Source organism: Vanessa cardui, chromosome 19, assembly GCF_905220365.1.
Source record: "Vanessa cardui chromosome 19, ilVanCard2.1, whole genome shotgun sequence".
Lineage (NCBI taxonomy): Eukaryota > Metazoa > Arthropoda > Insecta > Lepidoptera > Nymphalidae > Vanessa > Vanessa cardui.
Genome location: NC_061141.1, coordinates 10,318,923 through 10,391,011, shown reverse-complemented (window position 1 = coordinate 10,391,011; position 72,089 = coordinate 10,318,923). Strand labels below are relative to the sequence as shown.

At 35.7% G+C, this 72,089-nt stretch overlaps 2 protein-coding genes across 2 annotated transcripts; one reads left to right on the top strand and one right to left on the bottom strand.

The window, feature by feature from the left end:
* Positions 1–46,901: 46,901 nt before the first annotated feature.
* On the top strand, positions 46,902–47,874 carry LOC124537756 (the record flags this gene model as incomplete). The annotated part of the gene is made up of 1 exon (XM_047114646.1): positions 46,902–47,874. A coding segment is annotated over one exon (747 nt), but the record flags the coding sequence as incomplete, so codon positions are not given.
* A 5,372-nt stretch (positions 47,875–53,246) lies between these two features.
* Positions 53,247–56,183, bottom strand: LOC124537755 (uncharacterized protein K02A2.6-like). The gene has a single exon (XM_047114645.1). It carries the CDS (start codon positions 56,181–56,183, stop codon positions 53,247–53,249), a length of 2,937 nt encoding a protein of 978 aa, XP_046970601.1.
* Positions 56,184–72,089: the final 15,906 nt, after the last annotated feature.

Below are 72,089 nucleotides of genomic sequence, written 5' to 3'. Positions count from 1 at the left end.
CGACATTTGGATGTAAGACAATAGACAAAAAGTCAATTGTTAAAAAATAAATTGTTCTCATATTTTACGTGATTAAATCATAAAGTTTAATTTTAATTTTCTTTCACGCAATTACAGGAATTCAATATGGGTGATGAACCACAACCAGGGCCGTCGCATGTTACATCCCCTCTTAAAAAGAGGACAAAGCCATTAGACTAGAAATGAAAAAAATGTTGCAATTAACATTTACAAGCATGTTAAAAGCAACACTACGTCGTACCCATACAAGTCCGAAATCGTGAAAACTACGGCCAATATTATGGGTGTGGCGTAGTCCACCATTTACAGACTATTAAACGAATATAAGAAAGAGCACAAAATAGACTCTCCTGCAAAACTTACAAAACCTTCGAGATCAATAATAGCAAATCTGGATGACTTTACGCTAACTGAGATCAGAAGAAAAGACTTTTACTACCGCGGTGAACTCCCGACGGGCGACATGATTGTCGAAGCGGTCAATTCTGATCCCGATTTTCCGTCACTATCGAGGACCACTGTGTATAGGATTTAAAAAAAACAATTTTAAATACATCAAAAGATCAAGGCGAAGTGTGCTCCTCGATAGACCAGATTTGCAAATTTGGAGGAAGAGGTATTTGCTCAATATGGAAGCATATCGGCGGGAAAACCGAAAATCTATTACTTAGACGAAACTTGGGTTAATGAATGAGTTGTCTTGTTATTTCATATAGTAGATATAAATTATATTCCGTTTTTAAACGTTTAATTTTTTTTAGGACACACTGCTAATTATATTTGTATCGAAAACGACATTGAGAACTCCCGTCGAGCCTATTTAAGTGGGCTTACAACAGGCCTCAAAAATCCTGTAAAAGGAAAACGCATCGTAGTTGTTCATATATGGAGCGACGACGGGTTTCTCGATGACAGCGAACTCATTTTTGAGGCAAAAAGCAAGAAGGCGATTACCATGGAGACATGGACGCCAATAATTTTGAAAATTGGTATCATTCTCTATATATCACTCTTACTCTCCTTGATGTTCATAATAATTTTATTAATAAATTACAGTAATAGTATCTAATAATGTTTTTGTTTTGTAAAAAGGTTCCTCGAAATACTTAATAAGTTAGAACCAGGGTCAGTCGTCGTAATGGACAATGCCCCGTACCACTCACGACAAGTGGAGCGACTGCCAAATATGTCTTGGAGGAAAGAGGACATACAAGCTTGGCTTACAAATAAAGAAATAGCTTACGAACGAAGCGAAATAAAAGCTGAGCTTCTAAGCAAGATCAATAAAGAAACATTTAAAATAAAATATATTGACTATATAGCCAATGCTAAAAATGTACTTACGCTAAAACAAAGGAGAGTAAGCAACCAGGGTTTTTACATCGTATAAAGAAAGTCGACGAGGCGTTATTGTGCTCGTACCAACACCAGCTCTGTATATTTGTCAAAATGAAAATAAGAAACATTGTTTATAAATCAAGTGAAAGCTTTAGTTCATGTATGATTGGTGTTCAATCAAGTGGAGAAGTCTTATGTACGCATTATTCCACGTATCAAAGAAATCAAAGTAAAAACAAAGAAGTTAACATCAACAAATTTAAATTGAACGAAAAAAACTGTGAGGCATACACTTTGTAAAAACCCTATAAGGACAGCAGAATAAGGTTAGCCAGTGTTATTCTGATAATTAATGAAGTGATTCCATAATGAAGTACCCCATCTTACCCGCTGAGTTGTTATTGAGTTTGTATTGAGTTTTAATTCAACATAATTTTTTTATACATCATGGTATATAAAAGAAAAACTGATAGAGGAGCGTGGAATGAAGCACAAATGTAATTGGTTAGTTCTTATTATGAAGGAATTTCGGTGCGCTCGAATCATAGCTCCTTAGTTTTTAAATATTATATATGGACCTATTTGGCTTCTATATGGGCAATGAAATTCAGCAAGGTTTGAAAATATCTTTTTGGAGAAAAATGCCTAAACACGTGCAAAATTCTCACTTTCCTGCGGGGCGATTTTACAAAGTGCATGTTCTACCGAAATAATATGTAAAGTATATAAATCAAAGAGATTATATTTAATCACCATCCATCGTCATCCCAGATTTTGCATTCACCATTGCAAGAACCATCTTTTAGTCAGTCGCCTAGGGTTAAGGGTAGCTAGACAAAAATCAGTTTTACAAAGACGTAAGAGAAACAAATAAATAAAAGAGAAGGATGACAAAATTAGAAAACTGCAAGCTGAACTGAATAAATACCGAAAGAAAATCAGCAAATTGATTAAGAAGAAAAATAATCTTAAAAAACTATTAACTCCTAACTCGAAAATGTCTCAAATGGCTGATAACCCCACAACTCGAAATGAAGGAGTGAAAAAGGCATTATTATCTCCAGATAATTTGAAAAACAGATAATAGAAAATCTAAAAAATATTAAGACAAGACAAGAAAAAGACATTTCAAATAAGTTGATTTTGGGTTCTATTGTCAAAGAAAGTAAAGTCTGGAAAACTAATAATAAAGTGATCACTTATAAAAAAATATGGAATGCTGAGAGACAAAAAAAAGAAAAGGTAGGAGGACGATTACGTAAGTCAATTGAAAAATTTATGGAAGATGATAAGTACAGTCGATTAGGAGCTGGGAAAAAGAGTACATAACAAAAAAGTAAATAAGAAAACAAAAGCGGTATAGACTTGATACGCTCCGAAACTTACATAAATAATTTTTAAAGACGCGGTATGTAGTCAGCTATTCGACGCTAGGCTCGCACCATTTTGGGTTGTAGCCCCTAAAGTTATTGACAGAGATACCTGCATGTGTACCATGCACAGCAACTTTGCTGCTCTGCTGATTGTTACTGCTCTAAATAAGGTTGCAATTCTTCAATCCACCACATTCTATTAGCTACACTTTGCTGCGATCGTTATAATGAACGCTGTCTAGACCGAACTTGTGATAGTTGCTGCACAAAGAAAATATCCATTTCCTCAGTGACGGCCCGGTAACTCAATATCGAAGCTCATGTTCTATGTACTGACATGCAAATTAACTGAAATGTGGCCCAATTTTATCAGCTGGTCTTGGAATTACCATGAAGCTGGCCACGGTAAAGGTACGCCAGATGGTGTCGGGGCTACTTGCAAAAGAACAGCAGATAGTGTCGTGGCCTCGGGACATGATGTTTCCAACTTAGCACAGTTTTACGGAAACTGTGCAAAGACTTATCACCAAAAACAGCACCAAAGACTAATGTTACAAAAAACAATGAAAATAAAAGACACGAAAGGGATTCTGATGATTGCTACTGTATTATATGTGGATTGTTATACAAAGAAGACACAATAGGCCAAGATTGGATCCAATGCATCATATGTCACCAATGGGCGCAAATTAACTGTATCAAAACGGATCTTGTATCGTTTACTTGTCCTAACTGTTTATCGGATAAAGACTATGAAATGCATACCTAAACTAACCTATTTAGTGAACTTTCGACTGATTATAATTAAAGTTTTATAGTGATATTCGATGCTATACTAATAATTAAGTACCTACTTAATATTCTTTAAAGTTACTACCTCGAAACAGGCTGTTGTTTATTTTTATACTTAAGTATACGTATTCATAGAAATTAAGTTTGTTAATTGATCTCGTTTAAGATAAATTTAAGCTACAGAGACTTGATTAAAACAGACCATCATTATTCCTATACTCCAGCCAAATTCGATGTGGAATGTTTAATAACAAAGCGTTGCTTAGCAACCAACGTCAGGCAGATGCTCAAAACATTTTTAGAAATATGTAAAACAATTATTTTTGATATTAATAAAAATTAAAATTGATGATGAATAATAAAATATTTAAGACAAAGGACTAAGCGCATTCTTGTTTATAATAATTATAATACTTATGATCATCTGGAATAATGTAGATTTTAAAATGATACCAGAAATTACCTCGTAGTTATATAATTCGCTTTATTAACTTTATCTATCGCCTCCCAAACGACAGGTCTCATTTGGATTAATTTTGTGTATATTTGAATGGGTCAATGGGAGGTTTGAGATTACAATTGCTCTAATACTGGAAAAAGCAGCGTCTGTTGGTATGCTAGTGTATTAGTATGTTTTTTAAGCATTAATATTTTATACTTTATTAGGAATGCGCGATAAGTATATATTTTTATTTAAAATTAAAATTATACGACTAAAAATATACACCACCAATTACGAAGATGCTGTATCGCTATTATATACCTTCCTAAATCTGCCAATTGCTTAAAAAACACTCCAAATGTTACAAACCTGCGATTTCTTTACGTCAATATTAAAATATAGGGTTGTTAGTTTTGTAGTAATATTATAGTGGTAATTAAAGATTTTTAAACTTTTATTCTAAGCAAATTTTCATATAAATTATGTATTGAACGGCTAAATAATTTTTTTGGATTCTGTATTAAATTATTTTTTTTTGTGTTTAAACAGGAAATTGTGTTATAATGAATATAGTTGTAATTTTAATAATTATTATTTTTTATTAAGAGTGTATCAACCCTAATTATGATGACACATGGTTTGTTTACTAAAATTCCAGATCGAATGTGGCTGGAGTATAGTACCTTAATGTTTAAATTTTGTGATTAATTATTTCTTAATAAAAAATAAATATGAAAATTTGTGTTTAATAATCTCACTTTCCTGGCTATTTTTCACTATTCTGGCAGTTATATAATATTAATATCAAAATATTTTCTAACGGTTTTCAGTCAATGAATAAATTATATCAAGTATATAACACGTCATTGAACATCTATTTTATGCACATTTTAAGTCAATTTTCATTTTCCTGTGCCATATATAACTTGCTTGACTTTAAAATTTTTTGAATATTTTGTCTGACCCACATAACCTTAGCTTATTTAAGTATTTTTACTTGACCTTGACCTCTGGCCACTTTGCTAACTTAATTTACGAAATAAGTGAATGGAACTAAAAAGTCCCGTATTATTCCTTCATAATAAGAAGTACACAATTAGCAATTAAGATGTTTTAGATTGAAAAATAGGTTATAAATCGGCCAGCAAAGCTGTTAATGTCCTCTAGCAAAAGGGAAACAAGCAAGAAAAAGAGAGAATATTGTACAAAATGTCAAGGTTCGTTTGGTTTCAATTACAACAGTGTTTTCTGAAGAACAAATGCTTGTTACTTATTTAAAGAGGATAGGCCTTTCATTTCTAGATTATTCGGTTTGTCAACTTCTGAATTCCAGAAGTTAGCGTATCAGTTAGCAGTTCGTAACAACGAAGAATATAAATTCAACCGTCATTCTGATTTGAGTTTACGAAAACCAGAAAATACATCTACGGCTCGTGCTGCTGGTTTTAACAGAGTGTCTGTTGTGATTTTTTTCGAACTGCTGGGAAAAACACTCGACGATACCCATTTTACCGGACCGGATTTAAAACTGCGACAAGACAGGTAATTCGTTGGTACCAAAATCACGGTCCAAAGTGATCGTGAAAAACCTGTAAAAAGCAAGTATCGGTACCGGTTAAGTTTTTTGTGGCGTTACATTAAATATTGACAAACATTATGAGAGTATATCATTTACTTAATTTTTTAGTTGGTGGTTTTTTTAGTTTGCTAGTGCGTGATTATCATTTTTAAAGAACAATGCCGAGGATTCCAAGACATATAGACATACAGATCACAACTAGGGCCATAACGCTGATTCAACAGAGCTATTCGGAGCGTTCTGTAGCTCTACAGCTGGGTTTTTCACGGCGAGCAATCCAGAATGCTTGGATTAGGTTTCAAGAGACTGAGAGAGTTACCAGAAGACCAGGACCAGGCAGGAATCGAGCAACCATAGCACAGGAAGACCGCTACATACGGTTAACTGCGCGCAGAGAGCGAGTCGTCACCGCCCACTCCTTACGCTTGTGCCACCCGTGTAAGTGACCAAACGATTAGGAATCGGTTGCATGAAGACCAACAGTTCTCTAGACGACGAGTAGTGCGAATTCCACTGACATCCGCGCACCATGCAAGGCGATTAACGTTCGCTAGGCAGCACCAGGCCTGGAACATCGATGACTGGAGCAAGGTATTGTTCACAGATGAATCGAAAGTGAATTTTTTTAGTGATGATCATTTTGAGTTTGGAGAAGAGAAGGAGAGCGATTATCCGATGCTTGCATCCACGAAAGTGACAGATTCGGAGTCCCAACGTAATGGTGTGAGGCGGAATCTCACTATCAGGTCGAACTGAGCTCGTAATTCTCAACGAAGGCACGGTAACGGCTCAACGGTATATTGAGCAAGACTCCACGTGGTGCCATTTTCACAGATTGGTGCAGGATTCCAATTAATGCATGACAATGCACGCGTTGAACATGGTGGCCCTTATTTTGTATTGACTAGTATACTTGTACATGCATATATAAAAACATACATAAAGATAAGTTCATTAGATTGCATAGTACATGTATACATATTCACTGAATAAAAAAGGATAATAAAAGGAAATATTATTATTCTAATTAATAAAACCAAATATTATATGAAAGATGTATTTAAGTGATAATTCTGGTTTTATTTGACACCTCTATTGTCGATTGAACTTATAATATCTGGCGCTCTAAAGTTTAAAAGAACACGATTATTAAACAAAGCAAACCGAAATTAAAATACTAAAAACATAAACTTAAAATTATATTTTATCTAAGAAAGTGTAACCCTAAAAATTTAATTATTTAAATATTTCATTTTTAATAAACAAAATATGGTATTTATCGGTAATGAACAGGTAAACTTGTACAGAAAAGGTGGAAAAATTTAAGAGCTTGTTTTTCACGTGAGCGACGCGAGCAAAAATACACCAAATCTGGTCAGGCCGCTAAATACGGAAGAAAATACAATAATTTTGAGTAACTTTTATTCCTTGTCCCAAGCATGGACAATAGAGAGACCTCTGGAAATGCAAAGGCCATTGATTGGGAAGATTCTAGGGAAGATAATGAAGATGTACCACAGCGAAGCCAATATCCTTATAATATCATTTTAAGAGTATTTAATAACGAACAAAGACTAAATAGATTAGCAGTCTTTTTATTTTACTAAAATTTAAATTAAGTTTATTTTACAAGTTTTACAATTAATGTTTATATTGCATTACGCGTTTTTTTCGATTTAATTTAACTTATTTTTTATTCAATTATCTCTTATACTATATATCTCTTTCCCTATAGTTTTAATTTGTAAACTTAAGGCGTCGTTAATCTAATGCGGTATTACGCAAAATTCCGGCACCATTTATGAATGTTTTATAGTTATTTTCTTATAATTCATACTTTGTTACTGTGTGTGTCAGGTAGGTAACTAAATAAATATATATAATAGGTAAAGTAAATAAATAAATAATAAATATAATTCAATTAGCACCTTTGTTTACAAAGAACACAAATATAGGTAGGTATTTGATATACCATAAAAAAAATTTATAAATAAATGAAAAAAATAAAATAAAAATAAAACGTAGATATTTAATTAGGTAAAAAAAAGAAAGCTCTAGAAACTCGGAATCTAGGGTAGAATTACATGGTTTTTAATGATTAAAAAGTTCATTGCTACATGTCACCATTAAATTGGAGACAGAGTATGTGGTCACCATTAAATTGGAGACAGTGTATGGGTCACCATTCAATTGGAGACAGTGTATGTGGTTACCATTAAATTGGAGACAGTGTATGGGTCACTATTCTATTGGAGACAATGTATGTGATCACCATTAAATTGGAGACAATCCATATGAGTCACCATTCAATTGGAGACGATTGCAGGTGATTACTTTCCAATTGGAAGGAAACTCAACGGGTCATCATTAAATTGAAGACGAGAATTGACATACAATATATCTGAACTTTCAGGTCGCCCCAGATCGCTTCAAAAGGTCACATTTCCTGCCAACACCAGAAATCTCGATCTTGATGGGGACAGCGCATCAGTGGGACTAAGATGGGAGAAGTAGAAGCGTTCCTTAATGATTTACTTGGAAGCTGCTGAAATTAAATCTCCTTTGAAAAAACGAGCAACACTTTTACTTTTGGGTGGAACAACATTACAAAAAATATTCTACAATTTGCCAGGGGCAAGCATCGAAGAGACTGAAGGAGTAGATGTTTTTGCAATCGCTTTGGACAAACTGGATGAACATTTTCTGCCGAGGCAGAATAAAAATTTTGAGCGACATATTTTTCGATCTATGGAGCAGGAAGATGGTGAATGTTTTGAAAAATTCCTAATAAAGCTGCGGCATCAGGCTGCCAAATGTGACTTCGAAAAACCGGACGAAGATTTGATTGGGCAAATAATTGAGAAATGTAAATCAACAGAACTAAGAAAAAAGATATTGACTATGAGGAACCAGGTGACTTTAAACAAAATAATAAGCGAAGCAAATACACTGGAAGCTGTGGATCACCAAATGGAGAGTTATGAACGGAAGGAGAAAAATACTAACAATGACATAAATCTAGTTGTAAACAGGAATAAATTTAATGCACGAGAAAGAACATACAGAAATAGGAAAGACGAAGAGCAAACCAAGTGTGGCAGATGCGGTAGATATGGAAATGACAATCATAATTCCACATGCATAGCAAAAAATTAAAAATGTTTTGCTTGTGGTAAACTAGGACATTTTAAACAATGTTGCAAAACAAAATCGAATCAACGGAAAAGAAAATTAGAGAAGAAATAAGGTAATAAAGGTAAGAAACAACGAAATTAAAATTCAGTAAATTCGCTTAGCGATGAAGAAGACGTGCAATACATTTTCAACGTTAATCATGATTCTACAATAGATTGTGATGTCGGAGCTTCTATCCACAAAATAAAAATTTAACCGCTTTGGTTTTGATTTCGCATTCAGAAAATTTGTTTCTTTGGAGAGCGTAGTATATTGTTCTGTTTTTTTGGTTGAGTGATTCTTAAATAATGTCAAGAAAGTGTAAAAATGTTCCTGACGAGTTTTGTTACATTTGTGGTGACATTAATTTCAAAACTCAGCAAAGGAATTTGACATCATTATTAACTAAGTTATAGGTATGTATGTATTTTGGTTTTGCCATCGGACAACAAGACAAGTCGTGGGTTCCACACATCTGCTGTGTTACACGTATTACATTTTTACCACCTTTACACAATAAAGCTTGGGCTTATGAAGAACTTCGCAAAAGCTATGGATAAGAGTGGTGACGGCTTTTTATATTTAAAAGAAAAAATCCTAAGCAGAGTGGAGCAAAAATTAAAGAAGGCATATTTGTTGGCCCCCAAATTAGACAATTAATGAAAGATGATATATGTATTTAAAAAAAGCTTAGTAATTTAGAAAAATTAGCTTGGGAATCTTTCATGAAAGTAACTTTCAATTTCCTAGAAAATCGCCGATCTAGTGACAATAAATGTATTATCGCGGAGCTTTTATCTACGTATAAGGCTTTTGGGCTGTAATATGTCATTCAAAATACATTTTCTTTATTCAAATTCAAATTCATTATCATTACTAATTTGGGCGAACAACGACCGTACTTATGATATATGACGGTCATAGTACGCATGTTAATCCAGCAGTAATATCTTTAGCTGTAGAAAATAATATTGCTATTTTGAAATTGCCTGCTCCCACATCTCACCTTCTTCAGCCGTTAGATCTAGCGGTGTTTAAGTCTTTCAAAAGTATTTGGAATCGCAAGTTAATAAACATCAGAACGTCGGCACTAAATTACGTAATCAGGCCTTCGCAGCAATATTTGCAGAAACGTGGCACCTAACAAGTTCGAAAGTTATACAGAATGGTTATAAAAAAGGTAGCATCTATCCCTTTAATGATAATGTTATTCCTACTGAAAAATATGATCCACAAGCATACCGACGATGGTTGACCTCTCAAAGAAAACAGAAAGAAGTAAGCAGTTTAAAATATTTATGTTTAGAAATCGTGAATAGCACCATAGCCTCAAAAAATCAATCAAAACATACCGATTTAGTAAACACATCTGAAGAACTTCTTCTGAGTAAAGACACTCAGCAGAACCCAGGTAGCAATAAAAAAACAACAAAATTAATGAGAGTTGCTAAAGGAGCTGAAGTTATAACACGAAAATTGTTAGAAGATATGGGACATGCAAACTTAAAACAGACTGACTTTCGTGAATTTGGCATCAAGAGAATGACATTGTCCAGATTTATTAAAAAATCTAAGTCTGAAAGAGTTATTCCTTCAATGGGTTATGCAACACCAAGGCAGGTATTTTCTCCCGAGTTTGAAGATTCTTTAAAAAAAATATTTGCTACAAATGGCGTCAATCTTTTATGGATACTCTCCTAAAGATGTTCGTCGCCTTGCCTACGAGTGTGCTGTGAAATTCGGAATAAAAATCCTAGCCTGCTGGATTGCCAATACAATGGCGGGGAAAGCAAGCTTACCATGTTTCTGAAACGTCGGGGTGACAACATTTAATGCTCATAACGTTTAAGTTTTTCGACAAGTTAGCGGAAGTTATGGACAAATGTGGAATGTGGATGAAACTGGAGTGTCCACAGTTCTGAAGCCGTCAAAAATTGTAGCTGCCAACTTGATCAGTCAGAAATAAATTACTAGGGGCTTTTTTGTAGAAGAATAAATAAGGAATCCATCGGTATGCCACACAAGCTGTTGAGACTTATTGTGGAGGAGCTATATTCACTTGAGTAAAAAATTCCTCAACTAGCCCCGCCCTACCCTACGTACGTAAAGTACGTAACTGTGCTTAGAGGTCTTAGGCTTTCTTTAGATGAAGAAAATGAAGATTCTGTTCCAGAAACTCCATCAAAAAGGTCTCGTTTAAACAATGAAGGTAAGAATATTGATTCAAAAAGTCATAAATTATTTTGAGCATATTCGAAGAATCCGCAATAGAGCAGCCTGAGCCTACTGAAGAGAAGAAAAAATAGCTTTTTTGCATCACAATCTGCCTCTGGTGAATTTTAAATATTAATTAATTAAAAAACCTAATGACATAATAAATAAAATTATGACAATTTGTAAAGTTGATGAAGATATTCCAAGGTTTATACGTATCACACTTCATAAAATAATGCATGAGCTAGGATTTGACTTTAATAAACAGGATAATAGAACTTTATTAATGGAAAGTGAAGACATCGTATTGTGGCGGCGTAAGTATCTCAGGCAAATAAAAGAACTCAGAAAAGCAAATAAAACCGTATAATTTCTTGACGAAACGTGGGTAAACGCAGGGCATGTGAAATCAAGGCGTGGTTGCATACAACTAAAAGACAAGAGACATGCTTTTCAAGACGGCTTATCTACCGGTTCAAGTGTTCTTACTGGAAAAGGAAAACGGTTATTTATTTTAAACATTGGCAGCGACAAAGGATTTGTGGAAGGAGGTCTTTTAGTTTTGAATCAACCAAAGATTATCATGAGGAGATGGACGGTGACAGGTTCCTTGAGTGGTTTACAAACATAATGCCTTATTTAGAACTAGGGAGCGTTGTTGTCATGGTCAACGCTCCTTATCATTCTGTAAAAGTTGAGAAAATACCGACGTCTGCTCGGAACAAAAAGCAAATAATAGATTGGCTTGCGAGCAAAGGAACATTCATGGACATGACTTATTTAAAAGAAAGAATTGTTAAAAAAAGTCGCCGAAATCGCCCCACAATATGATAAATATTTAATTGATGAAATGGCTAGGAGTAACGGCATTGAATTTCTCCGTTTTCCTCCGTACCACTGCAAACTGAACCCGATTGAGTTGGTGTGAGCCCAATAATTAATTATATTGCTATCAACAATACAACTTTTAAGATGACTGACGTAAAGAAAATAAGCTAAGCCGAGCCAAAGTAAGCCAAGCTAAGCCAAGCCAAGCTAGCTAAGCCAACCCAAGCCTTGGAATTGAACAACCGACCCATTCTTTTCCAGTCGTCAACTAATGACTTTATCCAAAAGGAACTGTCGCCATGGTAACCGATATAACAAAAAGAAAAGAGAGTGTCGCGATAAGCAACGAGAGGATATAAGAATAACAGGGTAAAGTAAAATATAAAAGAATTATTGAAGATAATATTTGTTTTTTTGTCTTTTGTTTCAATAGTTACATACACACACATCAAGAGGACTGATGATGCAGCGATTCCTTCGTCGTAAGAAACAAACTAAGTGTAACATTGCAAATATGATTTTATAATTTAATTATTCATTCCAATTACTTACATCGAGTAGGTTTGACATGTTAATTAGGAAATAAGTTTTATTGTAATTTATTTTAATTAAATAAGTTTAAATTAGTTTTTTGTTTTTTTTTTTCAGACCTTTCGACTGTAGCTAACGTAACTGGCGCAGTCGGTAGGATACTAGATAGGGACAGTTAGGTAATCACTAGTATCCAGAATCTACGGACCAGCTGCAGAACCGGAAGGCGAATCCAGACTTCGATTCACGAGGAGAAACCAGAAATTAATTATATGTGAGTACATTCGAACTTTTCTCGTGTTTCTCTTATCCTAGTTGTATTTCCAATCCAAAATTGTTCACCCTAGAGTTCATAGATATCGGGAATCAGCATCGCAGCAGGCCCGACGTCTTACTTTAGAGTGTAACAGAAAGTTAAATTTAGAACTTAATTCTAAGTTAATAAGTTTAGATAATATGAATCCTAATATAACTCAAGATCCGGACACCATTTATAAAATCCTTAGGATTGTGCCCGACTTTGACGGAAACCCTAATGTTGTACTTACGAGATTAATTAATATTTGCGACCAAATTGTAACGCAATTTAAACATCGCGCCTGGTAGCGAATTATCTAACTTGTGTCTATTAAACGGGATACTAAATAAAATTACGGGTACTGCCGCCGCTACTATTAATTCTAATGGCATACCTGATAGTTGGCTTGGTATCAGAATTTCACTAATTAATAATTCAGTTATAATAAAATAATAAACTGAATTCCTTACTAGGTAACCCCTCCGATTTTATATCCTCTGCTGCGAGAGATCCCCCTGACAATATACCTCCAGAACAAAATCCATCTGAAAATGCATCTCTAATAGTAAATCCTTCTGAAATAATACAAAATTCCCCTGAACATGCACCACCACCTTCAAACTCTTCGACCGATACTGTACATTCTGATAAAGAAAATCCTATATTAAATATACCCATTACAGACGACCCTCTTAACAGATTTAGTAGGCAAATATGTTTTACAATAGTTAATGACGTTAAACGAAAACCAACAGTGATGAAACCATTCGATATCATCTCCAAATAATTATTAGAATCCAACTTAGAAGAAGATGTAGTCAACGCCATAAAATAATTCGTTAATCCTAAAATTAAAACCGGTATACTTACAAATCCGCCTCTCGGAATGTATTCTATAATTCATATAATTCAAGAAAAGTTTTAAAGTCATAATCATAATGGAAAGACAAACCATCGCGGACTAAATGAAAGCTACCTTGCCCTATCTCGAAAATACTATTGGCCGAATATGAAGGAACATTATTCTAATTAAATAAGTTTAAATTAGTTTTTGGTTTTTTTTTCGACCTTTCAGTCGAAAGGTCGAAAAAAAGGTAGCTAAAGTAACTCAATTATAAACTAACGACGACACTAGTAATAGTGATTAAAATGTTAATGACTTAATTTAGATTTTTTACTTTTAACATGTTAACGGCCATAATAAAATTCTGATGACGTTTTTTTTTTTTATTTCTGTTTTTTGGTTGTCTATTCAATATGTAATTTATTTACTGGTGTACAATAATAGTATTTTGATTTGATTTGATTTGGTTGTCTATTCAAGTAAATCGCATTATACAACAACAACAGCAGCCTGTAAATTCCCACTGCTGGACTAAAGGCCTCCTCTCCCTTTGAGAAGAAGATTTGGAACATATTCCACCACGCTGTTCCAATGCGGGTTGGTAGAATACACATGTGGCAGAATTTCTATGAAATTTGTCACATGCAGGTTTCCTCACGATGTTTTCCTTCACCGCTGAGCACGAGATGAATTATAAAGACAAATTAAGCACATGAATCAGCGGTGCTTACCTGGGTTTGAACCCGCAATCATCGGTTAAGATGCACGCGTTCCATCCGCTGGGCCATCTCGACTATTTTAATTTGTTTCCAGTGATTATAATATAAAATAATGCAAAAAAATTAAATGTCTGGCATATGTGCCTGACAAGGCCCAAATGAAATAAAACATAACTATTCGGCCATGTCAGTCATTTTGTCAGGCACCGTCAATTTATTTGCGCTAGAAATCACTCGTTGCGGTGCTCGGCCGTTTGAACAGTACCTACGCGTGTCGTAGTTCATCCCTCGCAGATTGCAACCTGTCCGGCGCGGCGGCGCGTGCCATGCGATGTATCTACAGTGTTTATTTAGTCGCATTAAAATTAGCTGCCGTAAGTGCGCGTACTATTTGCTCTATTTTTTTTTTGTGTTTTTGGAGATTTTGCGTGACGATTATAATAGCTAATTATAATCATGTCCATTATTGATAATACGTGTGATTTTAAATTCTCGTTGATAGATTTGCAAGCAATTGACGAACTAGAAAAACAATTGAATCAAAGAGATTCCCCGCTGTTAGAAATTCCATATTGTATATTCCATGTTCATGTTGCTCAGACGATTACTACACTTACATCAAAAAATCAAATAAAACGAGGATCGCGACTGCTTAGTTGGTCTAATACAAACCAAGACGAAATCTAAAGGTTTTATGGTTTGATTTTATATATGAGCATAGTTAGATTGCCTAAGCTAGCAGATTATTGGTCAAAAGACCCCCTGATTTGCCAATATTTCCCGCGTACGGTTATGTCTCGTAACAGGTTTGAAATTTTGTTACGAATGGTACATTTTTCGAACAACGATAACCAAAGATACGGCGTCCGTCTGTTCAAAATACGTGAATTGGTAAATACTTTGAAAAATATTACTATTCTCAAGAAAATCTCTGTATTGATAAGTCTATAGTATCATTTCGGGTCGCATTATATTCCGACAATATATCAAATTGAAGAGACACAAATATGGAATCCAAGTTTTTAAATTATGTACTAATCCAGGCTACACTAACAAAATTCAAATATATGCGGGAAAGAGAGCGAGACCGAAACTACAACTAGGGATGCAAACGATACATCGATGTTTAAAAACATCGATGTATCGTTCATAAACATCGATGTTGAAACTCAAAACATCGGCGATATATCGTTCTTTATGAACGATGTTTACTAGCGCCATCTATTGATTCGTGCGTATACTGCCAAGAACTCGTGCAACCTTGCTTGCTCAAAACCTTGCCATACAAAAACAATACTTTTTTAATATTTTTTTTTTTAATTTGCATACGTAATTAAAACCGGTATAGGCAGTATACGCGCGAGTCCTTTCCGGAAATGTGCTGTGTGATGTGGTGTGTCATGTCAATGTCAGTGTCACTTCGTTTGTTTGTGTGTATCGGAGAGTGAAGTTAAGTGTGCATTTTCAGTTGTCACCAAAAACTGCAATAAAACTAAAAAGTGAATTTAAAACCTCGTGATTTTGTTAGCAGCGTACTGTAAGTATTATTGTTCAAATGACATGAAAAACTTTACTTCAAAATTTGTCGATTAAGTTGTTTGAATATTTGTTGTTTGGACAAGTTTTCGCGTTTTAAGCTAGATTGTTGTGAAATGATGTTATTTATACACACTTGATTTAGTTATTTGTACTGTTGACACTTATTTACGAAGTATATTCTTTTCCTGAAAAAAGATAAACGAAAACACAAATTGTTTACCTACTTAAAACATTATTTTGAGGTTATATATTTGCGTATCCGTTTCTAATTTCTATTAAAAAAAACACAAGAAATTAAATTAAAGATGGATTCAGCTCTAATGTCCCCCGGAAAACGGTATGAACTAACTGTCAGCTCATACTAGAATTTCACGTCTTCATACATTTTTATGCGCCGACAGCGCCTCGGCTAAGGGACAAGAGCTGAATTCATCTTTAACTAAGGTATTATTTGATCACAGATTAATTATTACAAAATATTTGTTTACATTATTTTCGCATTGTAAGAGTGATGGGCATCGGTAGAAATATTTTTTATCGATATTATTTTAGTTTTGTGTTGTGTATGTGTTTGATAGTACGTAATAGTCCGATTTTAACAGATTAAATTATTTTTTCAGGTAAAATGCCAAAAAATAAAACGAAAAGTGCAATTTGGAATTATTTTAAAAAAAGTAACAATGATAAGGAAGCGACATGCAAATTTTGCAATAAAAACTTGAAGACTTCAGGTAACACTACTAATTTGCGGGGTCACATCGAAAAGAAACACGCTGATGTGATGCAGGAGTTGATAACAGCAGAAGAACCTTCACAAAAAAAAAACTAAAATTGAATGATGAAACTAATGAGGCTGGACAAAGTAACCAACCTGCTATTAGTGATCCTGACAGTACAGATACTACTGATGCAATATTAAACGTTGATTCAACGGATATCGTTAATAAAGGAGCTAGTACTTCTGCTGGTTTTGGTTGCAGTTCAACAGTTACTACTTCAAGTTTAAACACTGAAGCTAAACAAAGATCTCAACAGCAGCCCAATGTGAGTGAGCTGTTTCAAAATATCAAAAGTATAACTAGTACTGAAGGCACCAAACATAAGAAAATTACGGAGGCTATTTTAAATTTTGTCATTTTGGACCATAAACCATTTTCAGTTGTAGAAGGGGAAGCATTCCTACAACTTATGAAGGAAGTTGTGCCATTATATAAAGTTCCTTCTAGAGAAACTTTAAAAAAACGGGTAGATGACAAGTATGAAGCCATGTCAGGTATTTTCAAAAAATATATACAATCAGCGGAAAATTATTGCCTTGCATGTGATATATGGACAGAGACAATGCAGAATAAGTCTTTTGTTGGGGTCACCATTCACTTTTTAGAAGGATTGAAACTCAAAAGTGGTACATTAGGAGTTTTCGAATTGTTCGAAAGACATACTGCAGAATATGTACAACGAAGGCTTACAGAGATTCTAAATGAATGGTGTGTTTCAACTGATAAAGTTACTGCTGTTGTCACTGACAATGACAGTACGGTTATGAAAGTAAACAGATATATGTTCGGTGAAAAAAAAATAATACCGTGCTTCGCTCATACAGTGAACTTAGCTATAGATAATCCGCTGACGAAAACTGCTGAAACCGCATCTCAGATTATAGGCAAAGTACGCGAAATTGTTAAGTTTATTAAACGCAGTGTCAATGCGGGCGATGAGTTGCGTAAAAAACAAAGAGATGACGGTTTAAAAGAAGGACAAACAAAGAAGCTGATTCTAGATGTACGTACTCGTTGGAATTCCACGTTTTATATGCTAGAACGTTTCTTGGAATTAGTTACGACGATTGGTGCAATATTGTTGTGCCGTTCAGATGCTCCGCCAATGCTGACATCTAGTGAAATAGGCTGTCTGCGTGAAATCGTCCATCTGATACAACCTTTTGAAAGACTGACAAAGGAGATTTGTGGACAGGATTATGTCACCGTGAGCAAGGTCATCCTACTCGTTAGCTGCTATTTCTTTAAAGACAGAAATTCAGAAGGAGGTGATTAAGCGATTTGATAAGCTAGAACACTGCTCGTCTTTGGCTTTAGCAACTGCACTGGATCCGCGCTTTAAACTCATTCATTTTAAAGATGCAATGGCAAAAGCTAAAGTCTTGAATTATGTGAACACCTATATAAAAAATATGCAAACTATGAATTTACCCACAGAGTCTTCTGACGAATCAGAAAAAGAAGAAAACCCAGAACGTGAATTTGATATATGGAGTTACCACAAACAATTGTCACACGATAACATGAAAAATAAAACCACGAACACAAGAAAAGTGGAATCAGAATTTCTCATGTTTGTATCTACACCTGTTACCCCAATAAAAGGAGATCCGATAGAAATCTGGGACGATATGAAAACTTTATTTCCATATTTATATAAACTGGCTATGAAACATTTTCCAATAGTAGCAACTTCAGTCCCCAGTGAGCGGTTATTTTCTGAAGCTGGAGCTGTTATTACTCGAGAAAGAAACCGATTGCTTGGCAGCCGATTATCGAAATTATTATTTTTGAATTCCATATTGAAAAAGAAATAGGTTGTTATTTGTTAAATTCTTAAGTATAATAAATTTATCTTCGTGTCTTTGATTTTGTTTCTTTCATAGTTCTTCCATTCTTCATATCCTAGTAAATTATATCTGTGTTATTTAAAGTAGGTAGGTAAGTAATTTGTTTATCAATAATCAGTCTAACTATATCAATCAGATTGGAAAACGCTTTTTCTCTGTATTTCAAGGCCATTTTGTCAAACCTGTATTTTAAAAAAACACCGATACATCGTTCATAAACATCGATATATCGTTCATAAACATCGATGTTTTCGACATCGATGTTTGACTTTTAAAAACATCGATGTTTCGACATCGATTTTTTTCATGAACGATGTTGCATCCCTAACTACAACCCCAACCAATGTTGTGATGTCATTTATGGAAGGATATGGATATAAGGTACTTCAAAAAAGTCACACATTATTACGCGGATCGCACGCGGGCGCCTTTTGAGCGCCGAATTTTTGGATATTTTATTGAACTTAACGCCATTGCCAATTGCCATTGTTCAGCAGTGGACGTCTTCCGGCTGATGATGATAATGAACGCCATTGCATAGTTTTATATACTTGTTAAATATATCTATGCACAATCAAAAAAAACAGTCATCAACAATAATATTCTTTTTATTCAGGGCTCAGACCTTACGTTACGTTTTTCTAAAGAGCGTTTTTAAAACGTCTCTAAGCTCTATAAGCCCAAAATATGATTTTATCGAACAATAAAAAGTATGAGAACATTTCATTGTGTCACATTTTATTTTTCTCAATAAAACCTAAATAAATCCCGTTCTAAACATAAAAACGTTACGCAAAGTTGAAAATAGTTTTTCCAGGACCTTGTCAGTCAATTTTAATAGATAATAATGTGCTAAACGTGCCGGACAGCTCCCTGGGATCATCTGAATTAGATACTGTGGCGTCAGTCACCCGGGACTGACGTCGGAACATGGCAGTTAACGTGTTAAGTGTATTTTTTAAATTCATTATACTAACGGTCTTATTCATAATAAAACACTTATCGAAGGTATAAACCTATATTAGTTAAAATGTCATTTAAGCCTATCAGAGGTACGATAAAAATCTTTATTCATAATCGTTCGATAAACCTCGTATAACTATAATGCTGTTATTGTACATAATATTGCCATTCGGTAAAAAAATGGTAAAATATGAATGGTAGAAAATAGTTTCACAATTTTTTTACCTCTGGACAGATTCAAAATAAAGAAAACGTATCTTTTGACAAACATCGCGTCATTCACTACATAATTTAATAAATGAAACATTAATATTAAAAGAAAAAATGAGTAAAATTAATTGTAATAAAAGGCAGAGGAGTGAAGATTGGGTAGAAGAAAATAAGGTTAGTGTAACAGTTTCATTATATTCGCAAGTCTACAATTTTGCACTGTAATTTTTACGCATGCCTATGTAACATTTACTGTTTTTGCTTTTTAAGATGATCTTAGCAGATCTAGTTAAGGAGAGAGTGCGTGAAATCGAAAATAAAAACACCGACACGAACTCTATCGCTAAGAATGTGGTGGCATGGAATGATTTAAAAGAGAGGTGCTTTTTAATCTAATTTTGCTATTATTGTTTTTCTCTATCTCAAACAATATTCATTACTATTAACAGATTTGTTAATTGTTGTATTTTTTAAGAATTACTCTTAAGCATATCCAATGTCTAATTTCAGTTTTAACTGTATGTGCCAAGGAGCTCCACGCACTGTAAACCAGTTAAAAGCACAGTGAGGCTTAATGAAAATTAAAGAGAAGAAACGCAAGGCTGAGCAGAGGATGGAAGTTTTTAAAACTGGTGGTCCACCTCCAGTTAAGGAAGTTCCAAAAGAAGACATTGGTAGTTGGCTTCCTAATGAGTTTGTAGTCGACTCCAATGAATTCGACTCTGATAATGTAAATCAGGTAATTTATATTGCATCTTTTCATAGTCTACTATATCAACTATAATCACTCTTTTGCAATTACTTAATTAAGAAATATTATCGTGAACTGCAAAATTAAAAATTTATCTTTACAGCACATGTTACTTCCCACTCCCTCCAGTGCAAATTTAAATGATATGGATATGGTAAGTGTAATTAAAAAATGCTTAATATGAATCTTGTGTAATCAATTTTGTTGATTAATTGAATTGATTTTATCATCTTTGTTTTAGAATGACTTTGGAAAAGAAAACAAAACAATTAATAAAATACTTTATTCTAGTAAGCTTGTTCAAGGATTTTTGTTTCAGTAATTTTACAAACTATATTAAGTGAAGCTACCACCGATTCGGAATGTAGATTCAGCTGAGAAGAACCGGCAAGAAACTCAGTAGTTACTCTTTTTCAACATTTATAGTACAAAGTTATAATTACACATAATATATTCTCCCTGCAAAACAAAAAGTTATTATATACACAGAAAGTATTATTTATTAAAACATTTACATATTTTCAGGTAATTATGAATGTAAACAATGCAAAAGCACCACCTCCTGGTGGTGCTTTTGCATTGTTTACATTGGTGGTGGTGGTGCAATACCTTCAAGCTCTTCAATAGTGTCATTACAATGAAAATGTTACTACAACAAATGTGGTTAGACAAGTCCTCATGGGATGAACCCCTAAACGCAAATATTAGTTCACGTTGGAATATCATCATGAAATCTTTGCCTTTATTAAATAAATTTAGAATTCCACGTAATGTTATTTGCAATTCATATAAGGAACTAGAAGTACACATATTCACCAATGCTTCTGAACGCGCGTACGGTGCGTGCGCTTATATTCGAAGCAATAATCATGAGGGTAAGTATTTGGTTCGCTTATTAATGGCTAAAAGTAGGGTGGCGCCTCTCAAACCTACAACTATTCCGAGGTTGGAGTTGTGTGGCGCATTAGTAGGAGCGCGTCTGTATGAGAAGATTCAAGGTTCACTTCGAGTAACTGTTAGCCGGACCTATTGCTGGACTGATTCGACAATTGTGTTAGGATGGTTGCAGATGTTGCCTTCTAGGCTTCAGTCCTTCGTACGCCATCGCGTTGCTGAAATTCTAGAAAGGGCGGGTAACTGTACATGGCAACATGTTCCCACAGATAAGAACCCAGCAGACTTAATATCGCGTGGAACCGATATTAATAACCTGCAAAATTCTGATCTGTGGTGGTCAGGTCCGGACTTTCTACGGCTAGATAGGTGTAATTGGTCTAATCATTATAAATACCTACAGGTTGAGACTTTGCCCGAAACTCGTAATGATATTTCGTTAAATGCTATAGTTACTGATAACAGCAGTAGTTCATTTATTAATTTTAAACTAGTGCGTTCCATTGCTTATATGCTTCGATTTATTAAAATGTGTAAGAAACTTTCAGTAAATGATAAATTTCTTACAGAATCAGATTTACAGGATGCATTAAAAGTAGTGATTTTTCAAAGTCAACGTGAATCATTTACTGAGCACAAATTGATAATTAATAAACTTAGTTTGCCGAAAAGGAGCGTTCTTCTTAAATTTAATATTTATTTGGATGATAACCAATTAATGCGTGTTGGAGGACGTCTCGATAATGCTAATTTTATATAATAAAAAACATCCTATTATTTTACAGTCCGCTCACGAATTTATTAAATTATTATTTGATTATGAACATAGACGATTAATGCACGCGGGCCCACAATTATTACTGGCTTCAATAAGGGAGACTTATTGGCATATTGGTGGCAGAAATTTAGCAAAGGTTTGCTTTCATCGATGCGTACGTTGCCGTAGAATGAAAGGAGCTATAATTACTCCTTTGATGGGAAACTTACCGCGGCAGCGGCTTCTTCCTGGTTACCCGTTCGAGAATACAGGCGTCGATTACGCTGGCCCTATAATGTGCGCTAGGGTCGTGGATGTAGGCTAGTGAAAGTGTATATTGCTATATTCATTTGTTTTACCACCAAGGCGATTCATTTAGAATTAGTAAGCGACTTAACCAGTAATCATTTTTTACTTGCTTTATATTGCTTTATTTCGCGACGAGGAAAGCCCGCAAGTATATTTTCAGACAACGGTACCTCCTTTGTTGGCGCGTATAATGACTTATCAAAATTTATTAAGTCTAATGCAGCTTCGTTAAGCGAATCTTTGGCTAATGATGGAATTTCATTCAAATTTATACCCGCGTATAGTCCTCATTTCGGCGGACTCTGGGTTGGGACGTTGGGTTGTAGTAATTTAACTTTTGTGGAACTCTACACCACGTTAACGCAGATTGAAGCCATATTAAATTCCCGTCCATTAACACCGCTGCCTTCGGATCCTGATGACGACACACCGCTTACGCCAGGACATTTTTTAATTGGACGACCCCTCACCTCAATACCACAGCCTAATCTCCAGGATTTTTCAATGAGCCAACTAACTCGCTACCAGAGGATTGAACAGTTGCGCCAACATTTCTGGACAAGGTGGAGTAAGGAGTACGTAGCTGAACTCCAACAGAGGACCAAGTGGCGCTCATGTAAGGATGGGCTTGTGTTGGGATCCCTAGATGTGGTAAAGGAGGACAATCTTCCCCCCTTAAAGTGGAGACTTGGGAGAGTCGTAGCAGTCCACCCTGGTTCGGACGGTATTGTTCGCGTGGCAGATATTCGGACGTCTACTGGTATCATCACTCAGCCTTTAATAGGATCTGCCCATTGCCTTTGCCGTCATAGCTGTTAAAAGCCAAGCTTTCAACGCCCGGGGGCATGTTTAAGCGCCTGCGACAAGTAAAAGGCAGAAATACGCATTGCGCCGTTGTCTAACTTGACATTACTTAGAATTAAGTTATATCTTTTTTAATCGTCATTCGAAATACAGCAGTTCAACTGATACACGTCGTATTATTTTTTTTTCTATCGAAGTTTCTCGTTGAATCCGGCACACAAATGCTAGGTCCAAAACCTAGAAAAATTAAAAAAAAGGTATATAAAAGTAATTTCATACAAAGAAAAACATGTTGTAATATGTAACTCAGCTTTCAATGTTTGTTTTCTTATAGTAGTATTTCAGTAAAGGCTGTTCACCGGCGGATGAAGTTGCTACTTGTGAAATAGAATGCAGGAGGGAACTGCACAAAAAACAAATGCTTAACCAGGACATGGAAACATCTAATTTAAAGTTACAGGGAGAGTTATTAAAATTAAAAATAGAATATTATAAAAAAAAATAATAAATAAATTTTAAACATAAATATTACTTTGTTTTGTTATGTGGATTTAGTATCGGTGTAAACAAATATGGCTCTAGTCTGTATCCAGTCACCTAGTAATCTCCCTATAAACTCCCCTGCTTCAAAGCGGTCCCTAAGGATGAATTCATTAAATATTCTTGCATCATGAGTGCTTCCTCGCCACCTTGCAACTATATCTCTGATGCGCAGACTAGCATCACAGGTCACCTACAACAATTTTGACTTTAGACTAAACTACAACTAACACTACAAGCATGAACAACCATATTAAATACAAACATCCAACCCTGATACCTCAGTTAGGTTCTGCTATCAAATGTTCAAGCACAGACGATTCCACTAAGTCTCAAATCTCAGCAGAAGAATTACCGAAAGCACTGCCTACTCCGTCAACTTCAGTGTCGTCAGAGGTCATTGTAAGTCAGAAAAGCCAACAAAATATTGAAGACAGTTTAACTATACACTGATCATGTGAAGACTCAAGATCAAGAGAAATCAATATTACGATAGGTGAAATGATTGCACTTGACAACCAGCCGTTGTCAATTGGTGAAAATACAGGCTTTAGAAACCTGATGGAACCTGAACCTGAGAAAAATTAAACCTAATTAAAACATACCGGGCAGAAAGTATTTCACAGAAAACATCATTCCTCAACTTTACGAAGAGACTACTTCTGAAATACGAAGAGGAGTGATGAGTGCAACTGCAATTTCAGTTACTACTGACATGTGGACAAACATAAATAATGAAGAAAGTTTTTTGAGTTTTACAGCTCACTGGTTCGACGATAGTTTCAAATATCACCACGCAGTATTGCAAATGAAACATTTCCCTGAAACACACACCGCCAATAATATCAAAAATAGTTTAGAAGAAATTCCAACTTTGTGGGATATAGATATGACCAATATTCACGCCGTTGTACGAGACAACGGTAGAAATGTGTCGAAAGCAGTTCAGTTCAGTCAGAAATTGAAAGTTTTTAAGGGAGTACCATGTTTCATACATACTCTTCAACTGGCTATTAATACCGCTTCAAAACATGATACCATGGCACAAATACATGAAACAACGAGACGAATAGTGACACACTTAAATCACTCTAATCAAGCTCAGTCAAAACTTCGAGATTTGCAGCAAGAACTAAATTTATCATATCAACAGCTTGTTCAAGATGTATGTACCAGATGGAATTCCACATACTATATGATATCTCGCCTCTTCGAACAAAAACGAGCTGTTTCTTTGTACCTTGCTGAAACATCAGTAAATTTTGAAAATTTGTCTAATGAAGAGTGGCAAATACTAGGAAAAAAGCATTTAATTGCTAAAGCCGTTTGAAGAGATTACCAAGATAATAAGTTCAAGTTGCTCATCAGTATCTGAAGTAATACCTCATCTGAAAAACCCTACAATGAAAGCCCTACTGGAAAATGATTTGAATATTAGGTTCGACATGGACCATAACAAAATCTTCAGCTTGGCTACATTGTTGGATCCAAGATACAAGCAACAGTTTTTCGAGGCAGAGGATCTCATCACCATTAGGTCCCAATTTTTATTAGAATCTCTGAAGAATAGCATGAGTGATGACGACAGCGACAGTGGCAAAGATGATTTACAGAGCACCTCCACTGATGAAAATAATATAGATAAGGAATATGTCTATCTAAGGAATATTATACATAGGAATTTTTGGCAATGCTACCAAAATTTTGCATCAAGAAAAATACAAGAATTTCAAGATGACAGGTCAAGCGCAGCTCATGAACTGCAGTCCTACTGTGCGTTACCGGTGATAAAGTGTAATGATGACCCATTTCATTGGTTGAGCTGCAATAGTTCTAAGTACCCTGAAATGTCGCGCATGGCCAAAGTGTACCTCTGCTGTCCCGCTAGTTCTGTTTACAGTGAGAGACTGTTCTTAGAGGCCAGAAACATATATGAAACAAAAAGAAATCGATTGCTACCAGAAAGGGCAGAAGCTTTAGTCTTCTTACATCATAATTTACCCTTAATTAAAAATATAAGTAAGTTATAAATAATATAAGGAGAGTGACTTTGATTTGATTAGACTATGTAGGTATGGTTATAAGAAATATGTTTTTTTCATTTTCTTTATTTTTATCAAACAGTTCACAGCCGGCGGCGTTCGGCGCTCTTTGCCGATTAGTCGCCAACTAGTCGGGACATCTCTAGTTTTTTCGTAGATACTGTTGTTGGCGGCTACGTGTGGACCTGCACTACATTCACTTTATATGACATTTTGCCTATGTTAACTACGATATTCTATATAAATTTGTAATCCTTTTTTATCTATGTACATACGTCCTTCACATTTCAAATTTGAATATCATTTCGCTACGATTTCTTGTCTCAGTAACACGTGTATCTTCAGATAAAAGTATTTAGCAAAACCAAAGTAGTTTTCTTTAACCTGCCTAAATACCGAACAACTGTAAAATTTGAAAAATTTATATTATATTTTAGTAAGTTAAAACTTTGTAGTAGTTTAGTATTTGAAGTTAGTGAAACAGTATTTGTTGTAACTTAAATAATTAGATAAAACCATTAATAGTTTAGTATTTAAACTTCGTGTAATAGTGTATGTATTTATTGTCAATATTTATTTTTAAATAATTAGATAAAACCGTTAATAGTTTAGTATTTAAATTTTCTTCACGGTGGCCATTATATTATTATGTAGTTAACCACCTATATTTTGGCGCGTATTTAAGAATTGCGCCATCTTACGGAAGTGCTGTGTACTACGATCGTTCAAGGGAACCAAGCGACCAGAGACAATTATTTTTTACTAGCACCACAGTCATCTACTGTCGTAAACTTTCATTCAAAATCCTCATTTTTAAGGTTTTTTTAGTGAGTGCGAGGTTTTTTTTTGCTGGTAAGTAAATATTATCATTTAAATTTTAATTTATGTTTTATTTTGTGCAGTATATTTATCTTAAGATATATTGGCCAAAAAAAAATGTCTGGCTGCCGTACTTTTTGTAAAAAGTGGGCTTATTTAATGTGGTTAGCTGCGGTAACCACTGGGAGACATCTAACATTTTTTTTGCGAAGTTTTGATCAAAAATAATAAACTGATTATTTTTACAGGAAATGCCTAAAAACAAGCTTTCAGACCGGGATATTGAAAACGAGCTATTGTTTGAAGAGATACCTTCAGACACTGATAGTTGTGCTGGTGGTAATGGCTCAGACACAGAAAATCTACTCGAAATTGAAGAAGGGCCACATGATTCGCAAGAAATTACATTGGGTGAGAGTTGTTTGCCATCTGATGAGGAGTTTGATTCTGACGATGACATTTCCCTAGCTCAACTGGTACAGAATAGACAGCCCGCTGACGAAGCTTTCATTTCTTTTTTATACACATACATTGTACCGTCATGTTTTGTACTGTATGTTTATAACTTGCTTAAAGTTAGGTGCAATAAAAATGTTTCATTCATTCACAATATTATAATACATTGAATGTGATATGTCGATATCTATTATTGAGCAAGATTATTTTATTTTAGTACAAAGGTGTTATAAATGGTTTCATTTTTTTTGATGAGCGTTTCAAGCTTTTTGTATCACTCCTGTTGGGTGAAACCAACAAAAGCATTCCGTCATTTTCACTCGGGTCCCTCGACTTCTGCTGCTTCAATGTCAACTTCAATGCCCATTCAAACCCTCGAAGATTCTACTGATAATCAAGAGTCTCCTGCAGTTGTTGTCAGTCAAGATACATCCAGGCAAGAACATCAATTGGCAAGAAGGCAAATGCCTCGTGCTAATACAATTGATTGATTGATGATTTACCTCATTATTTTAGACCTGTTGAAACAGAAAGCAGATGTTTTGTAAAAGGATGTCACAGAAGTGAAAGAAACAGGGTGACACTCTCTATGCGAAAGCAGTTGCTAAAAATGTATAATTATTATGTGCCTTTAAATAATAGATTATGTGATCATCATTTGTCATGCACATCATGGGACTTTCTCAATGATATCACAAGCAACTTTATCAACTCTTTCACTGCAAACCAAATTCAAGATATGTTATCTTTGAAGGAGACAGAAGTTAATTTACCAGATTTTAAGGACTTTGATAATATGGAAGACCATATATTTTACCATTGGATCGGTTTTACTAAGGCTCAATTTAGGCAAATATTAAATGAAGTGCCTCAGTTTTTTGAATTTAAAAGGGGTTCTACAGCCTTAGCAGCTTATTTAATGAAAATGAGGACTGGGGACTCAAACGATAGATTATCAAGCCTACTTAAAATCCCCCAAACAACATTAAGTACTTTACTGATTAAAGCAAAAATTTTAAGGGCTTTATCACATTAATAGGGAACAAATAAAAGAAAGAAATCTCCAGATACCAAACGAATTCTTTGGTTATCATGATGGTGAAATAAAACCAATTAAAGTACTCGATGGCACTTATGTGTATGTACAAAAAAGTTCAACTTACAAATATAAAAAAAAGACATACAGTCTTCATAAATATGAAAATCTTGTAAAACCATTTTTGATGGTTTGTTCAGATGGATACATCATAGATGTACTTGGCCCCTATCCAGCGACTACTTCTGATGCAGAAATAATTAAAACAGAATTTCATGATGATTCAGTTTTAAGAGGTTTTTTTCAACCTGGAGATGCATTTGTACTGGATAGGGGTTTCCGTGATGCCTTGCCCTTGCTAAATGAGTGTGGATATAGAACATATGTACCCAGTAGCTTACAGCAGGGTGAAACGCAACTTTCAACAATAGAAGCAAATAAATCAAGAACGGTAACAATATGTAGATGGGTTGTTGAGGTTGTAAATGGTAGGTTTAAACGTGACTTTAAACTATTTCGCCAGGACTTTTTTAATAATGCATCTAAAAATCTTATGGTTCATTTTGAAGTAGCTGCTGCGTTGATTAATGCGTTTCATCCTCCTATCACAAATAGGAGTGATGCTCAGGAAATTCTTCAAGTCATTCATCTAAACATGTATGTAGACAATAAACTTAGTGATTATGTGAATCAGAATAATTTGAATCGACGTAGAGCGCAATTTCAACCAATACATGTGGAAGAAAATGATTTACAAGATTTTCCTGAGTTATCATTCAATGATTTAATTCTTGTCTCATTGGGTACATACCAAATAAAGCAGGCTCGTTCCTATTACCGGGAGCATATAAGGGGCACTGGTGTTTATGTAATTGAAGTGTGCAAAGAGGTAGATAGTGACCTGCTTGAGGAGCTGTCAACATCAGAAACAACCTGGCTATTAAGAGGTCGCATACAGTCCAGACATATTAGCAAAAAAACCTATTTTGTATATATATTGGTTGACAGCTCTTTGAGTGGCCGAGACTCCATAGTACTATATTATTGTAATTGTAGTGTAGGGAACCGGACCGTAGGTTGCTGTGCTCACACCATGAGCATTATATGGTATTTAGGTTGGGCAAGGCATCAAAATAATGTAACACCTGCACAATTTTTAGATAATTTTTTATTGTTGTACAGAGAAGATGAAGATGAATAAATAAATAAATTAATAAATAAGTAATCATTTTTATTTATTACCTTTTCCATCGAAATACTTTAGTTTTATTTTATTTATTTATTTTTACGGAGAAGGGCGGCAAACGAGTTGACAGATCACCTGATGGAAAGTGAATGCTGCCGCCCATGGACATTTGCAACACCAGAAGGGAAGGGGTGGGGAATTAGGCCTCCAGTATCTTCACTCACGTGGCGAAACACGACACAAGTGTCATTTTACGCCAGTTTTCTGTGAGGTCGTACCTTTAACTCGTACCTAAGGTCAGAATATAACCTAAAATGTAGGATATGAGAAAACTTTGGGCTCCAGAGCATAACGGTTAAGGATACGATCTAAAACGCTAGCATAAGAGAAAACCTTGAACTACAGAACGTACAAGCTTAAGGATACGACCTAAAATGCTGGGATGACAGAAACTGTCACTTTGTGTTGAAGGTACATATAAAATAATTTATTTAATTGTTATTTCGGTAGTAGGGTATATATTGATGGGCCTAGTTGACAGACTGTTTTCTGGTAGTCGCCAATTGTGAATAATATTGTTAAAGCCCTAATATACACGACTTATTAAACTTAAAACAGAATTAATTGACATAACCTCAAATATATTTAATAATTTTTTTATTGATTTGGCCATTGCAGATCAACCTGAAAATTGGCCCAGCAATATATCTTTATAAGTACTAATTGAGGGCTAAATTGGAGCCCTGTAACGTCAGGCCCAAGTTTGTATGGAAACCGGTGGTCTCCTTTATTTGTTATGAACTTTAAATTTAATCAGTCTACAGCATTATTATCTTTAACAGAATGGCATGAACGTTTTGCACATCAAAATATTAAATTAGTAAAAGAAACATTAAAAAAATATAATATTAAATATCAAGGTAATGAAGAACAGTGTATACCGTGTATAGAAGGTAAGCAGCTTAGGTTGTATTTCAATAGAAGTGATTATAGACCAAGTTTCTTAGGAGAGCTTATTCATATAGATCTATGTGGTCCGATGGAGATAGAATCATTAGGGGGATCCAGATACTTTTTGCTTTTAAAAGATGATTATAGTTCTTTTAGGTTTGTCTATTTTTTAAATAATAAATCCGATACAATATAGTCCGATACAGTACAGTACAATAGTCCGATACAGGCAGTTTCATATTAACTTTTCAGGTTCAACAATAAAAAAATTAAGGGCAGATAATGGTACACAGTTTATTAATTTAAAGTTTAAAAATTTATGTAAAAGCAGGGGTATTATTCATGAGACAACAGTTGCATATACTCCAGAACAGAACGGGAGAGCTGAGCGGGAAATGAGAACCCTAGTTGAAGCTGCTCGTACTATGCTACAAACTAAAAGACTTGGTAAGGAATTCTGGGCGGAAGCGGTAAGTGCTGCAACATATGTTATTAATAGGACAGGAAGGACAAAAACAGAAGGCAAGACACCATATGAGCTATTCTATAATAAGATTTGCGGAAAATTCGTCGAAAACATTTTGTCGAAAACAATTCGCCGAAACCACAATTCGCCGAAAACACAATTCGTCGAAAAACACAATTCGCCGAATCACATTTCGCCGAATCACAATTCGCCGAATCACAATTCGCCGAATCGAAATTTATAGAAGATTTGCAGGAATTTCGTTACAAATACTGTTCCGAACTATAGCGGGCAATATTTTTAGGGACCTTCGACTATAGCGGAAAATATATATAGAAATGTTCAACTACAGCGGGGAATAGTCAGATATTTTCAACTATTGCGGATAGATCTTGGACTATTGCGTAATACTCCGTTTCAAAATTATAACGGAACAGATTCTATAAAATAACTAACTATAGAGGGAAAAATTAATAAATATTTCGAACTACAGCGGAAAATTTTTAAAGTTTTGTTTTCGAACGTAACAGAAAATATTCTTCACAGATTGGTCAGCGGGAAATAGTCATATAGATTTTCAAGTATAGCGTCCTACACTTCACACGTCCTAAACCCAGTTTCGTCCTACATCTGAAGTCGTTGTCTTTCAACTCAAGCGGGTAAAATTAAGAAAAATTTAAGGTTACAAGAACGAGTACTTGGATTGAACTCATAAAAAAAAATTCATGGCTTTCCCTCCAAGATGTGATTGGCGATGCCAAAACCTGGCCAGAATTCATACGCCAAATGTTTTGGAATCGTAATTTCAACGATCATAATCGTATGATCGTCGTAAACTTTGCCATTGTTAAAGGAGTTGGTGAAGAGTATCTCCATGAACTGTTGTCGTTCACTCTACAAAATGCTTACAATCGTGATCGACGACAAAGAGTAGCTGCACGGTATCAATACTACAACGATCCCATAAAAGGAGAAGAACGAAGAAGCCGATCATATTCGTTCGACTTGTATCATAAAAGACTGGTAACGTTAAGTGGTGAATTCTATCAAAAGCCGACTGTTTCGATGTCTCAGGATTTGGTAAATTTTTTTCTCGTTCATTCCCGAAAGATTTCTTTTTCTCTGTGCGGTCGACTACTTATGTCTTTCTCCTCCACAATCAATAAGTAAATACGTTACTTTTTGGACTATTCGAGTCCACTGAAAACTGTTTTTTTTTTCGCCGCACTGCAACACTTAGGATTTTAATTTTTTTTTGAATCATCTTGCATCGAAGCAATCTAGGTTGTAAACGTTGACTGACCTATCCTGAGTTTTCTAAAGTGTAAAATATTGCTGATCATTTCTGTGCTCAAAATTTGTATCCATATTTCATATTACTCCACATCCAATCGACTCACAGTACACTAAAAAACGCGACAATGACACAATTTGTTTTGAGTGAAAAAGGGAAGCCGCAATTATTATGGAAAGGATTTCTCTTCCACAAAGACGGTGACAACAAAGAAAATGGCAATGTTTATTGGAAATGTGTTGAGCGCGGTATAAAGAAAAAAAATTGCACTGCCCGAATAATAACAAACAGAAATGAGGAAGTTGTCAAAGAATCAAGCCACAATCAAAGCGCTGAAGCTGCAAAAGTTAAGGTAGTCGAACTTAGAAACGAAATAAAAACGACTGCGCTGGAAACTTCGGAAAGTCCACACGTGATAATCGCTTCTACGTCCGCTCTAATACATGACAGTGTAGCTGCTCACATGCCGTCAATGAGTTCTTTGAAAAGAACAATTCGGAATATTCGGCACGCAGCAACGGAAGATTTAATGAATCCTGTCAATCTAAAAGAAATTGTAATTCCATCACAATTCCGGGTAACTGAAAAAAATCATGACTTTCTGATTTATGACAAAGGGGCGGTCGACGACAGAATGCTTATCTTCGGAACCGTTGAAAACCTAAGACTATTGACTAGCGCAAAACATTGGTTTGTCGATGGCACAATAGGAGCATGTTCGTCTCTGTTCTCCCAACTTTATTCGATTCATGCTCTTGTGGACACAAAGATCGTCCCACTGGTGTTTGCATTGTTGCCCGGAAAAAGCGCAGTAGTGTATGAAGAAATGTTCAGCAAACTGAAAGAAGCTAATCCGGAGCTGAATCCGGAATCGGTGATGTTAGATATGGAACAAGCGGTCGTCAAGGCTTTAACAACAGTGTTCCCAAATGTGCTAATACGTTTTTGCAACTTCCATCTAAATCAGGCTCTTTACCGCAAAGTTGTAGCCTTCGATTTCAAAACTCGATATGATACCGACACGGAGTTTTCACAAAAAATCAAACTCTTGGGAGCACTTACTTTTTTGAAGCCTTGTGATGTAGTAGCTACATTTAATCGCATTGCCGAAGAAGTCTTCGAAGCAGAGGAGATGGAAGAATTCATTTTTTCGTTCGAATCAGAATTCATCATTCGATATGACAGAAGGAGAAATCAAAGAGAGGCACAATTTCCGATCAAGTACTGGAACCAGTACAATGCATGCCGATCTAATCTACCTCGAACGAATAACGGCGTCGAAGGGTGGCATCGGGGTTTCAATGAAATAGTGAGGCAAAAACATCACACATTGTGGACCTTGATTCGATGCCTTAAGATCGAGCAATCAAAAAACGAGTTAGTGATTGCAGAACTGCGCAATGCTGTTTCTCAACCGCCGCAATCGAAGAAATACCGAGACTTGATTAAACGAATAACAGACATCGTACACAAGTACGACGAACCGCTGTACGAAGATAAAATACAATATCTGAAAGCGATTGCCAACAATTTGTCGTTGTGAACAAAAACTCACCGCATGCTTTTTACCTGCTCATCTTACTACATATCTGTCATACTTCATGTTTATTATTACAGAAAAGAAAAAATTTGAAAAACCCCCAAAAAAAATTAAAAAGTAAAAAAAAAATAACAAAAAAAAATTTAAAAATTTCAAACTAATTTGAAAAACAAAAATACAAAAAAAAATATAAAAAGAATTAAAAAACACAAAAAAAATATAAAAAAATACAAAAAAATATATAAAAATGGGGTCAGATATCCGCTACGTCCTCGTCGTTGACTCCGGGTGCGGCTGAAAGCGGAAATTTATTTATATTTTTTGTATTAGTATACAAACATATATAAGTAAGGTATGGGATGCTTTTGTATAACAGAGAGTAATCTATTCGGTTATACTTGAGGATTGAATACTCCGTAAAATTTGCTCAGTTAATAATGTGCCATGCAGTAATCGTTTTCGACAAATAGCGATTCGACGAATTGTGATTCGGCGAATTGTAATTCGGCGAATTGTGATTCGGCGAATTGTAATTCGGCGAATTCTGATTCGGCGAATTCTGATTTGGCGAATTGTGATTCGGCGAATTGTGATTCGGCGATTTGTGATTCGGCGAATTGTGTTTTTCGACGAATTGTGTTTTCGGCGAATTGTTTTCGACAAAATGTTTTTCGACGAATTGTTTTCGACGAATTTTCCGCAGACGTTATAATAAACCAAGGTATGATATAGATTTATTAAAGACGTTCGGAACAGAAGTTTATGTACACATTCCAAGTCAAAGAAGATTAAAGTGGGACTCGATCATAGTGATGTAGAATTTACAGATGAAGCATGCAACATAGAACAAGAAATAAGTCTTGGAGGTCAAGAAGAATTTTTTGATATAGATCAAACATACCAAAGTACAGAAGAGGATGATAACAACGAGGAAGATATAGAAGACAGGTCAATAACTACGCGGTCACGTATTATAAAGAAGCCAAATTATTTAAAGGATTATTATACAGGGTTTACAGCGATAAATAATGAAGAAATTACCTATGAGAGTGCTATTCACGGTGAGCCTTCAGACAGATGGAAAGAAGCAATCGAAAGAGAATTACAGGCTTTAGAGAAGAATAAAACTTGGATAGAGACAGATTTATCAGACAACAAGAAGGCAATAGAGACTAAATGGGTTTTTAAAGTTAAAAGAGAAAATAGAAAGAATATCTATAAGGCAAGACTAGTTGTAAGATGATTTCAACAAGAAGACATGATAGACACAGTTATGGAAAGCGTTAAAACGTATTTTAAGGTATATTAAGGGTACAATAGGATATAAATTAGTTTTCGCGGTAGGAACATATACACCACTTATAGGTTATACAGACGCAGATTGGGCAGGCGAAAAGATTAAAAGAAATTCTACCTCAGGATATATAATGAAAGTTTATAGCATCTAAAAGCGTTTATAAGTATCTAAAAATCCAGAACAGCATAAGAAACTTAAACATATTGATTTAAAATATCATTTCATTAGAGATAAAGTTAAGAAACAAATAGTTACTTTGAATTCTATATGTACAGATAGACAGCTCGCAGATATATTTACCAAAAGTTTAAATAGAGAAAAATTTCACAAGTTTTGTAAAGATTTGGGATTAGTAAATTTTGTTCGAGATTGAATTTAGTTTAAAAATATAGTTTGATAATAGAGATAGAAGTTTTGTAAAAGATGTAGAGATGTTTAAATTGTATTAATAGAAGTTTAATTTGTTTTTATTGAGGAAGGGTGTTGGATATAGCAATAAAAACAAATATAAATAATTAAGATTTATTGTCATAGCAACACTAATTACTTATTATAATTTTTATAATATTATCTGCGGCCATCACTCTTCCTTCTTGCCCTGGACCGTGTAAACTATAGGTGTGTTACAGAAGTGTTTCTCATAATATTAAACAGAATTATTATACGGAAGATAGCTGCCTTATTGAATTCCCAAAATAACCTCAACAAGGTTCCTGTGTTTTCAATTACCTTGAAAATGAATTACCTTTAAATATGACATTTTATTCAGACAATTGTTGCGGACAAAATAAGAACAAATACATGACTACCTTATACCTGTTTGCGGTACATATCTTACCAAACTTGCAGTCAATATCGCACAAATTTCTGATTAAAGTACATAGCCAAAATGAAGCGGACAACGTACATAGAAAGAAATTACTAAAAATCTCAAATCAGGTCCAATTTATGTTCCATATCAGTATATTCCGTTGATAAAAAATGCAAAGAAGAACAAAAACTCCTTCACTGTTCACGAACTATCTTACGATTTTTTCAAAAATCTGAAACTATTGCAAGAAGAATGGGGGTACAACTACAGCGTTAACGATGAAGGCAACAACGTGGTGTGGAATAATATAAAAGTGTTGTATATCAATAAAGAGGATCCCTTTACGTTCTATTACAAGGATTCCTTTGGACAAGAAAACTATCACAAAGTAGTCGTACGGAATAAACGTAAGAAAATGCCTGCTTTGTCGGACATTACTTTACATAATTTGTACAACGGAAAACAGAAGCTTTGCCAGAATAAGATTAAAGATTTGAACATCTTGATATCTAAGTTATTAATTCCCAGTTATTATGCTGACTATTATAATACCGTAATATATATACCTATTATACCTATTATAATTACCTTATGGTTTTAAGTTTAATGAGGAATGAGTACCCAAAGAATTTAATTGTTTTTTGATAATTGTAAGAACTTTGATAAGAATATTATTATTTTATTTGATTTGTTATATTTTTCGTTCCTCGTTGCTGTTGGCAAAGTTAACTTTTTAGAATTTTGTATTAAGTATGTTATTTCTGAGGCTACTCGGAGTTTCTAACTAGATAATAAGCAATATAACAATTAAAACAAATGGTGCCATAACTTTAAGACTGATTAGTTATATCGCAAAAATAAGTTTTTACTCAATTAAAAGTTGTATCCAAAACAAAACCCTTTTATTTGTTCAGCCTTTTGTCAAAGAATAAAGAAATAAACGGTAACAATCTGCATTAATACCATTGTATGCATGAAATTATAATTTTAAAATGAACTAACACGTATTACGCTCCATAACTCAAGTTTTGTCAAAATAATAAAATGCATCAATTTATTATTTTGACAAAACTAGTTAAGACACCCACAAAATTAAAAAACAATGCACATTTTTGTAATAAAGTGAACTATGTCTGTACAACTACTTTTAATAATTAATATTGCTATTTAAAAAAAAGTTAAACTGATTGTTTTTTTTGTAATTTATCTTAGCAGACAGTCACCGAAAGTGCTGAAATAGTTTATGTAGGTGTTTTAATTATAAAGTTACGCTAATTTGAAGTTGACACACACGTTTTTCGAATCTTTAACACGAGATTTCCACAAATTAAGATTTTTGTGTTATGACGGTTTATTATTAAGGGTGCGAAAGTTTATTTTGATTTTGACAACTTTATATAAACAGTTATTAGGTCTCATTTTTCCTGCCAGCTATATAAATGATCCAACTCAAGAAGTACATCACAAAGAATTGAAGTGCATTTACCGAGGACTTGGAGCTACAAAGACATTAGAACTGGTTGAAGAAATCGAAAGAAAATATTCAGACAAAATTGTAAAAAAGTTATTGTTGCAGCGTGCAGTGCCATTCGTAAAAGATATCTAATAAATGACCCCACTATGACAGCGATTTAAAATTTTGTCATTGCCACATTCTAATGCAGAATGCGAGCGACTATTTAGCAAAGTAAACGATATAAAAACTGAAAAAGGAACAAATAAATAACAAGGTCTATTAGAGAAAATCTCTTAACTCAACATTCCACATCATCAAAAGGCACGGCCAAAAGTTTTTTTTTTTTTTTTCGCTGGAGAAACGCTTTACGCGCTTCCCACACGTGATGGAAAGTGGGTGTGTGTGGGACTCCCAGATTTCCTGAACGCCTAGTGCACCCAGATCCACCGGGCTTACCCACTAAAAAACCAGCGGTACCCTCTCCGTCTTTCGGCGGGCGCCACGGGATCGCTTACGCAAGCTACCGTGACGCCCTGACGGTCGGCCCGCCTATGCGGGCCTCCAACACCTAGGGGGGGTTCCCAGAGTACTGAGACCTCCCTGGTCCCTGCGGCGCCTATTGGGGCGGAAGGAGAAGGTGCGCGTAGCGCCTCTTCCTCATCCCCGGTCTTCTACGGCGGAGCGGGTCTGCAGCGGCGTCCTCTTCCCGCTCCCGCTCCGCGGCTTCCTTCTGCGACATCACGATTTCGCAGAAGGAGCGCATCTCCGACCAACACGTCTCGCTGCCGAGCATTTCGTTGACGATGCTCGGCAGCGAGAGGTCTCCGCCCAAGGCACGGCCAAAACTGCCTTAATTTCAAGTCAGGTGACGAAATGCTAAAAAGATTAAATCAAAATATTTACAAGAATGAGAATGAGGAAATAATAGTATCAGATTCAGACTGATTTTTGTGTAAAATTTTACTGAATTATTTAATATTCTTAAGAATAATTGGCATCTGTAATTTTTTTATTTCAGGCTGATAACAAGACCCGGTCTCTCTGGAAATTATTAAACAGTAGGCCCTTCTGGATACAGTGCTACAACGAACTTTGATACAGAAAGAAATGCCACTGAGGTGAACACACCAGTCTTGACTGATACGAAAAAAGATTTACCTAATTTTTTAAAATGAATCACATTTTCAATAAATGACAGGCATGCATGCATGGTAAATGGCCAAGACGCCGAACACATGCTCTTGGCCTCATAGAAAGACACTATGAATTTTGCAAATTTAGCCATGGACTTGTTGCAAAGTGGTGAAGTTAGTTATTTCCTCACATACAAAACTTCATGGATTGTATAGAAATGTTTTTCTCCTGTAAGGGCTGCTGGTGGACAAAATGAACCCAAGTGCACTGCAAGTACGATACACTGTGCATAACAGTGTAACTCCAAGCATCAATGCTAATTGCACTTGCGACGATTATGTAGCTACACCTGTGTTACGACTTTAGAAGTTGACAAAATCAATGCTAATTAACCCCGTTTGAAGAATACACAGAAGACACTCAAAATCTACTTACCTGCATTGAAAGAATATAAGAAAAGAATACCTACTGCATTACATTGCAGGTTATATAGTGAAAAAAAAATTAGACAAAATTTCATGTAAACACTGTGAAACCTTTTTATTAAGTGAGAGGCCAAACAATACAGAACACCAAAAAATACACGTTTATGTTCTTGATATAGATTCAAACTCCTCATTTACCTTATTTGTTAACTCAAGAGGCCTGAAAGGAGATGGAAACTGGTGGGCCCAAAATGTAATAAGTTCAGAATTGAATAGTTATGTTAATAATTGAACTAATTTAAAAAAATAGTTTATTTTTTTTGTATGAAATACCAAAAATCTGCATAAAATCTCAATCTACAAGCGGAGAAATATGCAAATAAGTGTTTTTATGAAATAATCGATTAACGAATAATTAAATAAAAAAATCGATTATTCGATTATTTAATTACAGAATAAAAACTTCACACCTTAGTATTAAACTTATAATAATTTAAACTACACCATATATGAATACAATTCAATAAAAATAACTTTAAATAACGTGTATTAATATAATAATACTATTATTATTTAAAAACATCCTTTTCGATTATAGATTCCATATATCAAAATCATTTAGTATAGTAGTAGTAGTTATATAATAGTATAGTCTATGGCAACATGACATTGACACTTAACAATTATACCAGTTGCATTGTTATCTAAGTCTCACTTGTTTCGTGTTTTTCGATACGTTTCGAGTGCTTTCGCGATCATTTTATGTTTTCGACGACCACTGCTCTGCACTGCGGGACTCCAAACCCGCCTACGTTTTACGACCCTTGCTTTCACATTGGATACCGACGATCGCCTGCACGTTTGACTTGGAATTGTTAATTTGGATTATTTCGCCGGCTTGTGGATTGGATATTACTGAAACGATGGATCGCTGTGTGAATTGTGGGATAGCAACTAGTAACTGCAATACATTACGTCGACGACCATTAAACGATAAATAATTCTATCAGTGATTCGGCAACGGCTTGCACCTCAGTCTGTAAGTAAATATAAACTCTCCTAAGTAATTAGCTACTTTAACTTAATGTATGTATTTTAAATTTACCTAGGTAGGATTAAAATACAGCTACAAGACATGAGCAGGTTATTTTCATTGAAAGCAAATTAGTTTAGTATATCATTGTACTTTATCAAGCATGTCAAGCGTGTTGGGATTTGGCTCAAAGCCCACAGGCTCTTAACCAGGGAATACTACTAGGACATTGTAACGTTTGTCTGCGAACATTCTCTAGCTGCACGAGTTGGCTCACATTTAGATTAGAAAGCCACGAATTTCTGTTTCAAATGTTTACTGTTCGAAAGATTATATTTATTTAAGTATTTCCACAAAATATTAGGTTTCGGAATCACTCAGTTTGATCGAAATTAATAATTAAAAATACAATAATTTACTAACAATTTTGACGTTTTTATGGATGACAATCGGTGACCGCCATTTTGTTTCATACCAAACGAACAAACAAGTGTCAAACATCATTCATCTTATAGCCGCGCAGTTGAGAGCATCTTTTTGTATTCCTGTCGATATTTGTATGACTACCATGTCTTCACCGAAGCTCCAAGCCTCGTTGTCTACGCCATCGTCCACCGAAGAGTTGACTATAGTGCAGTTGGACTCTAGTCGTGCCGCCGAACCAACACCTGTTTGTTCCGCCGAACCAACACCTGGTTCGTCCCGGGATATGCCAGAGCAGCCGTCGTCTTCTGGTTCCAGTAGATGACGCATAAACTTGTAGGCGGACGAGTCATTTTTACCTTTCGTTTATCTAAATTCACAGTTTTTAAGCCATAAGTAATAAACTTATTAACTTAATGAACGTCATCAAAATATTCACTATAAAGTACTTGAACTTGGTTTATAACAGTGGAATTTTTTCATATTGTTTCAGGTAATCATGAGCAATGTATTGCTTTTGCTGAGCAGCGAGGCTTACTGCCAACTTCCAAAATGTGAACATACCACAAGCAACCAATGAAATTGAGTGAAACCACGAGTCATGGTCAAGTGGACAAGTTTTCTTGCCGAAAAGGCAAATGCCGAACCAAATCCTACAGTAGGGCATTGGGAACATGGTTCGAAAACTCAAGGTTGCCACTACCTTTGATATTTTAACTCACATATTTATTTAGTGAGAACTATACTTATGAATTGGCACGAAAGGAGACGAAACATTGGAGAGAAACTGTAGTGTCTCAAGCTATGATTGTTGACTGGTACAGCTACTGCCGGGAAGCAATCGTAGTATATTATTTGGAAAATGAAGAAAGTCTTCAGAAAATTGGAGGCCCAGGCAAAATTCAGATGGATGAGTCCAAATTTGGACGTAGAAAATATAACAGAGGACGGAATGTAGAAGAACATTGGGTTCTGGGCCTCATTGAAGACGGAAGCGATGATCTTCGCTTAGAAGTATGCCCCGGAAATGAGCGTAATGCCGATGTGTTAGTGGGGCTAATTAAGAAACATGTTTGGGAAGGCACCACAATACATACTGATTTTTGGAAAGGATATTATTGCCCTTCCTGAACATGGCTATATACATAAAAAAGTAAACCATAGTGACCCCGTCAATAAATCTGTAGCACCAGATGGGGTCCATACACAAAGAATCGAAAGTCACTGGAGATTAATGAAAAGATTGTATGCCAATGAAAATTATAAAGGAAATTTTACGGAATGGTTAATAGAGGTGATGTGGAGGCGAAAAATTAAAATAAACCATTTCGATCCTTTTGAAGAATTAATAAAATGTATAAAATATATATATATAAATAAAAATTTATACTTATAACACTCTTTTATTTTAATGGTATATAGATCATCCAAATTAGTGATAGAACCGAGTGGTACAGGGGGGTTCTAAAAAAATACGAATTTCGTGGCTTTCTAATCTAAATCCCTTCCCACGAGTTAGTCATAGACTTCATAAGAACTCAATTCGTGAATCAAGAATTTATATTGTCATACAAGAATGGATTATTCCTCGTACTGTAAGTAATTAATATTCTCTCGTAATCTGCTCAATTATATTATTAGCTACATTCAATAAAAATGATGTAAATCAGGACTGAGTACAATTCTTCATAAATCTTATTTTTTATCAAAAAACTACGATGTACATGTGTAGTATATTTATAACCATTGTCACCATAAAATTGTAAAAATTGTTAGATTGCAATAGATATTGTGAGATGTTAACTATTGATACAATATATAAACTGCTAGTACTTTGATAAACACTATATTTGAGTAGTTCTTGTTTATATCTGTTATTTTATATTTTATTTAAATATTATATCTATAACTAAAATGTGAAAAAAAACTTTACAATTCCTAGCGAAATATGAAGCAAACAAGCTCTTCCTGCTGTGTCTCCAAATGCAGGAGTTAGCAGCAACCAACCAGTACCTTCTGTTGTTTTGTCTGAGTACATGAGAGCTATTGAAACTAAAAGAAGGTGCTTCATTGAAGGATGCCAAAGAACAGAAAGATACAGAGTACCACTTACTACTCGTAAAATGTTATTCAATGAATATAAATATTACATCCCAGAAAATAACCGTCTTTGTGGTCAACATTTGGCTATCGAAGCATGGGATTTTCTGGATAGTTTGAGATCCAATTATGTTCAGACATTTACTAAGAGACATATTTATGATATGATGTCTCTAAAAGAAGTTGAAAGTACTTCACTACTTCATTTTGAAAACATTGGTGAAATAAAGGCCTATGTTATTCGGATATGGACTGGGTTAAATAAAGAGCAGTTCGACCAGACGTTCGCTGAAGTTCCTGAACTATCAGAAATATCAAAATCAGCCGTAGCACTGGCCGCTTATCTGATGAAGCTTAGAACTGGAGATTCAAATGAAAGATTGGCAACCTTATTAAAGATCTCTCGGACAACTCTAGAAGTGGATTCATCAATTAAGAGAACTACTTACTGAGCATTTTGTACCAAGAAATCTTGGGTTAAACCACATTAATAGAGAACAATTAGTAAGAAGAAATCTCGCAATACCTAAGTCTTTGTTTGGAAACTTTGAGGGAGTTGAAACCCCAATAGCAATATATGATGGGAAATATTGTTATGTTGAAAAGAGTTCCAATTATTTATACCAAAAAGACTTACAGCCTGCATAAGTACAGGAATCTTATGAAACTATTTATAATAGTAAGCACGGATGGGTATATCATAAATGTTTTGGGTCCATACCCAACCACAACATCCGATGCTGATATTATGAAAACAGAATTTCAAGATGGAAAACCTCTAGAGAGAGAGAATATTTCCAGGAATGTGATGCCTTTATATTAGATAGAGGCTTTCGTGACTCAATTCCGTTGTTAAACCAGTGTGGTTATAGGACTTACGTGCCTGCTTCATTAGAGGAGGGTGAAACGCAATTATCTACTATTGAGGCAAATAAATCAAGAGCAGTCACCATATGCCGTAGGGTGGTTGAAGTTGTGAATGGCAGGTTCAAAAGGGACTTTAAATTGTTACGGCAAAATTATTTTAACATAACCAGTAAAAGTTTTATGAAAATATAAAACAATAAGTTTCACTCACTTATATTTGATCGTGACGATGCTGAGAAAACAATACAAGAAATAGAAAGGTACATGAATATTGAAAATCAGTTAGCAAATTATATTATTTCTAATAATTATAATTTCCCCAATTTCCACAGTGACATGTTATAGTGCATGATTATAAATTCATAATTCCCTTTATGAATGAGACTGTAGACCTAGGGCATATAGGTGGTTCAGGAATATTTTAGTCACATTAAGCCGCATATCTAGATATCTAGATATCCAGCGCTGGTGCTTGGCATTTATGCCTGGTTGCACCAGGCATAAATGCCAGTATATTTGCAAGCCTTAAGAAAAAGCGTGCAAAAATGTCAGAGATTGACAAATTATGTGTTGTGTTATTTGATGGAATGCAACTAACACCTCACTTTGATTATAATAAAAAAAAAAGATTTAATTAGAGGATTTGTTAATAATGGTATAACAGCAGAAAATAAAATTGCTGACCATGTTTTGGTATTTATGCTGCGAGGAATTAATAAAATATATAAACAGCCACTTGCCTATACATTTTGTGGTGGGAGTACTCCTAAAACATAATTAAAAGAATAATTTATGAAGTGCAATCAGCTGGGTTCAATGTCATAGCGACCATTTGTGGTGCCATCAAAGAATTAGTAAATGATACGAGAATTATGCATTTGAGAAATAATAAGGGGCTAAAAGATAACATATTTATTATAAATAATAAATAAATAGCACCACTATTTGACGTTCCACATATGCTAAAAGGAATCAGAAATAATACGCTCACAAAAAACATTATTTGTGAAATTGATAATGAAAAATTTATTGGTAAACGGGATCATATAATACAATTGTTTGAAGAAAGTCCAGAATTTAAAGGGTTAAAATTTTTACCAAAATTAACAGAAAACCACGTGATTCTTGGAAAAATTAAAAAAATGAAGGTCCTATGTGCATCCCATGTTTTTAGTGCAAATGTTGCCATGTGTATGGGATATTTTGCAGGTAAGCAACACTTAGGCTCTCATTTACACTTTTATACAGCGTCCTAAATATGCATCATGTTGAAGTTACATGTTGTTTACATTGTTGCAGATCATAAAATCATCCCTGAAGAAACGAGAGGTACTAATATAATATAATGCAAATATTATAAAATTCTTTGATGACCTCTTCGATTCACTAAATGGCAGTTATGGAAATGCACAGAAAAATCCAGGGAATCCATTGCTGGGTCCTGTAACTCCATTTTCTTCCCATCAAAAAATATGGACTTATGCAAAACAGCTCCTAAAGACCATGAAATTTATTGATAAACAGGGCAATTCAAATAGTGTGCCATCTATAAATAATTGGATTTGGACAATTGAAAATGTTGAATTTACTAAAAAAAACTGGAAAAGGATTACAGTTTGAGGTCATTTTGAATGAGATATTTCAATCAGGATCCTTTGGAGAACTTTTTTGGGTCAATTCGCAGTCATGGGGTACGCAATACAAATCCTACATGTGCTGGATTCGAAATAGCCTTTGCCTCTGTATTAGTAAATAATTTGTGTAGTCACTCCAAAGGATCTAATTGTGAAGCAGACTCTGCTCAAAATATGCTGCTTAATTCTTTAAAAAAGATCTTTTTTAGAAGGAACAAGGTGACCTCAAACTGTAATTCAAATGAAATAATTTACGATGATTTTGTAAATGACCATATCTTACTTGATAAACAAGCAAAAAAAAGAAAATGTTCTATTGTTCGATATATTAAAATATGTAACAGGGTATGTGATTAAGCAAGGAAGAAAAAATATATTTCAAAATTGTAAAAAATGCAAATCAAATGTAAGTTCCAATAACTTTAATGAAATTGAATTAACACTAAGAAAAGAAAGAATAAAAGGCAAAAATCTACTCACATACCCATCAAAGGAAGCTATTGAAGTGTTGTCAAATGTCCAAGATATGGTTTTATTTATTTTAAAAAGTAAAACCAAATTGTATAATATAAAAAATTATATAAAAACTTTAATCATGGTGCATTGTAATTTTAATTTTATTAACCGTGAGAAACATGGTCCTCAATTGTCCAAATACTTAATTGATTTGTCTTGTAATTTATTTTTATACAGTTTGTGTAAAAATACTAATCGTATATTAAGTGGTGTAAGAAAATACATCGAAAAAGACGATTTTATTCAGAATTTTGCGCTTAAAAATTATAGTAAAAGAAAAAAATGAATGAATTTTTTATTTTTATTTTGACATAAGTTTTCTTCTTTAAAATTAATATTTTATTATAACATTAAAAACTATAGTATATTTTATTAATCGATATTATAATGAAAGAGAAAAATCTTGTGTTAAATAAAATTATCCTCTAAAATCTAAAAAATGAAAAAAGTAATGGCAGTAATATACGGTACGGTATATTATATACGTAAGTTATAGTTATATATAGGAGAAAAGTAGTTAGGCCACTTAACGCTTGGAGCGCTGGTTTGCATACTATGATAGATAGCCTAGAGTGATAACTCTATACCCTAATATCATATTACTCTATGGCCGGGGATGACTGTTAGTCTTACATACTTATTTATAATCTAAAAGATGCAAGCAATTAAAATAACCGGCTTCAAATATTAAGAATTTCTCACGGATCCTATCATCAGATCCTGATCTCATGACTAATGGACCACCTAGGTGACCTAGGAAGTACACCCTATCAAACAAAACAAGAATTTTTAAATTAGTCCACGCGTCTTTGATTAATCGGTGAACATACAAAAAAAAAAGATTCCGACGAATTGATAATCTCCTACATTTTTTGAAGTTGGTTAGAAATTCACCTGCAAGTACTTTAAAATTAACGTAATAAATAACTAAAGTATTAACATTAAAATTATTATTGTTTTCAGTCATTGCACTTCAAAAAAAATGGAAGAGTATTAAGGTCGTTTATAAAAGAGACCAAGTGAAGAACAATAACTGTCCCCAAAAGAACGATTACGGTCGTCGCGCGCGGTATCTTCCAGCGAGCGCACGTATTGAGATAAGGCCGTACAAGTCTTAGTAACTTTTTTTCCAAACTACCCTCATCAATGCGGAAAAAATGGAAAGTGTCGCTCTGACATCAGAGTTTAACTATATGAGTGAAGATGAGTGTGTGAGTAATAATATTCGTGTTGAAGATGTTAATGAGTGTGAAGAGTCGAGAAATTATGTATCTACGTCGAGAGAAAATAACAATGATATAAGACCGATTAAAATGAATGAAGAGCTACTGTTGTAAAACAAAATATGACTATATCATTTTATCTTGCCAAGGGAGTTTGCCTTCGTTAACAAAATAATCAGCGAATCTGTCTCTTGTGTTCAGCGATCTGGCATTAGGCCTTACTGCCTCAGTATTTATATGAATTAGAGATGTTTCGTAAAGAGTGTGGTCAAACCTATAACCATCCCATAACCTTAAAAAATAACTCTTATAATTATAAAAAAGAGACCCAGAATCATTAGGTTTTATAATACGGATATGCTTGCCATCAATGGCGCCGATGCAATTTGGAAAATTTGTGTATTTTTGAAACTGTTTAGAAATCTCTTCCCATTCAGCCTTCGTAGGTACTTTCATTACGATATTTTTCAGTTTATGCCATATGACGTAACAAGTTTTTTGTACTATTTCGATAACTGTAGACTTTCCCAACCTGTAAGCATAATGCAGATCCGCAAAATAACATCCTGTAGCCAAATATCTGAAAAAAAAAATGCGTTTAGTTAATTTATATTTTATTTACCACACTAATTAAATCATTATATTACTGGTTACAGGTAATATTTTGCAAAAGAAGTGGAAAGGGTTACGTGATGGATTTGTAAGAGAAATGAAGAAAAAGAAAACCGCTCCGTCTGGATCAGGAGCCTCCGGCAAAACCAAATATATCTATTTTGAACGTTTGATGTTCCTCGAACGATCGACACGCAATAAAACAACTGATAGCAACATTAACACCACTCCTGCTGCAGTGGAAGAAGAAGACTTTTCTGGCGATGGGGAAGATGTAATGAGACCTCCAGTGAGTCAAGCAAAAAAGAAGAAAAAACTAAATGCGGCCGACGAAGAATTTTTCGCTATCATAAAAACAAATTTAGCATCTAAAAATCAGCCACATACATCAAACCAAACCGAGTCTGATGATGACAAACTATTTTGTTTATCATTACACAAAGAGCTTCTTAAAATATCAGAGCAGAACAGACTTCAAACAAAAATTGAACTAATGAAAGTACTTCAACTAATGAAACTACTTCAAGGTCAACAAGCCCTGTATCATAAACCTTCAACTGCTCGTTCTGTCTATATACCTCCACAATATAATTACCAAACAGGAATGACACAACGTGGACAGAGAGACTATTTTGAAGAAACAGGATATAACACAATAGACCCCTCAATATCTTCAGTTCCTCCTGCAACCTTTTCGTCTTACAATCGAGGTTATTGCACTGTGCAACGCAACACCCCATCAACAACGTCTGCCTACAATAACCCAACAACTCCATAACCGGCTTCTACATAAGATTCACAAGAATCTGAATTGATGGAACTATATGGTGATTAAATGTTAAGTTTGAATGATTCCTAATTTTTGGTGTTTTTGTTCAAATTCTTTATTTTTGTTAAATTGATTCTTAGTTTAAAGATACAAACTTGATAAAAGTACAATTACATTACAATAATAAAAAATATTACCTCAAAGTAATCACGAGTTTTTCTTCTGCAGAGACAGTATCCCGTACCACATAATTTTGACATGGAGTCAAATCTTCTTGAATAATTTCTAGTAATTCATCAAACGATGTTACTGACATCCGGAAGTAGTTAAAAAACTTTTCACCGTGTTCTCTGAGCTTTGGATATAATGTTATGTTACATTAAAAATTATTTTCATAATTTTAACTTTTTTTTTTAATTATATAAAACGTCAAAAAAGTGTAAATTCGCTAAATTCCGTGCCATTGACCCATTTCCCACTTAATTTATGTCGGTGTTGCTAGTATAACGCTTCGACTTGGCATTTTCTAAAATTTTAATTAATAAAATAAATTACATTTATTTTAAAGGTGCATTAAAACAATTATTAAAATAAGATTTTAATCATTTAATTCGTTTGTTGAATTTTATTAGAGGTCATTTCACATCGTTTCAGATTAATTTAATAGCTGTCTTCCAGTTTAAAGGTTAGTTCTTCGATGTAGGTGTCGGAGTCTAGTTATGATAAATTTACTTTGCCTCATATTTGGCTTTTCTTAATTTTAATAATTATTCCATAATTATTTCCTTGATTTAATTATGGATATAATTCCTTTTTCATTAAGGGTATTTTGGTATTGATACTGGTCACACTCGCTAACCTTTCAAAGGTTCGTGAACTTTCGATTTCGTTCTTTTTGAATTTTGGAACTATCGGCTTCACACCGAATCCAAACTTCTAATTCGATATACTGAATATATCGGTGAGTTGTCTTAATAATTGAGTTTCTTAATATGTGGTTGTTTAGTATTCAGTGCTTTAATAGCAGTTATCTTTTCAGAATTTATATTAACATAAGTTTTGAAGTTTGACAGAACTTTATATCATGTTTACCGACTCGTAAAAAATTATAAGTCTTTAATTCTTGTTTTTGATTAAATGCATTGGTTGGCAAATCGAAAAGTCGTATTCATGTGTAAATTGTGGTTTCCAGTGACCCTTTGAAATGGTTTTCCGGAGTTGAGATCGTCAATTTGTGTAAGCAGGACTTTGAACCTCCAGAAGGTAAATTCGTGCTTACATCTCTCGTTAAAGGTATTTATCATTTGCTTAACTTATTTAACCTGTATATTTCGTATTACAGGAGGTTTTTTTTTTAATCGGATTTACCCACCACGTGGACTTCTTGAACGGAAATATTAAGAGTGAACGGCTCCGGGTTCCTGGTTGAGTGTGCCCAGATAGCGGCTGGTGCAAATCCAAGGACGGCAGGCCTGTTCCCTAAGCCGTTGACGGTATCCACGTGTAGCTGGAAACTTTGGTGATGTACCCCCTTTGAATTATATTATAAATTTTGTTTACACCGGTCTGGCGAACGGTGTATTCTTTCAAACCACATCAACTAATTTATTCGTCAGTGGCGCCTAATTTTCAACCTTACATTTTGGTTTAGTGAACATTGAATTTTCAAGCTTGCCTTTTATCCCAAGTGACCCACGCTGAGTCTAGCTGGCATAAATTTATATAATAGTCATTATAAGAAGTAACAAGTAACTTAAGTAACTAGCTAAGCAAAAATTGTTTGTATATACGAAGTTACTGTGCATTAAAAATTTTATAACTTAATATTGTTTCTTTATACCTATCCCGAAAGGTAACAGTTATAAACAGTCTACATCAATACTATGCGTCATTCTGTCACGTAGAATTGGGTGCACGTTAAATCGTCGACGTTCTCTTCGTTTACGATTTTTCCATCGACGGTATGCAAGCCACAACACAACCGTTGTTTCCGAGTTCATGTTCGTAACTGGCTGGATCCCTCCCAGCGTAGAAACGCGCGTAAAACGCGGCATCTGGTTGCAATAGAATTTGAAACGCGCGTGTGGACTCGCGCGTAAAACGCGTCATCTGGACAGGCTGTTAAACGTCGAAAAGCTACGCGCGACCACAGCGCGTCTGTTCGCTGTATCTGCGCGTATACGCGCGGTAGACGCGCGTTTCTCGATCTCCCCGTGTGCTTAGGTTACAAGGTTGCGATCGAATGTCGTTTGAATCGCGTATACGCGCGTAATCTGCGCGTCGTCTGCGCGTTTAAAAAACGCCGTGTGCTATGGGTGTAACATAAATGCTTCCATCATCTTATCATATTTAAGAAAACTTGAAAATTTATAAAATAATAATTTAAGGGCCGATTTTTCAATCCTCAGTTAATAGGTACAATAACTATCTAAAGAATAAAAGTATTTGGGTGTTTATCAGACGAATAAATGCTCAACGGTTTTTCGACTGTTATTTATTCTATTGATAACTACCTGACATAATAATTCAACTCTGGCGACTCCAACTTCAAAGAAGCGAGACAAATATATTGCTTAGACAAGCATTAGAGCAAGACAGATATTTTTCACAATTTTTGTCAATAACGTCGCTGTCATATCAAACGCCGAGTCTATTATTTTTAGTTTTGTCGTTTGGTTGGATGTGGTGTTTAGAAAGTTTTTTTTTTTGGAATAGGTATAATTGGTGTAGTTATAATGGAGTCTACAAAAAGAGAGCGTTCGGTGAACTTTAATGAGGCCGAAGTTCGGCTACTCATAAGTTTAGTCAACAAATATAAAGTGATAATTGAAAATAAAAAGACCGATGCAGTTTCTAATAAAGATAAAGAATGGAAGAAAATTGAGGATGGTTTTAACTCATGCGGAATTACAACAAGTTTCCGCTCGTGGAAAACCTTAAAACTCAAATACGAGGGGTTAAAAAAAAACATTAAAAAACATCCATAAGAGGCAAGAAATGTATAAAACCGGATGGGGCCCTTCGAATGCTCCTTAGTTTAATGAAATTGAGGAAAAGGTGCTTAGCATGTGTTCAAACATAAAAGGCCCTAAAGCACGTCATGACAGTGATACTATTTCAGGTAGGTTATGTATGTTAAGAATTTTTGAATGAATCTCCAAGAATGTCCCTGTCCCAATACAGAACCTAACACTTGTAAAGATATTTTTCAGAACCTATTCCTGTCGGAGAAATTTTGGACCAGTTTAATGCTGATATTCAAATATCAAACATAAATGAAAATATATCTCAAACCAGTCTAATGAATGACTCAGCCATGCAAGAAATCACTGAAGATAATAACTGTCATAAAGGTATATAAAGTATTTTTGACATTAAATTATCACACACAGATAGTGCCTGAGGATCCTGTCCACTATGCAATAGCTTGTAATTGAAATTCCATTGTCGTGATTAATTTTATTTCATTTTTTTCTTTTTAGATAATATGGATCAAAAATCAAAATCAAAATCAAAATAAACTTTATTCAAGTAGGCTTTTATAAGCACTTTTGAATCGTCATTTTACAATTAAGTGAAGCTACCACCGGTTCGGAAAGTAGATTCTACCGAGAAGAACCGGCAAGAAACTCAGTAGTTACTCTTTTTTTTTAAAATTTAAAAAATACAGCGTCATGTTAATTAAATACAATTATTTCAATTAATGTATCCTGCTTGGAAGTCAACAGGTATTAACTCCACGCTTTTTTATCATCTACAAAATCTTGTATCGAATAGTATGCTTTTTCTACCAATGTATTTTTAACAAACGATTTGAATTTACTAAACGGCAAAGTTAAAAATTTCTGCGGGATTTTATTATAGAAACGGATACCTTGCCCCAAGAAGGATCCATTGACTTTGCGGAGTCGGAAACTTGGCGTTATAAGTTTATCCTTACTTCTAGTGCATATACAATGATTATCACTGATTTTATCAAAGTGATCAATGTTACTGTGAATATACATGATATTGTTGTAAATATATTGCGACGCAACAGTAAGTATTCCTACTCTGTTAAAAACATCCCGAAGAGAGTCTCTAGCCCCAAGATTATAAATAAACCGAATTGCTATAAGTCAATAATTCCAGAAATCGTCGAGGACAATGACTCCCAAAAAGGTAATTAATATTACATTGCAAAGGGTGGCAGACAAACACGTTTCTCAATCTGAAAAAGAAATTTAAAATCTGACGAGGGAGGCTATAAAGTCCATTACGAGTCGTGTGCAATGCGCGCTCGGAAACGGACGTGTTCCACCGTGCAAATTCTGAAGACGAGTATTGTGCGGCTATAACTGCTGCCCGTCTGTTAGAGGACGTCAGTGCCGAGTGCATTACCGAACCTCAATACAAAGTTATTCAAAAAATTACTTTCATTTACTAATGAATCCATTCAAAAATATTAATAATGTCAGTAAAAGTTTTTTTTAAATTCTGAATTGTCCAAATACTTATTTTTACAGGAGGAAGAACAAGGCGCTGTAGATTCTACAGAGAACGTTTGCTGTATTTGCGAACTAGGTGAAAATATAAATGTTCCAAGTACCTCAACTCAAGTTCAGGAAAAATTTACTGAAGTGACTCGGGGACTGCCAACATTGAGAGCAACAGCAATACATTTGAAAAATAATGAACTTCTTAATTTTCTTAATAGCGGAAAAAAAGTATTTGTTCATTCTAGTTGTCGAAAACGCTTTACAGAGCGTAAAAGTGTTTCAGCTGAAATAAGAAAACTTGAACTTTGTGAAAAACAATCTCTTAGCCCACCCAAATTGAAGTTGAGAAGATCTTCGAATTCCTCTTTTGATTGGGACCAAAATTGTTTTATTTGCACTCAATCATTATTTGCTGGAAGAAAAGTCAAGCAAAACCAGAACATTTCTGTTGTTACTTCCCATCGTACGAAGAATAAATTTCTTGACCTTATCAAGAATAAAAGAGATGAATCTTCTCGGTCTCTTCTTTTGAGGATTCATTCAGCGAGTGATTTGAGATCTGTAAGCGCAAAATACCATCGGACTTTTTATGCAGATATTCTAAAACAGAATAATACACCAGAAAAAACAATTGATCCACGAACGGTTAATACAAATGACGCTATGGACCGAATAATTGATTATGTTGACGATCATCCCGATTGTCAGTTTTCTTTAAAAGAGCTGATGGATGTAGTAGGTGATAATCCGCCTGCTCCTCAAACTATTAAGCGTCGATTAGAGGAACACTTTGAAGAAGATCTTATCGTATCAAATTGCCAAGGACTGTCTACTCTTTTTTGTTTTAAGAAGAAACATCATGACTTCTACCTATCCTAGTTAGTAGTATGTAGTCGTATACTGGCTCACGGGCACACCAAGTAGTTATACACTATCGCGTCCGGTTGCGCCGGCGCTCATCGCATGACTGACGGCTGATCCCGCCCCTCCACTACTTGTGTGTGTGAGACAGCGTCAGTATCTTTTTTGTATCGATACACAAACACTACATCTCTATCTTATTAATATTTTTATTTGTTTAGAATCAAATTTAGTCAACAGTAGTAATTAAGGTTCAAATAATTTTAAGTTAATCAGATTTATTGTTCGAATTATCAGTAGTTGATTCATCATCTTCTGCACTATCCATATTTTGATTGTTTGTCACGTTCTTCCAAACACCTTCCACTTTTTTCAAATGCATGACATTCCTTCTTAGGCTTTTTCCTGTTTCCTCATTTCTGACTGTAACGTCTCCTCCAACTAATGTTTCTACCACATGGGGTGTTGGATTGAAATTAGCCGTAAGTTTGTTTTTCTCTATTTCTTTGACGTAAACTTTATCTCCTATTTCTAACTCCGTTTCTTGCGCGCGTCTCTTCCGGTCTCCAAATTCTTTTCCTTTTTCTTTTTGTATCTTGTCTCTATCTCTAACTTTAGAGTCCTCCTCTCTTTCAATTCCTTCCTTCAACATAGGAATTTTATCTCTATTCTGTCTGTTAAAGAATAATTCAGATGATGTCTTTCCTGTCGAAGAGTGAGGAGTAGAATTATACATCATCAAATACTCGTATAATGCAGTTTTTAAATCCTTCCCTTCTGTTTTACTAATCTTTAAGCGTTTCACTATGTCCCGGTTCTGGCGTTCAACCTCACCGTTCATTTGTGGCCAGTATGGGACAGTATTAAACAAAATAATGTTACACTCTTTGCAGAATGATTTCAACTCCTCACTCACAAATTGGCGTCCATTGTCAGCGGTAATTGAAACTGGATAACCCAAACGACTAAACATTTCTTTAAGTATGTTAAGAATTTGCAAGCTTGTGATGTTTCGGGTTATCTTTATCTCTTTATAGCGACTGTAGTAGTCGATAACCACCAACAGATAATCCCCGCTAGGTAACGGCCCCAACAAGTCGATTGCTATATCAATCCATGGTGCTGCCGGTAGCTCACGACGTTTCATCGGAGCGGGCGCATTCGGCAATCCCACCAATGTGCAACCCTTGCAGCTTTTAACTAGTCGTTCCACATCTGTGTCAATTCGTGGCCACCATACTTTCGAACGAAGCCGACCTTTTATGGCGACTATTCCAGGGTGTCCCTCATGAGCCGCATCCAGCACTCGTTTTCGCAAATTTTGTGGAATAACTATCCTATTTCCTCTTAGGAGGATGGCTTCATAAAAACAGAATTCCTCTGCACACAACTTGTAATTTTTTACCGACTCGTCCCAGTTTTGGTTATAGACGCCATCTCGAAATTTATTGATTTCTTGATCCGCTTCAGAACATTCAATAATTTCCTTGTAAGAAATTGCTCGGGGCCTCGCATATTCTACGATTTGTTGTACGTAGTCAGTATCGTTAGTTGTTCTATTGGATTCCTTACATAATCGCGACAACGGGTCAGCAATGTTGGTTTTCCCGGGTTTGTGTATAATATTGTACCTGTAGGTTTGTAATCTTAAAACCCACCGTTCCACTCGAGCACAAGCCTTTGATTTTTGGCTGAATAGAAATTCCAATGGTTTGTGATCTGTAATTAAATCAAACTGTTTTCCGAATAAAAAAGTATTAAAATGTTCAACAGCCCAAATAAGAGCTAGAGCTTCTTTCTCCGTTTGGCTGTACCTACGTTCACAGTTTGTCAGAGTTCGATTACCACATGCGATTATTCTGGGTCCATTACTATCATATTGGACCAGCACGGCCCCTAGGCCAACAGGGCTGGCATCCGCGATCACTTGAGTTTTATCGTTGACATCATAATATCCGAGACTTTTTATTTCCGTTAATATATTCTTCAATTTCAAAAATGCTCTTTCCTGCTTTTCTGTCCAATATTCTTCAATGCTCGCCTTCTTTCCTAATTTTTTTCTTAGTAGTTCTTTAAGGGGTTCTGTAGTCGTTGCCAAATTTGGTATCCACTTATTTATATAATTCACAAGACCAAGAAAACTCTGCAGTTCCTCCATCGTTTTTGGTGCTCTAAATTTACTGATGCTTTCCAAATATTTAGGTAACGGTCGTACACCTTCGGATGTCAATTCATGGCCCAAAAAATTTACTTTTGTCACTTTGTATACACATTTATCTTTATTTTGTAGAACCGAATTATCATTTAAAACTTCTAATACTTTGGCCAATCGTGCATCGTGTTCCTCTTCATTACTCCCCCATACAAGTATGTCATCTATGAAGTTGGTGACTCCTTCATATTTAATTAACATTTTTTCCATGATCTTCTGAAATAATTCGGGAGCACATGTAATCCCGAACATTAGTCTCTTGTACCTATACAGTCCCTTGGAAGTAATAAAAGTCGTTAGATGCCGAGAGTTTGGATGGAGTTCCACTTGGTGGAACGCATTCTTTATGTCCAGCTTTGAAAAATATTTTCCTTTTCGGATTTTTGGTAATAGGTGTTCGATACATGGCAAGGGATGATTCTCTCTTAATATTGCTGCGTTTGCTCGACGCATGTCCACACACAGCCGTATTTCGTTGCTATCTTTAATAATCGGGACAATAGGAGAGATCCAAGAAGATGGTCCTTGCACCTCTTCAATTATATCCAATTCCAAAAGTTCCTTTATCTTTTCTTCAATTCTTTCCTCTATAGTGATCGGTATTCTTCTAAAAGGTTGCGCTACTGGTTTTACTGCTGGATCAATAGGTATATCTACCAGAACACCCTTTAATTTTGGAAAACGTTCTTTTTCTTGAATTTCGTTTATGCCAATTCCAAGTTTTAATACACCCAGTCGTATAGTCGCGTCTTTTCCGAGCAGATCTCTTAAACCGTTCTTTACCACATATACGGTGTTGTAGTCTGTTCTTCCGTTTACTTTTATAACCGTCTCGAATGATCCCAGGATTTCCAGGGGGGTCTTACTGCTATAAGCAAACAATGTTTTATTGGTGTCTTTCCTTTGTCGGTAACAAGTGATTTTTTGATTTTTCAATTTCTGCCACGTCTTGTCCGAGATCAGATTCAATTTGCAGCCTGAGTCGATAAGCATTTCTAGTTTTACTCCTCCGACATCACAATCTATTGTAGAATCATGATTAACGTTGAAAATGTATTGCACGTCTTCTTCATCGCTAAGCGAGTTTACTGAATTTTCATTTCGTTGTTTCTTACCTTTATAACCTTCTTTGTTCTCTAATTTTCTTTTCCGTTGATTCGATTTTGTTTTGCAACATTGTTGAAAATGTCCTAGTTTACCACAAGCAAAACATTTTTTATTTTTTGCTATGCATGTGGAATTATGATTGTCATTTCCATATCTACCGCATCTGCCACACTTGGTTTGCTCTTCGTCTTTCCTATTTCTGTATGTTCTTTCTCGTGCGTTAAATTTATTCCTGTTTACAACTAGATTTATGTCATTGTTAGTATTTTTCTCCTTCCGTTCATAACTTTCCATTTAGTGATCCACAGCTTCCAGTGTATTTGCTTCGCTTATTATTTTGTTTGAAGTCACCTGGTTCCCCATAGTCAATATCTTTTTTCTTAGTTCTGTTGATTTGCATTTCTCAATTATTTGCCCAATCAAATCTTCGTCCGGTTTTTCGAAGTCACATTTGGCAGCCTGATGCCGCAGCTTTATTAGGAATTTTTCAAAACATTCACCATCTTCCTGCTTGATAGATCGAAAAATATGTCGCTCAAAATTTTTATTCTGCCTAGGCAGAAAATGTTCATCCAGTTTGTCCAAAGCGATTGCAAAAACATCTACTCCTTCAGTCTTTTCGATGCTTGCCCCTGGCAAATTGTAGAGTTCGACAGCTCGTTTTTTCAAAGGAGATTTAATTTCAGCAGCTTCCAAGTAAATCATTAAGGAACGCTTCCACTTCTCCCATCTTAGTCCCACTGATGCGCTGTCCCCATCAAGATCGAGTTTTTCTGGTGTTGGCAGGAAATGTGACATTTTGAAGCGATCTGGGGCGACCTGAATGTTCAGATATATTGTATGTCAATTCTCGTCTTCAATTTAATGATGACCCGTTGAGTTTCCTTCCATTTGGAAAGTAATCACCTGCAATCGTCTCCAATTGAATGGTGACTCATATGGATTGTCTCCAATTTAATGGTGATCACATACATTGTCTCCAATAGAATAGTGACCCATACACTGTCTCCAATTTAATGGTAACCACATACACTGTCTCCAATTGAATGGTGATCCATACACTGTCTCCAATTTAATGGTGACCACATACACTGTCTCCAATTTAATGGTGACCAATACACTGTCTCCAATTTAATGGTGACCAATACACTGTCTCCAATTTAATGGTGACATGTAGCAATGAACTTTCTAATCATTAAAAACCATGTAATTCTACCCTAGATTCCGAGTTTCTAGAGCTTTCTTTTTTTATTTTTTTATTTATTTATAAATTTTTTTTATGGTATATCAAATACCTACCTATATTTGTGTGCTTTGTAAACAAAGGTGCTAATTGAATCATACTTCTTATTTATTTATTTACTTTACCTATTATATATATTTATTTAGTTACCTACCTGACACACACAAATGTTTAAGGCAGACACCAAAACGGGGGATTATCACGACCAAATTAATGCGGAGAATTTTACAAAGTGGCTTACAGAAAAATTACTACCCAATATACCCCGCAACTCCATAATTGTGATGGACAACGCCCCTTATCACAGTAAGGAAGAGAATAAGCCACCAAACATGAATAATAGAAAACAGGTGATGGTTGAGTGGCTGCAAGCTCACAACATCGAATTTCCGAGCGAGAGTACAAAACCAGAACTATATTTATTAATTAAACAGCACAAACCGCCAAAAATTATAAAATCGACAAGTTATTAGCTGACAATGGCCATGAGGTCGTTAGATTGCCGCCGTACAACTGCGACCTCAACCCTATTGAGTACATCGGGAACCTAGTCAAAATGAGGGTGTCAGAAAAGAATGTGGAGCAGTTAGAGAGTCGAATTGAATCTCTGACGTTGGAGGCATTTTTTTTGCTATCTGTACTTTTTTGCGACGGATGACTTCACGCAGCTGTTATTGTGACAAGGTTCCATCGCAATATCAACTTGCGGGGCTTATAGGAAAAAATGGCGATCCTCCATTAAATATAGACTTCTCTGTACAAGAATATTCTCAGCATTTAACTACACTCAAATCAACCAGTCCTAATATTGACCCTCTAGAGCAGGGATCACCAAATGGCGGACCGCGGTCCGCATCCGGACCGCCAACCCATTTTGTGCAGACCGCAAGAACACAGCAACTTGCACTACAGAGCACGAAATTTAATAAAAATGTATCTCCCGCACTATTTTTGTTAACGTCAATTCGACAAATTTCGACAAACATCGCGGATTGTTAACGGTTTATCATCGGGGCGGGGAAGCGCGCGGGACGTCGCGTCGCGCGGTCGGAGCGCGCGGAGCGGGCGGGGGTGATAGCGCTGCCGGCCGCCCCGCCGCGCCGCGCCGTCCGGCGTGTCAGTTTGTTTTGTTTTAATTTTGAGTGACCGTCTTGACGACCCACGTGCTTGAAATATTACGTTTGCTTGTTTAATTTACGAGTTTAAGTACCTACCTGTTTACATTGTTGAGTTTTATTACTATGGAACCGAAAAAAAGAAAAGTTGAAGATGAAAATAGACAGTTTTTGCCAGAATGGACCGATTTATACTGTTTTACACTGCCAAATCGTGCTGGAGCAGTACCAATGTGCTTGATTTGTAACCAAACAGTGGCGTTAATTAAAATCTCGAATATAAAAAGCCATTATAATACCAAACACAAATCATTTGCCCAAAACTTTCCAGTTGGTAGTGATCTGCGTAAGTCTAAAATTGCAAGTTTACTTTCAAGTTACTCAACTTCGACCAAACTCATAAGCCACTCAATGACTGAGCAGGAAAAATGTGGTGAGGCTTCTTTACGCATTTCTTGGATTCTTGCTAAGCACATGAAACCATTTACTGATGCTGACGTAGTTAAAGATTGCTTTCTCGAGGTGGTTAATGCTTTATTGAGAACAAAAAGGATGTTGTTGAGACGATTGAACGACGGATTCCGTTATCTGCTTCTACTAGCACCAGAAATAAACACGTTTTGGCAGAAGAAAATCAATGGTTGGGAGTAACAAAGGACTAGTTCGCTTGTTGAGTAGCAATGCAACCTTGCATTGCTACTCAACAAGCGAGTAGCAATGCAAGGTGTAATGAAAATTTGATTTCCTACCACTGTATTATTCACCAAACTGTGCTTTGCTGCAAACTCAATCGTAACTTGCAGCGTATTATGCAAGAAGTGATGAAAATAGTGAATTTTCTCCGAGCGAAATCATCACTGCAACATCGTCAATGGAAATCATTTCTTGAAGAAGTTGATGCACAATATGACGATCTACTGTTGCATAATAATGTGAGATGGTTAAGCAAAGGCTGCGTTTTAGAAAGATTCTTCAGCATTTTAAAGCACTTAAAAATATACCTTTTTAATAAAATTCAAACTTCAGCAAACGCCTATTTAAGTTTCCTAAAAGAAAAATAAATTGTAGCTTCCATTGCTTTTTTGACGGATATTATTAAACATATCAATGACCTGAACCTTAAGGGAGCTTTCCAGTGTGAAATTTTCAAAAAATCGTTTTTTTTTTTTTTGCTTTATCGGATAGTATACACTCTTCCGAGTATTCCCTAAAATTTTCATGCCGAAATTCAGATTATTCCGGTTACTGTACAGCATTTCTTGGAAGCAGGCAACGGAGCGCGTCGAACAGCTGGCGCGTCGGGCGTCGGCCCGTGCGACCGTTATTTCTATTGTCTCGTTTCTACCTGCTCGTGTCCCTTCCAACGTGTTCCAACGTGAGTCCGGTTAGTCTCTCAGTTTAGTTTCGACATTCAAAATGGATAGACCAACGAAAAAGCAATGTGCGTGGCAGGATAGAAAAGGCTCGAGGAGCGGACATCCGCGAAATGAAAGAAAAAGATCCGCGGGTTTCAAGGGAACAAATCGACATGATATCGAAACAGATATAACGTTTGCGAGCACTTCGGCAGCAAAAATCTCGAAAAAGAGTCCAGAGTTTGAAGTCCGAATCGATCAAACGTTTAGCTACGTGATTTTGGAGTTCTTTTTGGTTTTCGGCGCTCTTCAGGAACTGTTGAAGTGCAAAAAGTGTAATAGCGACGTGAAGTTTTTTAAAAAATCGATTCGCGGATTGGGTTTTAAAATTTGTGTTCAGTGTTCGTGTCCAGATCCGGCCGAGATAAATTCTTGTCCTTTGATAAAAAACGCGTATGAAATCAATCGTCGTTTCTGCTTTGTCATGCGAATGGTCGGCATCGGCATAAATGGCATTAGAAATTTTATCGCCTTGATGGATTTAACTGCAAACTTCAACAATAACACCTATTATGGAATCGTGAAAATCCTGCAGATTGCAGTAAAATCAATATACGAGGCCGTCGTGAAAAAAAGCAGGTACCGAAGAGAAGGAAAAAACTTTGGAAGCAGAAAATCGGGGCGATATTCTGACGGTGTCCGGTGATGGATCGTGGTCGAAACGCGGTTTCACGTCGCGCATGGGTATCGTGTCCGTGATTGGAAAATATACCAACAAAGTTTTGGATATTGCTGTCAAATCAAGCTTCTGCAAGGCTTGTGCATTCTGGAAAGGACAAGAGGGAACACCCGAGTACGAGGCGTGGTTCGAGACGCATGAATCCGAATGCAACGTCAATCACGAAGGCAGCGCGGGAAAAATGGAAGTCGACGGTATAATCGAAATATTCAAGAGATCAGAAGAATTGCACAACGCGAAATACGGTTTCTATATAGGAGACGGCGATACAAAAACATTCAAGATGTTATTAGAAGCCAAGCCGTACGGTGACGATTTGACGGTAAAAAAAAAGGAATGCGTTTTGCACGTGAAAAAGCGCGTATATAAAAGGGGAAACGAAGCAAGAAAAAGGTTAGTTCAACTAAAAAAAGCCAAAAAGCAAATCGAAGACAAAGCAATGGAGAGTGAACCGAAAAAAAAAGGATCTCGTTCGAGTACTCCGAAAACTACAAAAAATCAAACAAAAAAAACTGCTGTTGAACCGAAAAGAGCGCAATTGACGTTAAAATTATTGACAAATCTCTCCGAATATTATGGCTTGGCAGTTCGTCGAAACTCCAATTCCGTGGAAAATATGAGGAAAGCCATATGGGCTACATTTTATCACAAAAGCTCTACTGACGAAAATCCTCAGCATGAGTATTGCCCTCCGGGAGAAGATTCGTGGTGCGAATGGCGCAAGGCCGAGGCCAGAGGAGAGGAGTACATCCATCCACCAGGACTCGACGAAGATGTGCAGCAAGTTTTGAAGCCGATTTACGACGATCTAACATCAGACGATCTCTTAGAACGATGTACGGGCGCGAACACACAAAACAATAACGAGAGTTTTAATCACTGTGTGTGGCAACTAGCCCCGAAGCACGTATTCTGCGGCAAGCAGATCGTAGAAATCGCTGCACAGTGTGCTGTGTGCACCTTCAATGAAGGTTACGATCCCATTTTAAAAATTTTGGAGACGATGGGATGCACGATAGGGCCGAGCGCCGCAGATTTCGCCGCGAAGTACAAAGATGCGCGGATCACGCAAGCGAACCGCCGGGCGTCCTTGGATAGTAAAGAGGCGAGGACAGCTCGTCGCAGTGAACAATCAATAAAGCACGATCTTTTCGAAGAAGCAGAATGGATACTTTATGGACCTGGCATCGCTGATTGACCGTAAGTAAACAATTTACCTAAAATTTTCTCAATTCAAACTTTAAACGCGTTTTTCTCGAAACAGCATTTTTTTTCGGGCCGTCATACTGGAAAGCTCCCTTAAGCTTCAAGGCAAGGGAAAGCTTGTATGGGGCTCATGTCGGAAGTAAAGAGTTTTACGAGAAAACTTGATCTCTTTATTAATGATGTTCGTAGTGAACGCTTACACTTTCCTAATTTAAATAAAATAATCAGCAGTGACAGCGAGATTGATGTCGGCCAATACAAGACGTTCATTACAGATCTGAAATCGGAATTTGAAAACAGGTTCGCAGATTTTAAGAAAATTGAGAATGTTGTAGAAATCCTCAGCAGCATTTACTCTCTGCATCCAGATGGTGAATGGAGCAACGAAGCTGCAAATGTTTTCGGGAGTGATAAAGCTACTCTGCAGATAGAAATGATCGATTTCCAAGAAAACACAGTTTTAAAACACAAACATGCAGAAGTTTCCTGTGAAGAGTTCTGGATAAAATTTGTGTGTGGTAATAAATATCCAGAACTAAAAAAAATAGCTATGAAACTTCTTACTTTGTTTGGGTCAACATATATTTGTGAAGCAGCATTTTCAAAGATGAATTTCATTAAGAATAAATTTCGATCTCAACTTACTAATGAACATCTCCAGGATTTAATGACAATAGCGTGCACCAATTATACTCCAAACTTCAGACAGATAGTCCACAACAGAAAAAATAATTTTTCCCATTGAAAAGTAAAAAATTATCTTTGTTATTTCCGTAACTACATTTCTTTAACAAATTTTTTGTCTATAAAATGTGCGGACCGCGATGGTCATTTCATTTCTTAAAACGGACCCCGAGCATAACTAATTGGTGACCCCTGCCTCTAGCGTTTCCTCTACTTACTCTACTTTTTCCCAATGGAGAACTCGGATGGCATGAAAATCTTTAAACACAGAGAAGAGAGACGAACTGCTCGAAGCCGTCTTAGAATGTTACAATTTTATCAGTATAAGACTTGCTGTTCGTAAAAATTTTAGCCCATTATTTTACGTCGAAAAACTTTTTCATGAAAATTGTGTCTTAGCCTATGTTAGGATTGAATCTCAAAGATTACTGTTTCTTCGATTGAATCAAAAACAGCTCAGAGCTGATAATTATAATAATTTAATGGATAGCCTGTACAATAATGATAGAGAAATGGGTCAAGGCATTGGGAAAATGATAATATTGCCATCAACTTATGTCGGAAGTCCTCGGCACATGATGCAAAATTATCAGGATTCCATGGCAATTGTATGCAAGTATGGTAAATAAGTCTGTTATTTATAACATTTACGTGTAATCCGAATTGGCAGGAAATCTTAGATAATTTACAAGGCACTAAAAAAGAACATAGACCCGATTTAATTGCCAGAATTTTTAAACTTAAATTACAGGAACTTTTAGATGACATTACAAAAAAACATATTTTTGGAATACCGAGTGTGTGGTTTTACACAATTGAATTTCAGAAACGTGGACTTCCACATGCGCATATGCTTATTATTCTAAGAAATGAAGATAAACCAAGGTCATCAGTAGATTATGATAAATTTGTGTCTGTAGAAATACCTGACCCAGATAAAGACCAGGAACTTTTTCAGGCTGTGTCAAAAAACATGATCCATGGGCCAGGTGGCCCTGGATATATGAATTCGCCTTGCATGTTCTACAAACCATATCCAAAGATATTTTGCGAAGAAACAAGAGATGGTACCCAAAATGGAGGTTATGCTATATTAAGAAGAGACGATGGATGAACAATAAAAAAGAAGGATTTTGGAGTGATAACAGATGGGTGGTGCCCTACAATCCCTATCTATGTAAAACATTTAATGCTCACATAAATGTTGAAATTTGTTCAAGTGTCAAAAGTGTGAAATATATAAATAAGTATATTTATAAATGTCATGACCGAGCAAAGATACAAATTACAGTAGCATCACAAGAGTCCAGTGATCACTTGACATTAAGCAATGAACACCATGATGAAATTAAGACTTATATTGATACGAGGTATGTTTCGGCCCCTGAAGCAGTTTGGCGAATATTTGAATTTTCAATGCACAAAATGAGTCACACAATAGGCGTGTCGACAGTGTCAAATAATTTAAGATGTTTTGATTTTAGCGAATAATCTATTTTTAAAGATATTTTTTAAAGAATTTTATTATAATAAATAAATTGAGATTAATAAGATATTCAATAAAAATTAAGCTATAAAAACTACAATCGGCCATTTTGAATGAAACACCAATCACAGCGCATTACGTCACGTCTATATAAATGTCACTGAGAAGCTTCAGATTTTGTTGTGTTTACGCATATTTATTGAGTTTTTTATCGATTTGTTACCATCAGTGCCATTTCTCGACATCATAACGATGGAGCCAGGCTATATAAAGGCAACAAGCTCTAATTTACCGAGGATTGATATACTGATGTTAGGAGAATTCCTCGCATCAAATAAAGATTGTTGCTCCCCCGAGTTCAGAAATGTAAAAACCTCCTTGTAAGTATATAAAGTTTATATTTATCTGTGTCGGTAATTCTAAGATGTTCAAACATTTCGTGACATTGTTCGACAAGGAAATATTTTCATTTTTACAAAAATAAGATTATCTTTTAGGTTATGTAACTACTTCACTTTTTTATGTTGTAACAAGATCATAAACACGTCTTTAACAATATAGAGAGTATATTTTAACACTTACAAACAGTACCTACATATGTCTCATTATAAAATTTTATCTGTAAATACATATTATGTACATACTGTTATTTATTCCAGGTCTTCAAGACCATCCTATGGCGATGATGCAATCAGTTATGTACAACTGAAAAGAGAAGAGAATGCCTGCACAGTAAAGTGCAAGATTTGCCCGGAACATAAAGTCCATGCAAAGTTGTATGCAGTCACTTTGATAGTTGATGAAGATAATGAGAAAGTCATATCAGTTCAGTGTCATGATTGTGTTGCAGCTCAGGGTTACTGTAAACACGCCATAGCTTTGCTGATGTGGGTTGTAACCCTAAAAATTTTAATTTTTCAATATTTTATTTCTAATAAATTATAGTATTTATTTTTATAAGCATTTATCGGTTTTAAAACAAAACTTCGATTTTTGAACCGTAACCGTCGTTGTCTTTATTATCTGTCAATTTCGTGGAACGGCAACACTGCGTTTTCTGCGTCGTCATTCTATCGTTGTGCAGGCGCCAGTCGCATACCGACACTTGTGTATTTTAAAACGATATAATCATTTTTATTCGTGAGTATATTCAGCGAATATTCTGGAATATTGGAATTCAATATATTGTTTCTACATTTCGTATATTGGTTTTGCATTCGTTTCAGATTATACACGAATTATATACAAACATAAACGGAGGGTTACCTACGTCTTCAACCTATTATTCTATATATTTGAGAGGTTTAGGCTACTAAACCGTAAGTAAAACAATTTATATTTGCTTAATCGAGGCACATTAGTGGTTTTTAGAATGATATTTAATCATATTTTTGGGTTGGGTTTAGCAAACTTCTGCACGATTTTGGGGAAACAAATTATTTTATATGTTAGAGGATTAGTCACTGATTACAAAAATACCACTCGCGTCCTGCGAAATTCTGCACCATTTTCGAGAAAATTAAGAAAACTATCATAACCTATAAACGCCGAAATACGTCAAATAGATCGTAATAACAGTTTAAGAGCAGGATAAGTGACATATTTTGCTCTAGTTCGACAAGGATGCAACATAACAGTGCTTGTCATATGTCAAAACGCTTAATTAATGTGTCAAAAGTCAAGATAGTGTTCTGTAAGAATTCGAATTTCATTCCGTTGTTTCTCTTTGACTCGCGCGAATGTGTTCTCCATTTTGTTTAATTTCTTTTAATTCGACGACTTTCGCTTTAATCTTGGACTCCGATTCTTTGCCTACACGACTACTTACTCGCTTATATATACTGGACACCGATTTTTTGCCTACGCGATTAACTGTTGCTATCATCCCGGACGAACGAACGTGGTGTTTAATAAATACCATGTCGCAGTGTACTGACTCACAGCCGTCGACAAGTCGCGATTTTTCTTCTGAAGAACCGCCAGTTAAACGTAGTCTATACGTTGAGGAAGTAAAAAAAATGTACAATTTAGCTAAGGTGATGCGCAAGCTTGGTACTCCCGAACAAGCTATTAGCTTCGCTGAAGAAAATAACATGATACCACAAACAAAGATGTGCCGCGTTCATAAAAAAACCTATGACTGTCATATTTTCATCAAATAGAAATGTTGGATCTTTCGTCTGTTATAAAGGACCATGCCGAGGAAAGAACGTCAGCCGAGCAAAAGGAACATGGTTTGAGAATATTAAAGTATCACTAACACAAGTTTTTTATTTAATGTATGCATACTCTAACAAATGGAAAAAATGGCGATCCTCCATTAAATATAGACTTCTCTGTACAAGAATATTCTCAGCATTTAACTACACTCAAATCAACCAGTCCTAATATTGACCCTCTAGAGCAGGGATCACCAAATGGCGGACCGCGGTCCGCATCCGGACCGCCAACCCATTTTGTGCAGACCGCAAGAACACAGCAACTTGCACTACAGAGCACGAAATTTAATAAAAATGTATCTCCCGCACTATTTTTGTTAACGTCAATTCGACAAATTTCGACAAACATCGCGGATTGTTAACGGTTTATCATCGGGGCGGGGAAGCGCGCGGGACGTCGCGTCGCGCGGTCGGAGCGCGCGGAGCGGGCGGGGGTGATAGCGCTGCCGGCCGCCCCGCCGCGCCGCGCCGTCCGGCGTGTCAGTTTGTTTTGTTTTAATTTTGAGTGACCGTCTTGACGACCCACGTGCTTGAAATATTACGTTTGCTTGTTTAATTTACGAGTTTAAGTACCTACCTGTTTACATTGTTGAGTTTTATTACTATGGAACCGAAAAAAAGAAAAGTTGAAGATGAAAATAGACAGTTTTTGCCAGAATGGACCGATTTATACTGTTTTACACTGCCAAATCGTGCTGGAGCAGTACCAATGTGCTTGATTTGTAACCAAACAGTGGCGTTAATTAAAATCTCGAATATAAAAAGCCATTATAATACCAAACACAAATCATTTGCCCAAAACTTTCCAGTTGGTAGTGATCTGCGTAAGTCTAAAATTGCAAGTTTACTTTCAAGTTACTCAACTTCGACCAAACTCATAAGCCACTCAATGACTGAGCAGGAAAAATGTGGTGAGGCTTCTTTACGCATTTCTTGGATTCTTGCTAAGCACATGAAACCATTTACTGATGCTGACGTAGTTAAAGATTGCTTTCTCGAGGTGGTTAATGCTTTATTGAGAACAAAAAGGATGTTGTTGAGACGATTGAACGACGGATTCCGTTATCTGCTTCTACTAGCACCAGAAATAAACACGTTTTGGCAGAAGAAAATCAATGGTTGGGAGTAACAAAGGACTAGTTCGCTTGTTGAGTAGCAATGCAACCTTGCATTGCTACTCAACAAGCGAGTAGCAATGCAAGGTGTAATGAAAATTTGATTTCCTACCACTGTATTATTCACCAAACTGTGCTTTGCTGCAAACTCAATCGTAACTTGCAGCGTATTATGCAAGAAGTGATGAAAATAGTGAATTTTCTCCGAGCGAAATCATCACTGCAACATCGTCAATGGAAATCATTTCTTGAAGAAGTTGATGCACAATATGACGATCTACTGTTGCATAATAATGTGAGATGGTTAAGCAAAGGCTGCGTTTTAGAAAGATTCTTCAGCATTTTAAAGCACTTAAAAATATACCTTTTTAATAAAATTCAAACTTCAGCAAACGCCTATTTAAGTTTCCTAAAAGAAAAATAAATTGTAGCTTCCATTGCTTTTTTGACGGATATTATTAAACATATCAATGACCTGAACCTTAAGGGAGCTTTCCAGTGTGAAATTTTCAAAAAATCGTTTTTTTTTTTTTTGCTTTATCGGATAGTATACACTCTTCCGAGTATTCCCTAAAATTTTCATGCCGAAATTCAGATTATTCCGGTTACTGTACAGCATTTCTTGGAAGCAGGCAACGGAGCGCGTCGAACAGCTGGCGCGTCGGGCGTCGGCCCGTGCGACCGTTATTTCTATTGTCTCGTTTCTACCTGCTCGTGTCCCTTCCAACGTGTTCCAACGTGAGTCCGGTTAGTCTCTCAGTTTAGTTTCGACATTCAAAATGGATAGACCAACGAAAAAGCAATGTGCGTGGCAGGATAGAAAAGGCTCGAGGAGCGGACATCCGCGAAATGAAAGAAAAAGATCCGCGGGTTTCAAGGGAACAAATCGACATGATATCGAAACAGATATAACGTTTGCGAGCACTTCGGCAGCAAAAATCTCGAAAAAGAGTCCAGAGTTTGAAGTCCGAATCGATCAAACGTTTAGCTACGTGATTTTGGAGTTCTTTTTGGTTTTCGGCGCTCTTCAGGAACTGTTGAAGTGCAAAAAGTGTAATAGCGACGTGAAGTTTTTTAAAAAATCGATTCGCGGATTGGGTTTTAAAATTTGTGTTCAGTGTTCGTGTCCAGATCCGGCCGAGATAAATTCTTGTCCTTTGATAAAAAACGCGTATGAAATCAATCGTCGTTTCTGCTTTGTCATGCGAATGGTCGGCATCGGCATAAATGGCATTAGAAATTTTATCGCCTTGATGGATTTAACTGCAAACTTCAACAATAACACCTATTATGGAATCGTGAAAATCCTGCAGATTGCAGTAAAATCAATATACGAGGCCGTCGTGAAAAAAAGCAGGTACCGAAGAGAAGGAAAAAACTTTGGAAGCAGAAAATCGGGGCGATATTCTGACGGTGTCCGGTGATGGATCGTGGTCGAAACGCGGTTTCACGTCGCGCATGGGTATCGTGTCCGTGATTGGAAAATATACCAACAAAGTTTTGGATATTGCTGTCAAATCAAGCTTCTGCAAGGCTTGTGCATTCTGGAAAGGACAAGAGGGAACACCCGAGTACGAGGCGTGGTTCGAGACGCATGAATCCGAATGCAACGTCAATCACGAAGGCAGCGCGGGAAAAATGGAAGTCGACGGTATAATCGAAATATTCAAGAGATCAGAAGAATTGCACAACGCGAAATACGGTTTCTATATAGGAGACGGCGATACAAAAACATTCAAGATGTTATTAGAAGCCAAGCCGTACGGTGACGATTTGACGGTAAAAAAAAAGGAATGCGTTTTGCACGTGAAAAAGCGCGTATATAAAAGGGGAAACGAAGCAAGAAAAAGGTTAGTTCAACTAAAAAAAGCCAAAAAGCAAATCGAAGACAAAGCAATGGAGAGTGAACCGAAAAAAAAAGGATCTCGTTCGAGTACTCCGAAAACTACAAAAAATCAAACAAAAAAAACTGCTGTTGAACCGAAAAGAGCGCAATTGACGTTAAAATTATTGACAAATCTCTCCGAATATTATGGCTTGGCAGTTCGTCGAAACTCCAATTCCGTGGAAAATATGAGGAAAGCCATATGGGCTACATTTTATCACAAAAGCTCTACTGACGAAAATCCTCAGCATGAGTATTGCCCTCCGGGAGAAGATTCGTGGTGCGAATGGCGCAAGGCCGAGGCCAGAGGAGAGGAGTACATCCATCCACCAGGACTCGACGAAGATGTGCAGCAAGTTTTGAAGCCGATTTACGACGATCTAACATCAGACGATCTCTTAGAACGATGTACGGGCGCGAACACACAAAACAATAACGAGAGTTTTAATCACTGTGTGTGGCAACTAGCCCCGAAGCACGTATTCTGCGGCAAGCAGATCGTAGAAATCGCTGCACAGTGTGCTGTGTGCACCTTCAATGAAGGTTACGATCCCATTTTAAAAATTTTGGAGACGATGGGATGCACGATAGGGCCGAGCGCCGCAGATTTCGCCGCGAAGTACAAAGATGCGCGGATCACGCAAGCGAACCGCCGGGCGTCCTTGGATAGTAAAGAGGCGAGGACAGCTCGTCGCAGTGAACAATCAATAAAGCACGATCTTTTCGAAGAAGCAGAATGGATACTTTATGGACCTGGCATCGCTGATTGACCGTAAGTAAACAATTTACCTAAAATTTTCTCAATTCAAACTTTAAACGCGTTTTTCTCGAAACAGCATTTTTTTTCGGGCCGTCATACTGGAAAGCTCCCTTAAGCTTCAAGGCAAGGGAAAGCTTGTATGGGGCTCATGTCGGAAGTAAAGAGTTTTACGAGAAAACTTGATCTCTTTATTAATGATGTTCGTAGTGAACGCTTACACTTTCCTAATTTAAATAAAATAATCAGCAGTGACAGCGAGATTGATGTCGGCCAATACAAGACGTTCATTACAGATCTGAAATCGGAATTTGAAAACAGGTTCGCAGATTTTAAGAAAATTGAGAATGTTGTAGAAATCCTCAGCAGCATTTACTCTCTGCATCCAGATGGTGAATGGAGCAACGAAGCTGCAAATGTTTTCGGGAGTGATAAAGCTACTCTGCAGATAGAAATGATCGATTTCCAAGAAAACACAGTTTTAAAACACAAACATGCAGAAGTTTCCTGTGAAGAGTTCTGGATAAAATTTGTGTGTGGTAATAAATATCCAGAACTAAAAAAAATAGCTATGAAACTTCTTACTTTGTTTGGGTCAACATATATTTGTGAAGCAGCATTTTCAAAGATGAATTTCATTAAGAATAAATTTCGATCTCAACTTACTAATGAACATCTCCAGGATTTAATGACAATAGCGTGCACCAATTATACTCCAAACTTCAGACAGATAGTCCACAACAGAAAAAATAATTTTTCCCATTGAAAAGTAAAAAATTATCTTTGTTATTTCCGTAACTACATTTCTTTAACAAATTTTTTGTCTATAAAATGTGCGGACCGCGATGGTCATTTCATTTCTTAAAACGGACCCCGAGCATAACTAATTGGTGACCCCTGCCTCTAGCGTTTCCTCTACTTACTCTACTTTTTCCCAATGGAGAACTCGGATGGCATGAAAATCTTTAAACACAGAGAAGAGAGACGAACTGCTCGAAGCCGTCTTAGAATGTTACAATTTTATCAGTATAAGACTTGCTGTTCGTAAAAATTTTAGCCCATTATTTTACGTCGAAAAACTTTTTCATGAAAATTGTGTCTTAGCCTATGTTAGGATTGAATCTCAAAGATTACTGTTTCTTCGATTGAATCAAAAACAGCTCAGAGCTGATAATTATAATAATTTAATGGATAGCCTGTACAATAATGATAGAGAAATGGGTCAAGGCATTGGGAAAATGATAATATTGCCATCAACTTATGTCGGAAGTCCTCGGCACATGATGCAAAATTATCAGGATTCCATGGCAATTGTATGCAAGTATGGTAAATAAGTCTGTTATTTATAACATTTACGTGTAATCCGAATTGGCAGGAAATCTTAGATAATTTACAAGGCACTAAAAAAGAACATAGACCCGATTTAATTGCCAGAATTTTTAAACTTAAATTACAGGAACTTTTAGATGACATTACAAAAAAACATATTTTTGGAATACCGAGTGTGTGGTTTTACACAATTGAATTTCAGAAACGTGGACTTCCACATGCGCATATGCTTATTATTCTAAGAAATGAAGATAAACCAAGGTCATCAGTAGATTATGATAAATTTGTGTCTGTAGAAATACCTGACCCAGATAAAGACCAGGAACTTTTTCAGGCTGTGTCAAAAAACATGATCCATGGGCCAGGTGGCCCTGGATATATGAATTCGCCTTGCATGTTCTACAAACCATATCCAAAGATATTTTGCGAAGAAACAAGAGATGGTACCCAAAATGGAGGTTATGCTATATTAAGAAGAGACGATGGATGAACAATAAAAAAGAAGGATTTTGGAGTGATAACAGATGGGTGGTGCCCTACAATCCCTATCTATGTAAAACATTTAATGCTCACATAAATGTTGAAATTTGTTCAAGTGTCAAAAGTGTGAAATATATAAATAAGTATATTTATAAATGTCATGACCGAGCAAAGATACA

Coding starts and splice junctions, on each gene's coding strand:
- LOC124537755 (XM_047114645.1), bottom strand. CDS start 56,183: ATGCTTATCGACTCAGGCTGCAAATTGAATCTGATCTCGGACAAGACG.